Source organism: Melitaea cinxia, chromosome 27, assembly GCF_905220565.1.
Source record: "Melitaea cinxia chromosome 27, ilMelCinx1.1, whole genome shotgun sequence".
Lineage (NCBI taxonomy): Eukaryota > Metazoa > Arthropoda > Insecta > Lepidoptera > Nymphalidae > Melitaea > Melitaea cinxia.
Genome location: NC_059420.1, coordinates 8,463,864 through 8,535,952, shown reverse-complemented (window position 1 = coordinate 8,535,952; position 72,089 = coordinate 8,463,864). Strand labels below are relative to the sequence as shown.

Sequence of the window (72,089 nt, the reverse complement as noted above, 5' to 3'; positions counted from 1 at the left end):
AACATAAAACTAAATTAGTAAATAACACTTAAGACTAATAATTATCATCACATGATGCATCATCACTCTCAGAATCAGACGAATCAGGTACTAAGTATTCTTCATCGTCACACGGATGAACATCACTTGTTACCTGTTGTGTTGGTATTGAAGGCGGGACAATTAAATTCAGAACTTCCACTGGTAGTTTCTCTGTTCTCTTTCTAGGCACTTCTCTGAGTGAGTTGATAACAGGATCGGACGTTATCAAAAGCATATGCAGCAAATCTATATTCGTGGAAATACGTGACTGTTTTCTCGTATGGTGCTCGCGGAATCTACGACAATCTTTATTTCGGGCCTCTTGAGATTCTTCCGAAAGCTGCCCGATTGGAAGAATGCATGTTTTAATAACCTCCGTACTGTGTACCAGAATTTTATGCACAGTAACAGGCATATAGTACCACGAATACAGATTAAGATAAAGGGTTCTGGTTTCAGAACAAAGTTTTTCAAATTCAATATAATTAATGTCATAGCCGGAGGATAGCGTTCGTAATAAAATACTAAAATTTTTAATTAGATTAACATCCAAATCTGTAATCTCTCCACTCAATTCCGGATTCATAAAGAATCTGCGAGCTGTGTTGCCATCATTTGTGTTCCCATAACCAGGTTTTGGTTTGTCTACAATAAGCCCCATCTGGTTTTTAAACTTTTGCTTTATTGCTTCCGAACGCTGCTGCACACTAGATTTGTCGTCATCACCTCTAGCTTGCCACTTTTTTATATCCAAACGATAACTAATGTGTAACAGGCACTCAAAGCAACGAATCCACGCATGCAAAGTAGACAAACCGAAACTATAGTGTTCTTTTTTAACAACTACGTCTTTTAGTTTGCCATTCATCATTTTGGGAGTAGCTCCACAGATGTAACATTTTTGTGTAGAACGTGTTTCCGTCAAAGCATTGCAAACTTTTCTGTCTGTCATTGTGAGTAAAAGGTCGTGTTTTACAGTAATTTGAGATTCGCCAACGCAATAAAGTGTTGGAAGAAGTTGCGACACTTCTTCCAAGACTTTGTTAGTTTCTGTTACAGTGAATTCATGTGTTTCTTTTGAAAAAATAAACATAATTGGTCGGCAATAGAGTGTGGATGATGGTCGCGGATTTTGCCAAATTATATTTTGACCGTAACTTAACCTCAATGGAACGAATGCAAATACAAACAGAAACTCATCGGTAGCATCGGAGTTCTCAAATCTCTGTTTATAAGTGCTTTGACGAGAGCTCCCGTCACATCCCCATTTGCTAATTAATGTGAATGACGAACTAGAAGGTACATTTTTTAGAACTTCGCTTTGCGCTTCTAGTAAACGTTCAGTAGTTTTATCCAATATAGCTTGAAGTTTGATTTCTGCGCTCGTTTCGGTCACAGAAATATGTTCATCTGAAGGGTAACACAACATTTTGGACTTACATAGACTATGATAAGATGGAAACACTTTATGTCCCGCCTTCAATGACCACTTTCGCGTCTGCTTATAAGAGTGACTGGTGCATTTAGAGTCACCAACCAAGTAATATTTTTAACTTCAAGTCTTGTTAGATGTTATTGAAAGCACTGCAAAAATGCAACTAGCTAGTTTACATAAACGGAATTGCCTTATCACTTCACTTCAACGGGTTATGACTGATCGCTCTGGAGTGTTTGCTATAATTACTACCTGAAATTGTGACCCATGAGGGGTTGTTATTATCATAGGATCATCAATTCATCGATTCTTTGAATTGACTTTTGTCCACCTAGCTTGTACTGGGCGATTCACTGTGGGTCGTGTAGAGCCAGGTAAAAAAAAAAAATTATACCAAATGAGTTTATTCAAGACTAGACATTAAAATAAAAAGAAACATTCTGAATATAAGATAAATAAAAAAATAACATTATATAACTATATATATAATAATAAGTAAAGAAATGACACTCTGTCTTACACGAAGTCATAGTTCGTAACTAATTCAAAATCAAAATGATAATCAAAATCAAATAGTCTTCAAAAGCACCTTCGAATCGTCAGCTTACAAATTAAAACTTTAATTATTGTTTTCGGTGATATTCTATTTTTTATTTTATTTTTGTTATCGCGATAATAAAGTATTATTAAATAATTGACTTTAAAAATTAAGTGTAATTAAATGAACAATATATTATAGGCTTTTATTTAAATAGACTAGAATAGACTGGAATTTAGAGAGAGACATACGCCCGGCAGAGGAAGATCACAGCCTGTATCAATTCATCAGCTAACTTTAGTTTAATTTCCAGGTTCTCTGGTAGCGGCCAGTATGTCGTGTAACTCTTGTGGTCAGGAATGCGCGCCTGCTTGTGGCACGAGGCACTTCCGTACCTGTTGCTTCAACTACCTGAGGAGGAAGAGAGGCCCGGATATGGTGCAGGTGATATAATTAATTATTTACAATACAATACAAATATACATTCTTATACAACCAGAAACAATACATGTAACATAAAAATATGCAAAAAAAATTACAAAAAATTTGGGAAGTGATAATGTGTAGTAACCCTGAAAGTTATGCTGGAGATACGCTTTACAGCGCTTTTAGCTTAAGGAAAATATAGTTTACTGTACCGAAACAAATAATAAGCGTCAACCTACGATTCGATTTTTGAATTTTATCGTTTTAATCATTACATAGTATAACAAAGTATCTTTGTCTATCTTCTATCTTTGAAACTGCGCAACGGATTTTGATAAGGTTTTCTTTAGTAAATAAGATTTAAAAACAAAAAAAGAACTACCGTATTGATATTTTTATAGTACACGTAGTACATATGTTTGATATTATTTTGATTTATTACCCGACTGCCAAGGAAGGGTTATGTTTTTCGCGCGTATCTTGTATGTAGTGTTGCCCAAATGCAAGAACAAGACGAGACTTAGCCAGTCTTGGTCTTGGTCTTGCGCCAATACACCTGGTCTTGGTCTTGGTCTTGGTCTTGCGCTCCCAGTCTTGGTCTTGGTCTTGGTCTTGCAGCAAGAGTCTTGCAAGTCTTGCAATTACCTATTAGTCTATTACTATTTATTAAAGTTTACTTTAAATCTTAGAAAAACGTATTAGAATTGGAACATTGTGAGCTTGAATTAACATAGCCATAGTAAAGATCAAGCAGATTAATAAATAACTGAAGATTTGATAAGAAATTCGAAAAATCAACTGACCTATATGTCGTTTTCCATGGAAGTAACTGTTTCTTAATAAACATTTATGATTTATAAGCTTACATTTGCTAAAACATGTAAAAAAACAAATTAATTACAATAACTTGACTGTATTTTAAAGAACAATACTTATCTGTCTAGAAAGAGATTGAACCCTCAACTTATAAGAAATTTAATAAAAGAGTTTTACGATTTATCATTTATTTGAATAAAAAATAAAATACAACACAAATCAACAGCTTTATCATTAGGTTATGATACTTTATATCAATTTTTTTGACCATGAATTAATATGACATCTACTACCTATCCTTACCATTTTATCCTAATCATAATACTACTTGCGTGATCAGTATAATGTATTCATTTTCATTCTAAGCACTCTGAAACTTATTTATTCTTTGGAACACCTGTAGGTACTCTTAAAATTCGAAATTGTTTTGCATGAGTATACCTACGCCCTATGGCGGCAATCAAATAGTGTCAAATGTTATGATTTCGGCGTGGCGGCAACGATTGTTTTAGATTTCAAAAGAAGCCGCCGGCGCGTGTATCATAACCATGTACTTCCGAAAAGCGGCAAATTTCTTTGAGAAGTAAGTACAAAACCTTTGATGCCGCATTATCAAAGTGCCGATGGTTAAAACATAACTATGCATGCACTCAGTTTGATTTTAATAGATATTTTTTTATTCGCTATGTTTATGGTATTAGTCGTAATGCGCATAGGTCCAGTTTTTCATATTCTTTGATACAGTTTTTTGCGTCTCATAGAATTTCTAAGCGTACCTACCTATACACCGAACTGTTACACCTAACTACTCAGTGAAATAGCGCTAAGTCCTAGCTGCAAGACGCAAGAGTCTTGCAGGCTATGTCTTGTTCTTGCTCAAGTCTTGCACGGTCAGTCTTGGTCTTGGTCTTGCTAAAAATACGCGGTCTTGTTCTTGGTCTTGGTCTTGCAAAAACGCAAGAACAAGACCAAGACTGCAAGACCAAGACTGAATTTGGGCAACACTACTTGTATGTATGTATATTTGTATGTAATATTCTTTACTACCTCATATTTCCAGAACCACTGAACGTATTTACATAATTGAGGTATCGTTAGGTTCGTCTTAGCTGCCCAAGTGTTCTTAGATAGGTGACATTAAAAAAAAATCAAACATGGCGGCTGCGCGAAGCCATTGTAGTTAATGAAAAAAAATTTTTTTTTCGAATACTACAATATGGGTATCAAATTGAAGGGCACAGTACAAGGATTTTAAAAAGGTATATCATGTTTATTATTACCGTAATACTAATAAAGAAATACAATATTAAAGTTTAAAAAATGTGGACTTTGCTCTTTCCCACGCCTATGCCATGTCAATGTCATAGAAACAATATCAAACATTTTGTGCTGTACATTTAAAATATATTAATACGGTAGTCTTTCGAAACTTTATGCAACGTCGTAGATAATATGCAGTCGGAGGCATGAAATTGAAGGATAACTCAAATCATTCTCTTTTTGTGCATGTCTCCGACTGCATGTTATGTACGACGTTGCATAAAGTTTCGACGGACTACCGTATTAATATATTTTAAATGTACAGCACAAAATGTTTTATATTGTTTCTATTTATTTCGCTGACTTTGTGTGCATATTGAATTTTTATCTTGTTCCAGCTTTTTCAGTTGATTTTCTATTAGTTTTTCTTCACGCAGGCGGGTTTTTTGTTTTTTTTTTTAATTATTATTTTTTTTAGTTCCAGCTTTTTCAGTTGATTTTCTATTTTTTTTTAATTAGTATATCTATAATATATATAAACGCGAAAGGTCATTCATCACGAAATCTCCGAAACTATAACACCTACAAACTTGAAATTTTGGCAAGTAGGCTCCTTATAGGACGTCGACATCCGCTAAGAACGGATTTTGCGAAACTCAACCCCTAAGGGGGTAAAATGGGGGTTGGAAGTTTGTATGAGAGTCCCATGTTTTTGACGTAAGAGACTTGAAATTTAAAATGTAAGCTCTATAGATAGATGGTGAAAAGGTGTCTAAATAATGTATCTTTAGAAATCAACTCCCTTTTGGGGTTAAAATGGGGTATAGTAGGTTGACTCACTCATCACGAAATCTCTGAAACTATAACAGCTACAAACTTGAAATTTTGCAGATAGGTTCCTTATAGGGCGTAAACATCTGCTGAGAACGGATTTTACGAAACTCGATCCATAAGGGGATAAAACGGGGGTTGGAAGTTTGTATGAAAGTCATATGTTATTAAGGTAAGAGACTTGAAATTTAAAATGTATGCTCTATAGATGGCGAGGAAGTGTCCAAATAATACATTGTAATCTATATAATTATATAAAAGAGAAAGGTCACTGACTGACATCACGAGAACTCAAAAACCGCTGGATGGTCCATCCATCCAAGATGGACAAAGATGAAATTTGGCAGGGAGGTAGATTATAGTTAGTAGACGTCCGCTAAGAACGGATTTTGCGATATTCCATCGCTAAGGGGGTTTAATTGGGGTTGATAGTTTGTATGAAACATATACAGTAGCAACAAGTTCGCCTGATAGGTTATTCATACTGCAGCCTGAAAATAAAACTAAAAATGTGGTGTATAGAGAGGTTTTATAAAAATAACCATTAAATTATACTAAATTGTGCCTTTGAAAAAGTTACTCAGAGTGATAAGCATTTCAAGTGACTGAAATAAAAAAATAATTTGCGTTAAGCATCTTAATAGTAATGCATATCTTCATAACCACGCGGACGTAGTCGCGGGCAACAGTTAGTGTATTATAAAACAAAGTTCCCAAAAGCGTATGTGACCGATTCCCTCAAAATCTACTTAACGGATTTTCATGCGGTTTCACAAATGGAGAGAGGGCTTCAAGAGGAAGGTTTACGGAACGGCAAAGCCGATTTTGATGAGAGTTTCACTGGAAGTTTGCCGGGAAAACTTTGTAACAAACTGATTTTAACGCGGGCGAAGCCGCGGGCACAGCTAGTTATTATATATAGGTCTGAATGGGAAGCGACTACCGTAGCCTTCAGACGCCCACACCACCAGAACCATCGTGTAACTACATTGCCGATCCTAGGTCCTATAATCCCCCCCCCCCAGGAACTCTACCTTGCTCACCACAGGAACATAACACTATTTGAGAGCATTATTATAACGCCTTAAATTTCCATGTAATAAGGAAAAAACAACTTAAAAGCTGCTAATATATTATAATAATAATTACTCAGACATTATTAAATAAATAAATTAATAAATAAATAAATTAGTAGGCATGGTCTTCAGGCTTATCTTCTGTTTATTACATTGTAATATTAAACGTATTAAATAAATCTGAACTTATTATAAAACAATAACCGGTTCAACGGCAATATCCCTAGTCCCTAATCTATACAAATAAATAAAAGTGGAGTGTCTGTTTGTAATATTAAAAAAAAAAATGCTTTTTATTATATGTATATGGATTTATACACGGTACATATACCAATATAACATTTTTACACTTTTTGTCTGTCTGTCTGTTTGTTCCTGCTAATTTCGGAAACGGCTGAACCGATTTTGGCGGAACTTTCACTAGCAGATGTAGTAAGGAGTATCTTAGGGTAATTTTATTTTAGATATTTATTTATTTTGTAATTCTGCGAACTGAACAATATTTTTTTTTAATTCCACGCGGTCGAAGTCGCGGGCACAGCTAGTCAATAATATAAATGTGAATGTGACTTTGTTTGTTAGTCTTTCACGCGAAAACTACTTAACCAATCATCATGAAACTTTGTACACTAATTCTTGGAGGTATTAGAAGTAACATAGGATATTTTTTATGAAAAAAGAATTCAATGTGAGCGTAGCCGCGAGTAAAAGCTAGTATGAAGATATCTTAGAAATATGTTGTTTTTCGAATGTGTTGGGTCTGCTAGCTAATAATAAAATAACGAACATTGACGACTTAATTTTTTTTAAAGCTAATTCTTAGATATGAGTTATTTTAATACTCAATTTACGCATTTATTTGCAGGCTGCGTTTGAAAATCATCTCAATCGGAGACCGGAGAGCAAGCGATTTACTGAAGATTATGAAATATTGGCATTCACACCAAGCGGCTACGAACTTCATCAAAAAGGCGATAGGACTGATAATTTTCTACACAATATTTTTATGTAATTATAGTATCCACGACATTTTGTATTCGACTTTTAAGACGGCGGCGATTTTTAATGTCAAAATTAACTAAAATATCAAATAAAAATAAATGTTTTTAATGATTTTGTTGTTTTCTTTACAATATTTTAAAATCTTTAGAACAGAATATAATTTAGTTATTTAGGGTATACTTAGGGTTATCCATGTTTTTATTATTACAAAGTTTTTGGGAAAAATATAAAATAATACAAATATTTAATTACATAAAAACAAACAAAATAATTAGTTGTTACGATCGATCGGCAACCGCGCGCTTTAAGTAGTGATAACATCCTAACTACCGTTTAAGGTAATCGTTTGGTACCGGAAATCAAATTATTTCTAGACAAACAACAACACCACCAACAAGCGCACCGTTAACCTCGCGGTCACCTTACTCACTTCAGGAACACACCACTGCTTGAGAGCAATATTATTTAGCTGTGATTTTCAGTAAGACGCTGCTGCCCGTCTTCGGTCTGTGTATTTCAAACCCAAGGAAAGTCCTTTAGGAGAGCTCGGAATGGCTGTTCGCTCTAAGGGTGTCTCCTGGCGAGACCGCACCTTGATTTAGAACGAAGTCGGTATGGAAGAAAGCGTTGTGAGAAGTGCGATGTCGAGCTACTGGTCTAAGCGCGTGCCGTGCGTGTCCAAGGAACGGTGAGGAGACCCACAAGTACTGAACAAACACCCAGACCACGGCAAACATTTATGTGGCTAATACATGTTTGCCATGTGCGGGGATCGAACGCAGCGCATCACTCATAAATCAGTGCTGTGACCGTTGCGCCAACGCGTCGTCAAAACGTGAGAAAAACGTTAATAAACAAAACGTTAGAATTTGTGTTCATTGTTTAGCGATTGTACAATATACTAATTACTAGCGACCCGCCCCGGCATCGCACGGTTGCAAAAACCATCAATGTTCCTATTATATTACGCATGTATTATACATATAAACCTTCCTCTTTAATCACTCTATCTATTAAAAAAACCGCATCAAAATCCGTTGCGTAGTTTTAAAGATTTAAGCATACATAGGGACATTAGGGATATAGGGACAGAGAAAGCGACTTTGTTTTATACTATGTAGTGATTCACAATTTTATTTCTTAAAGCCCCAGATTACGTCTCACTCGCTAGCCCTAGTCAAAAATGTTGGCCATTCGTCGTAGGCTCTTTCTAGATTGTTCCTTTAGAAATGAGAAAATCAATTTGTATAAAATTCGCGTTAGAAAGAGCTAATGTCACAAATGCCGTATACTACGGGTATCGTGCGAATATGCTTGTTTATTAAATATATATGTAATAATATTTTATAAATTAAGTAGTAACAGTTTATATATGTGTAATACAAATAAATATCAAATATATAAATAAACTAGCTGTGCCCGCGACTTCATCCGCGTGGAATTTAACAAAAAGGTTATTGTTTAGTTTGCAGAATTGTAAAATAAATAAATATCTTAAATAAAAGTATCCTAAGTTATTTCTTTCTACATCAGGTATCTGCCAGTGAAAGTCCCGTCAAAATCGGTCCAGCCGTTTCAGAGATTAGCCAGAACCAACAAACAGACAGACAGACAAACAAAAATTGTAAAAAGTATTATTTTGGTATATGTACCATGTAAAAACATCTATATGTATTTAGTAATAATTGTGTTTGCTTGCAAACGAAAAAAAACCGACTTCAATTACATCGACGTGTAATATAACGTAGATCGACGAAAAAATAGTCAAGTAACTACGCGTTATCAAAGATTACTCAAAAAGTAGTTATCAGATCTCGATAAAATTTATATGTGGCCACATGATAAACATCAGCTTTTGATTAAATTAAAAATGATCAAAATCGGTACACCCAGTAAAAAGTTATTGCGGATTTTCGAGAGTTTCCCTCGATTTCTCTGGGATCCCATCATCAGTGCCTAGTTTCATGGTATCAAACTACGGATATCCCCTTTCCAACAAAAAAAGAATTATCAAAATCGGTACATCCAGTAGAAAGTTATGCGGTATAATACAACGTAGGTCGACGAAAAAAGCGTCAAGTAAAAACGCATTATTAGATATAGCTCGAAAAGTAATTGTTAGATCTCAAATAAATTTAAATGAGACCAATTGGCACACACTACCTTTCGATTAAAAGAAAATTTGGCGAAATCGCTCCACCCTGTCAAAAGTTCTGATGTAACATACATAAAAAAAAAATAAAAAAAAATACAGTCGAATTGAGAACCTCCTCCTTTTTTGGAAGTCGGTTAAAAAGCGGTTATTTTAATATTACAAACAGAAACTCCAATTTTATTTATTTGTATAGATTGTGACGTCATATTGCTGACGTCACTTTATTAACAAATGTTAACAACAACCAATTTTTATTCGATAATTTAACAAAGTTATATATAATGTAATTTAAAAATAATAAAACAATTATTATCGTTCGCGGGCAAACCCAACCACCTCTCATTGAGCTTATCAAATCTTTTTGTAAAACAAACAGCGCATTCAGTTTTCCCAATAAAACATTCCAGACACTTTATATATATTTTATTTATTATATTATTATTATTATATTATAACACTAGATTGCCACCCGGCTTTGTACGCGTGAATTTAAAGTCAAAATAACCTAAAGCACTCCTCGGTAGGCAAGCATCCAGCGCAAAAACTTTTGCTGTTTTCATCATCATCATCATAATCATCATTACACCCTATATAGTCCACTGCTGGACATAGGCCTCCACAAGTTTACGCCAAAAATTACGTGAACTCATGTGTTTAGCCCATACTCACCACGCTGGGCAGGCGGGTTGGTGACCGCAGTACTGGCTTTGTCGCACCGAAGACGCTGCTGCCCGTCTTCGGCCTGTGTATTTCAAAGCCAGCAGTTGGATGGTTATCCCGCCACCGGTCGGCTTTTTAAGTTCTAAGCTGTGTTAATACTGATGAAATAACTGTGTAAATGCTGTTTTCATACTTGATTAATAATAATAAATTATTTTCATTTATCCTGAGTAATTTGGATTGTCATTGTTGTTTTGGCTGGTTTTTATTTACAAGTTTTCGTTAGTCGTTGTTACATAAATGCAGCTTTGCTTATAATTAGAGTAGCTAATTGGTCATGGAACAAATTTATGTAGATTATTAGATGATTTTTATTGTATGGTCTGTTAGCAACCATTATTTAAATCTATACAAATAATAAAATTGGAGTGTCCGATTGTAATATATGAAAAAAAAAAATTGTTTTAAAAACTAAAAAACCACGCTTTCATAGCTAATCGAACTAAAAAGCAGAAAATAATTTCTAATTACAAAGAGTTTATATTACAGTAGTAGAAGATCGAACAATCAATCATAATTACTTGAAAACTTGACTTGTGTTCCTTTTGTGAGTAAGGTGGTTTCCGTTGGTGAGTAAGGTGACCAGAGCTCATGGGGGGGGGGGGGATTGGGGATTGGGTCGGCAACGCGCTTGCGATGCTTCTGGTGTTGCAGACGTCTATAAGCTACGGTCATCGCTTACCATCAGGTGAGCCGTACGCTTGTTTGCCGACATAGTGCTATAAAAATAGAATTATAATAAAATTTAAGTTATTAAAAGAATAATTCAATTCAGAGTAAAAAACGTGGAGTGCATTTTAATATATTTTCATAACTTTTTAGTGTTTTTATAACTCTCCGCACATAGATAGTTGCAAGTGGAATAATTGTTACATTTATTATATCAAGCACCCCACGCTAGTAAATTAATAAATAAGCTAGCTGTCAAAAGCTTATCAGCAGAAAAACGGTCTTGCGTCGTGTACTGACAAGCACGTAAAGTTTAAACAACCATCAATTTTTCTAAAATTTTTATTTCATAAGAGACTTTATCAAGGTTTAGAATAGGTCTAGCTGTGGAGTTCTGCGCTTAAGAACACATATAGCGATTTATTTTGTAATTGTTTTTATTATATTTTATTTATTTACAGATAATTAAAATACACAATGTGCTCTCATAAAAATCTTTTTTTTAGAACAATTTAGTAAAATGTTATAACAGATGAAGCCGATTATATTCACGTAGATCAGATCCAGAATGTAATATCCCACTGCTGGGCATAGGTCTCGACGTACAAGAAGGAATTTAATCCACCACGCTGTTCCACTGCGGGTGGGCAGATATATTCCCTACTATGAGCATCGATCACTATTGTTTGTATATGATAACAACCGGGACAGATAACGTGCACTTCAAGGCATGGAGGAGACTTGTAAGGGCAAACATCCAAATTGGAAAGAAATATTTGTATAACAATACAAATATTTATTTATTTATTTACACTTTTTGCACACCAACACAAAAGTAAAATAAGTTTAATATGAGGTTAAAAAAATAATAAATTTGCATTAGTTGCAACAGGCGGCGTTATCGCTAAAGCAGCGATTTCTTCCAGGCAACCTTTGGGCAGAGGACTAGAATTGATTGTTATTGGGGATATGGGCGCAAAATAAGTGCTATCAGTCATAAACATAAGTATATATTATATATATTCATACATACACATATACATACAAATACACCTACACAAATACACACATACAAAATAATTTCTGAAGCCGTAACTGTCCGAACCGTTCGTGCTTAGACGCGGTCATGGGACACGCACCACGACACCAAAACGGTTTTAACGTAGATTACCTAGAAAACTTAAAGCTCAGGCTACATACAGTTGATATAGAAACTAATCTAATTGTATTATAAACAAATATTTAATAATAGAATAAGAATTATTAACATTAATCACATAACACAAGTAATAAGTAGGTATTATTTTCCTTATATTTAGTTTATCATGTTCTGTTAACCCCAGTAAGTTTTTTTTATACGATAGTGATGTGTATTTCTTTTATCGATCTATCGATAAGTTTGTATTGAATTATTAATTAGTTATACTTAAAAGTGGAGCTACCACCAACTCGAAATGTAGATTCCCCAGAGAAGAATCGGGAGGAAACTTCACATTTACTCTTTATAAAAAAAACTGGTTTTTAGTATAAATTTAGTCATACCTAGATTTAGGTATATATGCACGAAATACAGTGCAACTAAATCCACGCATTTTTATCATTAATATAATCTAACACCAAATAATATATTGGATCTATATCTATACGAATAAAATCATTGGAGTGTCTGATTGTAATATTAAAGTAACCGCTTTTTACTAAATGCACATGGATGTATACATGGTACATATACCTACAAAAATAACATTTTTACAATTGTTTGTCTGTCTGTCTGTTTGTCCGTTATTTCCGGCGAATCTATGAAACGGCTGAACCGAATTTGACGGGACTTTCACTGGCAGATAGCTGCTAGCTAGCTATAAATATAATATAATAAGGAGTAACTTAGGCTACTTTTATTATATAACTTTGCAAACTGAAGAATAACTTTTTTTTAATCCACGCAGACGAAGTCGGAGGTACAGCTAGTATATGAATATAAATATTGTCAAATAATTATAATTGTCACTTAATTAAAATTGCAAATTTGAAATAATTAATTAAAAATATCGATATAATTACCGCGATAGGCATCACTAGTATCATTTTAAATGCGAACATATTTTCCTGATCGACCAGTCGCCATTCGATTTTGCGCTGTGAACGTCAACTTCATGCAAGATTTTATTATTAATAATACCCACAATGTGGTGAGTTTATATTATTAATAAACAATTTCACAGCAAATTATCGCTTATTATTTAGTGATCAAACGCTATTCTTGTCAGCTTTTGTTTGAGAAAAGAGGGACAGAACGACAAAGCTTAACAATAATCTATTAACGTTTGATATTTTTGCATTTTAATTACTGATGGTCTCCCAGTGGTCGAAATTTGACCATAATTTAACTACAGACCTTAACAATAAACAAAAGAGTATATATGCGTATAATATCAATAAACAAAAGAGTATATATATACGCGTGTGTGTATCAAATACATGGTAGTGTGTGTAATGTATTTTTATGCATAATTAAAAAAAAATATTAGCATTCTGCACTCCTCTATATAAACTATAAGTGTGCGAAATTTCATACTCTCCCGTCCGCGCAATTTTCGTAAAAAGGGGTACAAACTTTTTGCTTCACGTATTAATATAATTATAGATTTCTTTATTCCAAGGTCGTTCTAAATGTAATGACTAGTGAAACGAGCCGTCCAACATTTCATTAGTATCTTTTAATCTAATATGTTTAAATCTCGTGTCACAATTTTTTTTTTTTGATAGTATTGTGTTATAAAAACTAAACCAACCTCTGCTTCAATTTTCGTCTATCGATTAACCGTTTTTCACACAAATTTAATAGCAATTGAGTTTTATGACACTACTAACTGTGCGGTTTCACAGGTATTAATTTGAGGTGAAAATAGCCTATAGCCTTCTTTATTAAGTGGGCTATCTAACACAAACTTTTCAATTCGAATCAGTCGTAGACGAAACAAACAAACTTTTCAACCTTTCATTAGTATAGATTTATTTTTTGACAACTCTTTTGACTAAGTTGATAATCGTCAAATATTTTATGTAAAAAGGTTATTACGAGGTCAATTTTTTTTAAGATTGTTGGTTTTAAATTTTCATCTTATATTAATATAAATAAATAATAACTTTTTAAAAACAAACTTTATAAATCTTTTGATAGACTAGCTCTTACCCGCGGCTCCCCGCACGAAGTCATTTAAAAAAATTCTGTACGTCAATACTACCAGCCGGCTTTACTTTTAACTGATGTTTCGCTTACTTATACCATGACGTTATATAGCCCATAGTCTTCCTTGATAAATTGGCTATTCAATACTTAAAGAATTTTAATACAAAAAAGCAGGTTCTTACTTTGAGCGTAATTTTTTATGTTTGTTACTTCTAAACTTTTTACTGGATGTACCGATTTTGATGATTATATTTTTAATCGAAATCTGGTACTTGTTGTGTTGCTCCATTTAAATTTACTTGAGATCTGACGATTCGTTTTTATTTTATCCAAATAATTAATATTTAATCGACTGTTCTTTCTACTACCTACATTGTATCACTTGTACCTGAATTTTTAAGTCTAACGTTTTAAACGAAACATAATGTAAAGATTTATAATATCAACAGAAAGATTTGACTCATGTTACGTTTCGTTATTCGACAACAACGTTCTTATTTGACGCACCGTTCTATAAGTCGTGATGATTTTTTTTACTAGCGAACAATCAACCTGACTAAGCAGGTTTTGGTGACGCAAGACCCTCATTTGAAATTGATCCAAACGATTTACGAACAAAAATTTAATGGTCAATTAATTTTATGGCAATAAAATATTTTAAAGAAAATAAATGACTGTCGTTTTTTTTTTTCTAATAAGCTTCGCTTCACTTCGGGTTGCGGGTTGGCGGATTCCCTACTATGAGTAACGATTGCTATCAGGTGTACATGATAACAACCGAGACCCACGGCTTAACGTGCTCTCCGAGGCCGAGACCCACAAGGACTGCACAAGCACCCAGACCACGGCAAACACCTGTATGGCCAATACAAATGTTTGTCATGTGCGGGGATGGAACCCGCAACCGCCAACGCAACAGATACAATCCATGGCTGTAACCAATGCGCCAACGCGGCGTCACAACAACAAGAAAATACGAAAAGACTTTTTCCCCGACTTATTGTGTTTGTTAACTTTTTAACTGACTTTCAATAAAGAAGGAGGTTCTAAATTCGATTATATATTTTTTTAAATCGAAAAGTTTTACGTGCCATGTGGTACCACTTAATTTGAATTGGGATCGAACCAGTACTTTTTGAGTTATATCTAATAATGCGTTTATATTTGACTACTTTATCATCAACCTAAGTTGTATTATGACGCACAACTTTTCAGTTCAGTTTTTTTGTTTTTTGTTTCAGGATATACCGATTTTGATGATATTCGTTTTTATCGAAAGCTGATACTTGTCTTGTTCCTTTTAAACTTGACCGAGAATTAATGACTAATTGAATATTTTGTCGTTTACTTACGTTGTATTACTTTTCGATGTAATTGAAGTCGGTTTTTTTCGTGAGCAAACATAATTATTAATTTCAAGTCTCTGTATATTATTTATATAGTTTATTTTTAAAAAGAGGAAGCCTATTTGAATAAAGTTAAAAAAAAAGATATATATAATAATAAATAAATATCTACACAATACACACACGGTCGTCTGTCCCTAAAGTAAGCAACTTAATCCTTGTGTTATAGGTAACAACCTACTGGTATAGCTACATTTTTTTTCGATAAATATACCTATAAATAATACAGATATAAATACATAAATAAATATTTATATTACACCCAGACTCGGGGTGGGAATCGAACCCACAACCCTCGGAGCAGAAAGCAGATTCACTACAAACTGCACCAACGGGTAGTAAAAAAAGTTATTTTTTTAAGTAAAAAAGTTATTTTTTTAGTAATAAGGTTATTTTTTATTTTTATTTTGATCAAGTCAGGTTTTAGCCTGCTTTATTTATATAAGTTAATAGGTGTACTGGGAAAGATCTTTTATATTTGCTCACCGTTGCCTACCAAAAATTGTACATGGGTTATTGTATTAAGCTCTAAGGGTAACAAAGAACATAATAAATCATATATATATAATGTTACAGGACGCAACCGGTGCTCATATCCATTTGTCTTTTGCTGCTCGGTGCTGCTTCAGCTAAACAACCCGCCGACTATGATGATATCGTCAAAGAGCTCGAAAAACTACTTCTAAATTCCGACCCAAATATAAATCCTTCAATCGAAAAATGTGAGTCTTGACAAATATAACTTTCTTAATTTAGAAGACAGAGAAAATGATGACGGCCCTGTGCATGGGCGTACTGACTCGGAGACTACTAATAATTGAGGTTTTAGATTTTAATAAGGAAACTTGAGGTTAATGTAAATAAATTTAAGGTTGATTTAGTCAAAATCTCCGCAAGATTTTTTTGAAGTTGTGTAGGTAGTGAAAGTAAATTTAAAATAAAAATTATTTTTAATTTTCCACTAGTGGTAGAGCTATACATTTATTGTTTGGTCACGCTTCAGCCTGTAATATCCCACTACTGGGCATAGACCTCTTTCCCCATGTAGGAGAAGGATCAGAGATTAATCCACCACGCTGCTCCAATGCGGGTTGGCCCCATCAATTGTTTGGTCCCATCTTTTGAAAATTCTGGGTACGCCTAGGGCCATGTTGATTGGTATTTAGAACAATCTGCATGATATATTTCATGTAAGGTATTACCAATTTTGTATTAAAATACAGTCAAAGCTCTTCAAAAGAGTAACTGCGGAGTTTCACCGATTCTTCTCTGCAGAATCTACATTCCGAATTGGTGGTAGCTTTATTTTTAATGGTAATTAAAATTTTAATTTGTGACGAGTTGAAGGTTCATTTGAAGCCTTTTTGTATTCAGTTATTTTTGATTTTGATTTTGATACCCTCGTTTACCCGGGTAAACTTACGGTTGTCGCTCGTTTGCTCGCTTCAGCCTGTAATAACCCACTTCTGGACATATACCTCTTTCTGAATGTAGGAAAAGGATCAGAACTTAATCCATCACGCTGCTCTAATGCGGGCTGGCGGATGTATTCTCTACTATGAGCAACGATCGCCATCAGGTCTACATGATAACAACCGGGACCGACGGGAAGGGGGGGCGAAAGACCCATAAAGACTGTACAAATACCTAGACCAATACAAAATTTTGTCATCGAACCCGCAACCGCTAGCGAAACAGCCACAAACCAGTGCTGAGACCGTTGCGCCTACGTGGCGCCTACCGGGGTTGAAACCTAGATTATTTAGGTAACGTACAATGTATTTGCATTCATTTATGAATTCATTAACATGAAGTATTAGACTAGAAATTTTGAGCGACCGTACTGAGAGAGTACTTCACCTCCATCGTTAATAAAAGCAAAATAATACTACTTGTAAGTATTGGGTTGTGACAAATTGCCTTTGTATTTTATACTAGCTTCTGTCCGTGACTTTGTCCGCGTGGAATCGTTACTTTAGGCTAACGATAACTTTTTTTTTAATTATGTGATATATCCACAGGCTTATTATGCCTGTGCTCTTGTTAGTCCATATATTATTATTATTATTTTTTAACATGCATCGGTACTTCACCGCAACTTAGAATCTAGAAGCCTTAATAACTAGTCTTAAAATTTCAAATTTCTTAAAGTCGACGCGAGTCCACTGACCAAGACTATTCTACATATTGCTTTTTTATAAAAAAAAAAAACGATAACTTTAACCCGCAAATAAACTGTTTACGCAGCGGAAGTTCTTAAAAGGAAAAAAAAAACCCAGTTTTATAAACATTCGTTATTGGTGCTCCGCTCCTATTGGACTTAGCGTGATGATATATAACCTATAGTCTTTCACGATAAGTGAGCTATCTAACACTGAAAGAATTTTTCAAATCGGACCAGTAGTTCCTGAGATTAGCGCGTTCAAACAAAGAAACATATAAACTCTTTAGCTTTATAAAATGAGTATAGATTAAAATTCGTATGTTTAAATTAGTTTTACTGAAAAAGTTTTTATTTAAATAATATATTGTAAAGGGCTAAGGTCGACGATGGGTTAATAAGCAAGGGATTACTCATATAACAAGATTTTTTTGGTATATCTTAAAAAGTACGTCCTAAGTTTAATAATATAATTTTCTTAAGTATACTTAAGACTCCTGCAGCCGAACTGGCTCCACAGGTAACGACTCGTCGTTCCTGTGGGCCTAGCCAGTGAGGTCGAAAGGATGGCGCAGAGCTTAGGCAACTCCGCGTTTTGCTAAAGAGTGTCCTAGGCGACACAGTGTCTGTCTGACACTGTCTAAATCATCTACAATAGACGGACTAAGGCCAATGTTACCTACAGCCTAGAAATTGTTATAATCCAGAAGATGGATTTAACAATCGATTACACTGAAATACTTTTAATAATAATACCAAAATAATTTTATCAAGAACAGCTTCATTCTGTATGACGTACGTTTATACGCCACCTATTTCCTTCTTCTTCTTAATTCTAACACTGAGGTTGTCTGGAGAAAAAACCCCTTTCGAGCAATAAGGCAGCCTTACTGTTTTCTTTTTACTTGACGATTCTGTATTAAATTACTCTTTGTGTGGTATAAAAAAAAGAATAAAAAAATAAAAATAAAATGCTTTCAATGATTTTACATTACCGTTTATTATCTATAACTATGAGTACATCCTGACACACGTTACGTTTGTCCCTGTTGTCGTCTGTTGTTTTCTATTGCAAGCTATGCAAGCTAATGCAAGCTATCTGTTATTTTCAGTTATTGTCAAAAGTTCATAGTAAACATATTTTTGCTTTATTATTTGTATTGTATTAAAACCTTCCGTGGGCATTAAGGAACATAAAAAAATTGCCAAATTGGTCGAGCCATTCTCGAGTTATGCGCTTCTAGCAACATTCATTTTAATTTATATAGAAGATTTAGTATGGCATGGTAAATGTAACTTTCATCTTAGAAATGATTATTTTTATTAGTATAAAAAATATAAATTACCAGCCAAACAAATATATGTAACAAACCGGTCTAGTGGCAGTTGATTAGCGACCGCCAGAGTAACAATCAAACAGAACCCTAAACCTAAGCTGAAGTTGTGTCTATGTTTTTGAATCTGGATTTACTGTACATGCAAAATTGTATTTTTATTAACGTCTGTTTTTGTCTGTACACCACTGCTTACAATAAAGAATATGTATTATTAATTATACTATATAGTAGGATAGTAGTATATTAGGGGTCAAATGATGGTCAAATTCATGTTACGTAATTTATTTATCAATTAAAACAATAATACTATTTAATAATTATGATTAAAATTTATGATTGATTATCAGATACTCGTATATCAAAAGACATAAAAAAAGATAAAATTAAAAATTAATTACAAAATAAAACTTAAAAAATATAAATTTATTAAAATATAATAATAGTGAATTAAGTAATAACCAAATTAGATGGTATAAGTTCTAATAATAAATCTTAATATATCTTATATCATAAGATCATATACAATACAATAGGTACGACGTGTACATAGAAAATATAATATTAACAATTAATCAAAAAATGGCATTTAAAACTGAGTTTAATACAGAGAGACATCAAATTATTTGAAAATAATAATTTTTAATTAAGTAATAATAAAATTAGATAATTCGAACGTTCAATAATATTTCTTAAATATATATTATTTATATACACACATGGAAGACTAGACATTGAGGTCATCGGATCCTACAAATAATCTCAATACTAATTTCTTACATACGATGGTTTAACCTATAGGGCTCAAAATTGTTTCTGCTTTTAGGATAAACGTAGTTCCCTTTTCAATAATTTTATTGGCTCCCTTTCCAAAAATGATGTGGGACTATGATTGCCAGTCTCGCTGTCATTTCCCTCCTGAGTTATAAACTTTCCATTAGTCACGAACACGGCTGCAGTGATTTATTATCTGGTTAAAAATAGTAATTCGGTAATCATTTAAACTCTGAACTAGATGGACACTTTTTCTGTAGATGGAAACAACGCAGTTGAACGTGGTGACAACTGAACATCAGCTTCTGCAATCGCTTGCTTAGCATCGCGATACAATGTATCCATTACGGTTAAATAACTGTCATAGTACTTAGTCCTTGCTCGTTTAGGAGGTGTGGGTCGTAAGTCTATTGGAATGAGCGGCCCGTACGGACGACAAGGAGCGTGTTTACTTACCACAGTTTGTTCTTGAGTGAGATTAGAATATGTTTTAGCATGTGTCACTGAAGATAGAGCAACAGCATCATTATTAACAAATGCAGCATAATCTTCGTTATGTAGTTCATAAATATTATTGGCGTCGTCTATGAAATTCCATGTCAACTGTGGCAAATTCAATACCATACCAGCATCTTGAATGAACCCGATGCCTAGAAGTGTACAATTATTGCGGGCTTCTGGCAAAACCAAGAATTTAGTCGTAATCGTACGATCACAAAGTGTCACCGGTACCTCGGTTGTTAAAACGAGTTGCCTCTTTTTATGTCCATCGGCGAGAGTTATCAATGCGTTTTCCTCTTGAAATTTGTACCCCTTTTCTTTGAGAAGATTGTATAAACTGTAAGAGGCGATACTAGATTTAGCGCAAGTATCGATATAAGCTACGCCTTGGGTATCTGCTATGTTGATAAAAACAATCGGTCTGGCGCGTGCGTCTACCTTGATATTCAATGCATAAAATTCAACATCCTTTGAAGATGTTGGCCGTATTTTTGTTTTCTTACAATTCATACAATTACTACGGAAAACACCGGGAGCTTTGCATCCATAGCATGTGAATTTAGGTAGCGCTGTAGGTAAGTTCGGTTTCAGAGGTTCCACGTTTTTACTTTCCGCTACATGTAAGTCAGAACAAATCTCTTGTTCATTTTTAATTCTTTTGCGGCATTGTTCTACAGTATGCCCAGGAAGCCTGCAGTATTTGCATCTCCCTTTCCTTTTTTTTAATTTCTTCTCCAGTACTTGGGTTGTTGTCTGTTTCGAATCAAAGCAAGATACCGAACTTTTCATTTCTGACAGCGATTTCTCCACCTCACGAGACATTTTAAGCAGATCATCAAAAGTCAAAATGGAATCTCGTGAGATCCTTTCTCTGATTCTAATGTTCAATAATCCGAACAGCATATCAATTTGTTGTGTTTCGCTTGGTTTGGGCTCAGGCAGTTGCGCAAAAAGGAAACGCTTGCTAGCAATAAAGTTTTCTGTTAGAATGTGGGATGATTGCTTTTCTGACATGATTTCTTGGTAAATAACGTAAGCGGGCTTCTTGGTAACGAAAGCTTCGCGAAAACGATTTTCAAAATCATTCCAAGTCTGTATAGAGTCTTTAATTCCCTGCCACCAAAGCTTAGCACTTTTTTTAAAAAACAAAGGTAATCCTCTAAGTGCGTTTTCATCGCTTATATTTTTCATCTTTTTATAAAAACTAATGGTCGATAAAAATGTTTCTACCACGTCGGATACTCTAGAACCATCATAGAAGGACGTACAAGATGCAAAAGGTCCATCTCCTGAAGTGGTTATTGTAGTAATCAACTGTTGTAGCTTATCAGGTGTAAAAGTGGTCGCCATGTTTACTTGAGTTTTTTTAGAGGAATATTTTAATAGCACAATGAAAGACTATGTACGGTTTAAATTTAACTACACTGCCTAACGATTGAAATGACCTACGTTGATCCAGAGAATGGATACAACAATAGGACACACCTCAATATTCCTATCGAATGTTACACATATAAAATCATCAAGGCTTTTATGTAAACAATTCGCGCAAGTTATAGCGCGATTGAGACAATGGAACAGTGCCATCTACTCGTGGTTTTCAGTAAAATAGTATTGATTATAGGTAATTTTCAATTCCGTAAAAAATCTTCAGTGTGGACTTTTTGAATTTTTTTTGTAATTTGCATTAAAAATAACCAATTACATCCACGCATAGTGTCATCCTAAAATGGACCCACGTGGGCCAACCTAGTAAATTCCAAATCCCCCCTCGTTCGTGTATGATGAATGATCTCTTGGGTTTAATTTTTCAGTAAGGAAGTGTGATCACGAAAGCGGAGAAGAAGCTAGATGTGTCAAGAAATCTCTATGTAAACTGGCGGCGCCTGCTTTGGATCGCAGCACTCAATTCGAATATAGGTAAGTCTATTGCATCAACCTTTTACAATTCCACACCTTATTAAAATTTCTGTTTAAGAAAAAATAAAACAATTGAATGGGAGCTCGGGTCATAAAGATGCATAACCCTTTCCCAATTTTAATGTGTTTCCAACATTTACCAAATGGGGTTAGACACTAGCGTGTACTTTCAAAACGTTCTCTACTTGTGCTCTACATCACACACCGAAAAGGAACATGCCATAAAACATGTAACAACGGAATCGAAATACCTACATTATTAAATCTTGTCGTCAAGAGATGGCATGAAATACAGTTTTTTATTCAGACGTAATTCGACCTTCCCGTCACCAGTGTCATAGCGAAGTTAATACCGACCGGACTTGTGTTCAGTTTGAAAAGTACTGTCGTAACTTGAAATATGTTTTTTTTTGTTATTGTAAATAAAAAACCATGGGATATGACCAGACCGGTTGGTATATTTTTACTAATTTTTTTTAAACTTACACAATACGACTGTCGCATTTTGTAAAACAATGATTTTGTTTCTAAAATATTAATGTTTTGTATTAATAATTTTATTTTTTGCATCGATGTAGAGTTAATAAGGTGACTTGTTATTTTATTATAGACAGTGAGACATTTTTCTTTATAAACACATTGTACACTTTCCTACCGCTTCTTTTTTTCTACGCCCTGTCCTATGCCCAAAGGTTGTCTGGAAGAAATCGCTTTTAGCGATAAGACCTTTGTACATCTTTCTTTGTATGTATCACTTTTTTTGTAATGTTTCTTTGTGGTGTACAATGTATTTATTATTATTATTTTTATTTACGACAAAGGTAGAGTTAAACAATTTGCTTTTAGATCTTGATTAAGTATATATTAAGCGAATACACGTTTGACCTGTCTTGCGAACTGTTATACCTTGTGATTTAACACATAAACAAGTAATAAATTACCATACAACGACAGATTAACCTAATCAGTGGAAAATATAACCTTTGTTTTCCAGAGAATTAGAAGGTGGTCAGTGGTTACTCATATCACACTAGTATACAATTCATGTCCCACTATATACCCAAAAATGAAGGAATTAATATCCATACAACATTAAAATAAAAATCTGTGAGTGTAATATTTCTTTTTCAGAGAATTAATAGAAGGTGGTTGCACATATCTTCAAACTTGCTGTCCGGAGAGTCAAATCAATCTTACTAATCCGTCACCTCCTTTAAATATACAAAACGTTGGATGCGGTTACAGCAACCCCGGTGCCAATGTTTTGAGAGAATTGGCGAGCGATAATGGCTATGCGGATTTCGGAGAATTTCCTTGGAGTGTCGCTTTGATGAAGTAAGTTTAGCTAAAGTTTTCATCTCTTGGAAATCTGCGAAATATGCTAAGCTCCTGGGCAAGATAAAGTGAGATTCTTACACACGTAACATTATTACACATTATAACCCTTTTGATAACCTTCCACTACACGCATTTCACAGACGTCACTAGTTTCACTTATCATATCCACCAGATTATATTATAGTACATTTTTATACTCGTATGTAAGCGGTAGACAGTAAACTATTTTCTCTGCAGTTTTATTTTCACCTTTCACAGAGCAGTTGATGTTCACATATTTATATTATTGCACTCAGTTATAAGTTGTAGAGGAGCGTGTTAATTGATAGTATCTTACCAAAGACAAATTGTTCGACAAATAAATTAAAAACATTGAAAATGAAGTAACAGCCATATTAAATGTCATATATATTATTATGTAATAATAATTAATACATAAAAGCCGCCTTCTTGTGATACGTATGCTAAATACGCGCCTAAACTAAACGCAATGATGACATTTATCCAAATTTTCCTGCGAGCTGCCAGCTCGATTGTTACCATATACGCCTGATAGCGATCGTTACTTATAAGTAAGATAACCCACAGTGAAGTAGCGTGATGGATTAAGCTTGATCCTTCTCCTACATGTAGAAAGAGGCTATGCCCAACAGTGTTACAGGCTGAATCGATTTTCATAACAAAATTTTTTATTATTTTGTTAGAATTACTGAACTAATTTATTTAATTTTTTACAGGAAAAATGTACCTGATGCTAAATTTCACGACGCGTACATCGGAGGGGGGACACTTATAGATGCTTCAGTGGTTTTGACGGTAGCTCACAAAATCGATGAAATCTCAGCTTCGAATGTAAATATGCTTTTAATGCTAATTAATTTTGACCTTCAATTAGTATGTTGCGTTATTATATTATGTTATACTGAGGTACTAAGGTACAGCAGAGTATATTCTGCTACAAATTCACGAGCAACCCATTCGGGGAAGTACCTTAACCTTACAGAAGACCACGGCAAATAATATTGTTCTCAAGTAGCATTGAGCTGCTGTGGTGAGTCAGGTGGTCAGAGTTCCTGGGCAGGGTCATAGGTAGGATCGGACCTAGTCGTATAAAAGACTTATGTTAAACATAGAGTATTAGGCATTTATTTATTTAATTTTCCTGTGTATTTCGCTTAGCCGTGTACTTTTAAGCTTCCAATTGTATTATTAAATCTCATCACATTCCACTGAAACTATTTGAATCTCACACACTCACACACACAGAGAAATTGAATGAAATAATTGTGTTTGCAGGCAAACGAAGAAAAACCGACTTCAATTATATCGACAAGTAATACAACGTAGGTAGACGAAAAAATAGTCAAGTAAATACGCATTATCAAAGATTACTCCAAAAGTTGTAATCAGATCGATCGATCATCTCGATGAAATTTAAATGTACCCACATGATAAACATCGGCTTTCGATTAAATTGAAAATCATTAAAATCGGTACACCAAGTTAAAGTTATGCGGGTTTTCGAAAGTTTCCCTTGATTTCTTTGGCACCTTATCATGGTACCAAACTAGGGATATCTTCTTTCCAACAAAAAAAGAATTATCAAAATCGGTTCATAAACGATGGAGTTATCCCAACGTACATAAAATAAATATATGTATACAGTCGAATTGAGTAACCTCCTCCTTTTTTGAAGTCGGTTATAAATAAAATAGTATAAACCTGTACTGTCTTATTAAAACAACTTAAAATTCTTTTTTTCTACAATGTTTGTCAAGTTTGTCATCTATATTATAAGTCATACATTATATATACTATAAGTCAGTTATTTGAATTCTCTTTGTTGTTTTTGCTGGCTTTTATTTTCAAGTTTTTGTTAGTCGTTGCATTTGTAAATGCAGCGTTGCTTATAATTAAAGCCGTAATTACTCATAATACGAATGTACGTATATTATTGGATGATTTACATTGTTAACCTTTTTTTAAATATCATATCAAAAATCTACTTAGAACCGAATATAAAATCATCATATCAAAAATTTTGATCTAGCGGGTACATCGTTCAATATCTTAATTGGCTAGAGCACCGACACGGTCAGTTGGAGGTGCAGGTTCAATCCCCGCTGGAATGGTCGATGTTTGATATTATATTAAAAAATGTTTAGAATTCCCTAATGTGTGGGTAATACAAAAATAAATTAGTACGGAATTTCATTGCATACTCTGCTAGCGATCATTTAAATAAATATATAACAAAAAGCTAATATACTTAGTCATTGCTAATTTCTTACATTTCAGTTGAAGGTTCGGGCTGGCGAGTGGGACACGAAAACAATTGAGGAGGCTTACCCACATCAAGAGAGAAACGTGAAAAAGATAATCATACACGAAGAATATATCAGATGTATCAATTTTTTTTAATACTTAAAAAAATATTTCGCTTCAGCCTGTAATATCCCACTACTGGGCATAGGCCTCTTTCCCCATGCAGGAGAAGGATCAGAGCTTAATCCACCACGCTGCTCCAATGCGGTTGGTGGATATATCCCCTACTATGAGTAACTATCGCTATCAGGTGTGCATGATAACAACCGGGACCGACGGCTTAACGTGCTCTCCGAGGCACGGTAGGGAGACCTGCAAAGACTGCACAAATACCCAGACCACGGCAAACACCTGTATGCCCAATACAAAGGTTTGTCATGTGCGGGGATCGAACCCGCAACCTCCAGCGCAACAGGCACAATCCTATATATCCAAATATTTATAGTTATAGAAAAATCTTGAAGTAAACTTTAGTAGTACTGGTGTAGTTTAGTATGATAAGTCGTTAAATTGTCGGGTACATGAAGAAAGATTTATAACATCCAGACTGGGGCAGTACTTCTGTATTGAATATCACAACCAATTAATTGAATTTAAATAGTTGAGTAATCTCGTGGAGAGTAATGTAATCAGAACTCCTGGAGGTTCACTATGTTAGAGTTAGGATTTGAAATGCGCTGGTAATACTCCATGTATTCCAAGCGTACAGTTAACTGCTTAGAAACAGATGGAACGTAAAGTTGCTGATTACCAACGTGGTATGGAAAACAAGGTTAAGTTGAGAACTTCGTCGGAGTAGGGTCAACAACGCTTGTGCCATGCTTCTGGCGTTGCAGGCATCTATAGGCTATAGTATTCGCTTACCATCGGGCGGGCTATACGCTTGTTTATCGACATATACGTATAAATCATATGTTTGCTATCTTAAGCTTATGACGTCGGTATAACGACATCCCCACTACACGAAACCCAGCTGAGTTTATTTTTTTGTCCTCAGTCTATGTCAGTATATCTTGCTAAGCCTTTTTTCTAAATAAATATAATTTTTATACAGTACGCGCACACTATGACTTCGCGCTGGTTATCTTGGAGAAACCCTTCGATCTTAACAACAGCCCACACATCGGAATAGCGTGCCTGGATAGGAGCCTGCCGCCACCTGGCACACAGTGCTACAGCATGGGGTGGGGTGAAGATTTTAAGACGGCTACCCACAAATACGCTGAAATACTTAAAAAGGTAATCTTATATATAAATTCTCTTGTTTCAATGTTAGTTATCATACTCCTCCGAAGTGGCTGGACCGATTTTTATGAAATTTTGTGTGCATATCGGGTAGGTCTGAGAATTGGCCAACATCTATTTTTCACACACCTTAGTTATAAAGGTAGGAAAGATTAAGGGGGTTTATAGCGTGTATGGCAAAACAACATTTGCGGGGTCAGCTAGTATTAATATAATTTATAGAGCATTAAAGAAAAGAACGAAATTAACGAGACAGGCCATAATAGTAACAAATTGTATAACCTAAAAGGAATCTCCTTCAGACAAGCTGATATTAAAAATAAAAACAAGGAAATTACTATGGAACTTACTTGCACATAAATATTGTTGCAGTTGGACAGGTGGTATATATGTAAATATAAATTATTACAAAAATATAATAATTATAAATACCAATGAAAACCTTTACATATACATAAATAAATAAATAAAATATAAATATACAATTCTGTGCCTCCTGAGTGATATAAGTCGATTTAAAAAAGTTAAGCTCTGTTAAAAAAGTTATCTGTGCAGAAAGCAGGGCCACTACGAGCTGTGCCAACGGGTTATTCAAACCTGGCGATGTACTGTGCTTATAGCGTATATAATTTTGAGTGTTTGGGTTAAGCAAATTGTTACATTTGAGCTTCTGGTAAGACAGATTGTTGAAAAGCCTTTACATGGCGAACGTGTCACTGTATGGTGCGCTATGTGGTTAAGAGGCGTGATTGAAAAGTTTTAATTTTTCGAAAATTTTGCTGGAAATATGGTTAAGGTCAATGGATTATGCTGTCGAGAGATGTAAACAACTCAATTTTCTTCCATTATTGATGATATGGATATCACCAACACGTGACTTCAACAAGACGATCACACAACCATCGTAACGTTGAACTTACTGCAAACAAAATTTTCCGATCGCATAATGTGACGAAATTTAGCTGTTAAGTGGCCAGCTCGATCATGTGATGTGAACACCGTTGAATTATTTTTGATCGCTTTATGTTAAAAATAGATATATACGGCCTTAATCGAACCGATTGCAGCCTAATCGCTCACAATTCCGAAGTGAGTAATGAAATAGACCCATTGCCAAACTACTCTTACCCACCACAATTGCCAACCCTTACTCGTTTTAATACAATAAAAATTTGAATCATGGTCACCTTAATTATCTATTGTTTTATTTCTTTATGTATATAAAAATGAATGTTTGTCTGTATGATCCTTTATAGAATCGTAAACTATGCATTTGATCATGACATGATCTTCAGCAAAATGTTGTGCTTGAGCCCACAAAGGTTTTTGAGTTGGTACGACCAAAAAAAAAGCGTAGCAACGCGCGCAGGGTACCGCTAGTTAATTTATAAAACAAAATTCTTGTTGAATAATAATTGTGTTTGCTGGCAAATGAAAAAAAACCGACTTCAATATATCGACATGTAATACTACGTAGGTAGACGAAAAATTTGTCAAGTAAATACGCATTATCAAAGATTACTCCAAAAGTTGTCATTAGATCTCGATTAAATTCATATGTGACCACATGATAAACATCAGCTTTCGATTAAATTAAAATTTATTAAAATCGGTATACCCAGTAAAAAGTTATGCGGATTTTCGAGTTTCCCTCAATTTCTCTGGAATCCCACCATCAGATCCTGGTTTCCTTATCATGGTACCAAACTAGGGATATCTCCTTTTCAACAAAAAAGAATTCTCAACATCGAAGTTATCCCTGAACATACATAATATATATATATATATATATATATATATATATATATATATATATATATATATATATATATATATATATATATATATACGCTCGAATTGAGTGACCTCCACTTTTTCTGAATTCGGTTAAAAAAGCTCTTAATATGAACTACTTTATTGTATCATAGACTAAATATTTTTTTGAGATAGGGCACAACCAAATATAAATAGTGTTCTCAAATAGTTTGTTTGTATGTTTAATAATGTAGCCAGAGCATCTGGCGATGGCCTGTTTTTGTAGCTAGGTCCTGCTGTTGAAGGCTCATAGGATTCGGAGCAGATACCGGTGTCTGCTAACCGCCAGGCGAACACTACACTTGTAAACCAGCTTATTGGTGTAAAGAGAGTTGAAAATAATTTAATATACTTTTCAGGTGCCACTGCCCCTTGTGGATGGTAACAAGTGTCAGAACAAATACCGAAACAGCAAGCTAGGTCGCACTTACAACTTGCACAAGACCCTCACTTGCGCCGGAGGAGAACCGGATGTGGACACGTGTCTTGGGGACGGAGGTTCCTCCCTAGTTTGTCCTGTCCCCGTAAGTCTTGGGTCACGTCTTACTTTTTACTTATTTATTATATTTTTACGAATACTTGATCCTAATACCCACAATGATCTATCTTAATGTCCCTAAGCTGGCACCTTGCACCTAACGGATATGGAATTAGATTGGATGTTTTTTATGCAAAAGCACTTTGAAATTTCAAATTAAGCTTACCTTAAGCGTTTAAATAAAAAAAAATGACTTTCAAACTTTTTTTTATGTCGATAAAATATTGATTATACTTTGCACTAAAAAGATAAAAAAAATACAAAGGTGGGCAAGGTGTACTTATCCCTAGAAGAGATCTCTACCAGTCAACCGCTGGTCATGAGTGTCATATAGCGGGGTAGACAGTGGACACGAAAAAAAATAAAAAAAAATAAACAAAAAAAATATAAAAAAGGTGTAATGCATTGAAAAAAAAATGAAGGAAATAATAAGTAATACTCAATGTTTATGTAATAAACCTTAAAGGAGCATTATACTACTCTCCTTTTCCCACTGTGAAAAGTAGAGACTCCTTACAAAAAAGTGCGTTCGTACAAAGTACACATGTCAGAAATGAAACTTCTTTGGCAAACTAATTTTTAAGTCTCGTTTATATTTATACAAATCTAAAGCTTTAGATTTCCGCGCCAGCGCCATCGACAAAAACGTTGCCGTTTCATCAAAACGTTGCCTTTTCATCCGTAAAAATTTTATCCTCATGCGCTTAAAGACGTTTTAGTTCAAATATTCAAATTCAAATTACGTTTGTTGGTCAGTGGTATACCTATGAAAAAGGGCTTCGTACGATAAAATCAGTATTTTGATTGTAGATAGGTCAAAACAATGCCACTCCCGTCCACAAGAGCATTGGCAAAGATTAATACGCTTCGGCCTGTAATATCCCACTACTGGGCATAGGCCTCTTTCCCCATGTAGGAGAAGGATCAGAGCTTAATCAACCACGCTGCTCCAATGCGGGTTGGCGGATATATTCCCTACTATGAGTAACGATCGCTGTCAGGTGTACATGATAACAACCGGGACCGATAGCTTAACGTGCTCTCCGAGGAACGTCTGCACAAACACCTAGACCACGGCAAACCCCTGTATGGGCAATACAAATGTTTGTCATGTGCGGGGATCGAACCTGCAACCACCAGCGCAAGAGGTACATACAATCCATGGCTGTAACCGTAAAATAACTATACACTTTATTACAAATCGATTTTGACAACGTATCATTGAAATCAACATATCGTTGAAAAGCGATCTCTTCCAGGCAATTTAGGAGCAGAGGAGATTGTATTGTATCGGTGTAGCTGTACTAATTGTGATATATAATTTAAAGTGAGACATCTATACATATAATAAAATGGTAGGAAAGTCAAAACTGTACCTTGAATATTTTTTTTAAAGAATACTTGGGGTGTAATCAACAATCGATACCGAAGCCAAAAATATAGTTTTTAGAATTTTTGTCTGATTGTCTGTATGTATGTCCGGGATAAACTTAAAAAGTACTAATTTGGCACGAATATTATTAAGAAGTCGGGTCAACATATAGGCTACATATTATCACACTATCACCTACGGGGAACGAGCAGTGAACCTTTATTTCTTCAACGCGTTCTGTAACAACGTGTAATGTAACGTCGCATATTTGAATGTTGTTGTTATTATCTTAATAACCATGTCATAAGCTAGCTTCACACTATAAATAAAGACATTCTGTCATTGATGTATAAAAAACCCATTCTGTAGTATATTTAGTATCAGCATTGCACCCGTGCGAAGCCGGGGCGGGTCGCTAGTAAACATATATAAAGACACACATATAATAATAACACATATAAATAAATACATACACCCATATATAGGTACATATATATAATTTTATTCACGTTGAATATCAAGAAAATAGTTCCTGACAACTACATATCTAACATGATGTTTTTGCAATAATTACCATAGATCAAGTAAAAAAGGGTAGATAACGCACCTAGAACAGAAAACTGAAGCCACTTTTTTAAAGATGTGTGAGTGAGTGAAGTGTTGACACCTTTTAAAAAAAGTCCCTAAAATTTTTATTAAACAATTTAATATAGGTAAAATGGGTATGTGAAAATAAAAACCTGTTTATAGTTTTAAATAAATTTACTTAAAATAAAACAAAAAATCGGTAGAATAATAAAAAAAATATATTCGTAAGATAATCGTATGAATGGACACTTCCTATCCCCTCTGTTTATCTCTTTTCAGTTTGCAGTCGGTTTTTTTTAACTATTTTTCTTAAACCTAGAATCCTTTATGTTGTATAAGATTTTTAAATTTTTGTCGCTTAGAACTCAGAGTCATCGTCATTGTTTCATCATCATCATCATTACAGCCTATACAGTCCACTGCTGGACATAGGCCTCCACAAGTTTACGCCAAAAATAACGTGAACTCATGTGTTTTGCCCATAGTCACCACGCTGGGCAGGCGGGTTGGTGACCGCAGTACTGGCTTTGTCGCACCGAAGACGCTGCTGCCCGTCTTCGGCCTGTGTATTTCAAAGCCAGCAGTTGGATGGTTATCCCGCCATCGGTCGGCTTCTTAAGTTCCAAGGTGGTTGTGGAACCTTGTTATCCCTTAGTCGCCTCTTACGACACCCACGGGAAGAGAGGGGGTGGCTAAATTCTTTAGTGCTGTAGCCACACAGTCAGTCACATCGTCATTGTTTGCATTTTACTAATATGATGTAGTCTTATGTTCAAATATTTTTCAATCACTAATCGTATTAAATTGACTTTATGCGCATGGCCAGCATAATCGTGGTCATTTTCTCAGTCTTACAGCCGCTACCCATTCACCTCTTATTAAAATATTCGTTGGAAACCTAAAACCATGAAATTTGATAGTAAAATATGGGTACCTAGTTTACTCAAAAATTGTAAAAAGTTAAAACATAAAACAAACGAGTTAATAATTCATAAATATATTTTGATTTTTTTATTTTCAATTTATGTAACATAAAATAACACGAGAAAAAAAAAAACAATAACTATGTCTACTTTTTACTTAATTATTTTTCTGATTGCGTACAATTTACTTACCCACATTTTGGGGTATTGAAAAAAAGAACTACTGGCAACACTCCCGTGGTACGTCATTTCGTGACATTGAAATTCCAAGTTCCGAATAACCTCAATATTATTTTGGAATAACAATAAATTTAAAGTTTTATATGTACTTACGTGTGAAACGATATTCCTTCAGATTTTTTGTTTACTTTGGTATTGTTTTTGCACCATTTAATCACACAAGACGGCATTTTATAAGCAAAGTTACTGTATGAAGCCTCGTGACATACTAACGAAAATGAGCGTAGTTTGATGCATATGTGTGCGTGAGCGCGTGTATTTACTTGAAGGAGCCGAGTTTTGTGGCTTCACTAACAACAAAGGCCGCGCATTATCTACTTTTTTTTACTATATCTATGATAATTACTTAACAAAGTGTATATTTACAGGATAAAGTTGGCGTACGGTATTCTATGGTCGGCATGGTGGTATATGGGTTGGGTTGTGGCACAGACCTTCCAGGAGTGTACGCCAAAGTACCCGAAGTATATGATTGGGTGCAAACAAAGATGGTTGAAGAAGGCTTCACTACTTCTTCCTTTAAAAGGGACTAATGGAGTCTGGGTTGACGAGTAGAGAAGGAGAACGATTGGCTATAATTTAGTTTATTATAATATAGTCATCGCTGTACCAAACAAAAGCGAATTTCTATCATTCATTATTAGTCATTATTTATTATTATTTCGATCATCAATTACTGGTCATCAATGACTGCCATTGTGGTGGTATTATAGCTTAATAACCAACTGTTGCGAAACGTTACAATTTGACAGCAATAATGATTTTTTTTTGGAAATTTTTGAAATTTATTGTTTAATTTTAATTTATTTTATTTTAATTTAAAAAATAAAAATTGCAAGTGATTTAATATTATAAGTTAGTCTAATACGTCATTTCAAATTAGATATTGTAAACGCTTTTTGATTTGACTTGCTTTAAAGAGTGTTAAATCCTCATTATGAATTAATTGTTTAAATATATTGTTAAATTTAATGTTATTTGTATACAAAAATCTGTAGATAGAAGTAGAATATGTGATCAACCTAACTAACGCATTGGATTCACTGTAATGTTAGATTTAAATTTGTGATGCATAAATAAATAAATAAAATTAAAGTTGTAACCTTGTAACCACGTAAATAATTACTAGAACGGTATACAGTTTTTCCGTTTGTCTGAAAAGTTGCTGATTTTGTCGAATGTGATAAAACCTTTATGAGAATAGGCGACTTTTCGTATTATGTAATATGATGGTAATCAATATTTGACAATAACTTAAAACCAGAGTTAATAACTCTAAATAAAGAATAAAAACTATATCCTTAAACACAAATTTTCGTCTTATCTTCATTGTAATTTGAATAGATATTTTTACATACAAAATAAACCAAAGACTTCTTTTATTAATAATTTTTAAATTATTAAATTATATGTATCTACAAATATGTATGTACAAAGAAATATGTAAAAATAAATAAAATTTTAATTATGTATTAATATCACAGTTATTAGTTAGTTATTTTTTCTTTATTTTTTTCTTCCACTGTCTACCGACGATTCTCTCTGGAAACGGTTCTGGATCTGGAAACGGCTCTAACGATTTTCATGAAATTATAGTATGCAGGGGATTTCGGGGGCGATAAATCAATATAGCTAAGATTCATTTTTAGAAAATGTCGTTTTATCCCTGTTTTTACCCAATGAAAAAATGGCTTCAATATCGTTAGAATACAAAGGTAAATTTCGCAATTGTTAATAAAGTCGTAATAGCTCAGGTGGGAAATCGGCAGGTCGCAATCGACCGAGAAGACCACGGTTCAAATCCATTTGCTGGAGATTGATTATTTTTCCTTTTTTTTTCTAATCGCACTCATGATTTTTTATTTCAATAACCAGTTCATATTTTTTATTATTATGTCAGTAAAATCGGAGAATATTATATTTTATCAATATGTAATTCGTATTTAAATATGATTTCTAAAACACACGATTTACTAAAAATACCGAGCTAAGCTCGGTCACCTAGGTACTGTCATTATTATAACAGTAATATTATGTATGCTATTTTTACTTTTAACTGATGTTTCCATAATCCCATCGGTCTATCGTGATAGTTGTGTATGTAAAAAATCATTTGAATGACATGACAGTAATTTATTTATTTTGACTAGCCCGTTGGCGCAGTTTGTAGTGGCGCTGCTTTCTGCTCCGCGGGTTGCGGAATCGACTCCCGCATGAGTCTGGATATACAAAAAAAAAAAAAAAACCGAATTGGTCGAACCATTCTCGAGTAATGCGCTTAGAAATAACAATTTTTATTTATATAGATTTAATGATACGAAAAGTATTATAAATAAATTTGTTTATTTTAGTATGTTCTGGTTTTATTCTTTTTTTAACCGACTTCCAAAAAAGGAGGAGGTTCTCAATTCGACTGTATTTTTTTTTTATGTATGTTACATCAGAACTTTTGACTGGGTGGAGCGATTTCGACAAATTTTCTTTTAATCGAAAGGTGGTGTGTGCCAATTGGTACTACTACTTTTCGAGCTATATCTAATAATGCGTTTTTACTTGACGCGTTTTTCGTCGACCTGTGTTGTATTATACCGCATAACTTTCTACTGGATGTACAGATTTTGATAACTCTTTTTTGTTGGAAAGGAGATATCCCAAGTTTAGTATCATGATAAGGAAACCAGGATCTGATGATGGAGTTCTAGAGAAATTGATGGAAATTCTTGAAAATCCGCAATAACTTTTTACTGGGTGAACCGATTTTGATAATTCTTTTTTTTTGTTGGAAAGAAGATATCCTTAGTTTAGTACCATGATAAGGAAACCAGGATCTGATGAAGGGATCCCAGAGAAATCGAGAAAACTTCTTGAAAATCCGCAATAATTTTTTACTGGGTGTACCGATTTTAATAATTTTTAATTTAATCGAAAGCTGATGTTTGTCATGTAGTCAAATATAAATTTTATTGAGATCTGATAACTACTTTTTGAGTAATCTTTGATAACGCGCAGTTACTTGAGTATTTTTTCGTCGATCTACGTTGTATTACTCGTCAATGTAATTGAAGTCGGTTTTTTTTTCGTTTGCGAGCAAACACAATTATTTTTTTGTTTAAATAACAAATTGATATCGTTTTATTTCACAAAATGTGTATTTTAACCCATGATTTGAGATAAATTACGTAGGCCCACAAATAAAGGGTGGAATTTCGGGAACAAACGGACTCCAAATTCGGAGTCAACGCATCGAAATACATAACCCTAGTAGGTAGTACCATAGACCCCATACCCATAGTCTGGTCAAGGGTACAGTGCACTTTTTTGTGGGCTATTTAATTTGTGCATTGAAATGCATGCAGCTGCTGTTTGCAAAAATGAGTTATGGATATAGAAATTACTAATTATAAAATTATGTGTTATTTTAATTATGTGTTATTGTGCGTGAAGGCGTCTAAACACCGGTGTGGGCTCGAAACCCGATCAGGATGGATACTTATATTTATTTGACTCCTGTCTGGCTGTCTGTCCTGGTGAGTCTACCTAGTGTTTTGGAGAGCACAACAAGCTGTCGGTCCCGATCGTTATCATAGACACCTGATACCAATACTTACTCATAGTAGGGTAATAGGTACATATGCCAAACCGCAGTGTGTTACCCATAGTCACCACACTGGGCAGGCGGGTTGGTGACCGCAGGGCTGGCTTTGTCGCACCAAAGACGCTGCTGCCCGTCTTCGGCCTGTGTATTTCAAAGCCAGCAGTTGGATGGCTATCCCGCCATCGGTCGGCTTTTTAATTTCCAAGGTGGTAGCAGAACTGTGTTATCCCTTAGTCGCATCTTACGAGACCCCACGGGAAGAGAGGGGGTGGCTATATTCTTCAATGCCGTAACCACACAGCATATGGTACATATACTAAAATATATTTTTTTTACAATTTTTGTCTATCTGTCTGTCTGTTTGTTCCGGCTAATCTCTGAAACAGCCTGACCGATTTTGACTGGACCTTCGCTAGCAGATAGCTCATGTAATAAGGAGTAACTTAGGCTACTTTTATTTTAGAAATTTATTTATTTTATAACTTAGTGAATCGAAAAATAACTTTTTTTTTATTCCATGCGAACGAAGTCGCGAACACAGCTAATCGGTAAATCATATATATATTAATACGCTAAAGTTAAAATGTTTGCCTCCCTTTTTAGAAAAAGCCTCACAATTATTCCACATAAATTATATATCATTTTAGAGATAATTGCTTACTTTACCGGCGACAACAACTAAAATATTTGTTTTTGCTTTTATTTTCGTAAATTAATTAATTATAAAATTATATATACATGACGGCTTTAATTTTGAAACAGCGTCAACATGATTGACTGTCAATAAATTTTTTGTCAGATTTCAAATCAACTCACGTATAAATACTTTTTTTGTAATTTTGTAAAGTGATAATTATTATTTATTTATTTATTTTGAGAGGAACAACAGCTGAGAAATACAATGTACAAAATTATATAGAAGTAAAAAGCTACCAATAGTTCCTCACTGGTAGTCACAGAATATTAAGGAGAAAACTTACGCTACATATAAGCCGTACTAACAAAAAAATTATGTGGTGTCATTAGGAACATACACACACATACACATGAGGAAATTATAAAAAAAAATCGAAATTATGGTCGGTATTCTTGATATGATATGAAAAAAATTTTGTGTTGTCATGTGACAGGTAGGAAAGTTACGAAGAAGGAAGGTACGAACTTCCTTCAGATAGTATAGATAATTTGAAAAAAAGAATTGTATTAATTTTATATATATTTTCTAGTTCTTGATTTTTTTTATTTTGTTGTTTGGTCATTTATAGTAGTATTTTTTGTAAAGGTTTTATTTTATATTATGAATATTTCTGAATATCAATTTCATCCTGAACACTTTTAACGCTCCCATTTAATATAAAATAACTTTGTCTTTTATAAAGATGCTCGATTATTTATTTATTTTTTGCATAATTCTGTACCTCTGCTAATTATTAACAAAAATATTCAATATTTTATCATGTTTTGAAATAATTTCAACAATATTTGAATATAAAATGAATCTTACTATCATCTATGGCTTATTAGTATTGTTAATTCATTTGCTCTTTGTGTCACTTTACACTATCTAATTTTCTGTGGTCGGCTTCCGTACTTACGCCATATTTGTTTACCATTTAACAGACTTCTAAAAAAAAGGAATATAGACACTACACCCCAACGATAGCCCTTGTTATTAATACTTATTTAGCGCGAATTATTCGCACGGGTAAAGCTAGTAGATAATTATTTCTAAAGTTTTACATTGTCATAACGCGTATGTATAATATTTAAAAATTGTAAAATATTGATTGTTGACTATGTATGTGGACTGGTAATTGTGTAACAATTTCCTAAGCTCTGATGAATACAGTGAATGTTAACAGCGAAGAATTAGTGTATTGTGTATCGATTAAGTTAAAATAAAACAGATGGTCTTTATTTACTTACTATTTAATAAATATACAAAAATATTCACACAGTTTCATTATTAAATAATTTAAAATAACCATTCTCATCACTAAATAATTGTATTCGTTGTCAAACAAAAATAAACTACCTTCAATCTACATCGATAAGTAATCTATATTAATACGTGAAGCAAAAACTTTGTACCCCTTTTTACGAAAATTGCGCGGACGGAGGAGTATGAAACTTCGCACACTTATAGTTTATATAGAGGAGTGCAGAATGCTAATAATTTTTCAATTTTTTCATAAAAATATATTAAATCAAAATAAATTAAATAATTGATACACACTTATTGAACGTAAAATAAAAATATCTATTTTCTCAAAAAAGACCAAAAAAAAGTTAAGGCTGTAAAAGCATTAATTAATTTAAAAAAAAGTTTCCACATCTAAACATTAGGTACATTACGAACTTAAGTAATGTGGCTAGTGTTATACAGGTTTTTTTTTTGGTATCGCAGGGAAACCCATTTACGGGTGATATCCAGGACGACCTGGTAGGCAGTCATAGACCGTATGTCGGCTTCAGCACTTGGGGGTGCAATACCGACCAAACCCCTTCGGGAGCCTTCAGCCGCTTTAATTGGAGGGTCCCGGATCTGCAGGCAATAGGATACCTCTAGCGACAGGCTAGCCTCGGCAAAAAGGCCAGACTTCTCCTCTATAGGGACTGTCCGGCTCACCTCTGAACAATTCCGACGACGTCTATGTCTAGCAGGTCCAGGTTCCCATCCAAGTCCGACACGGGCACGGGCGCGTTACTGGAGTATACAGCAACCCTAACCTAGTCACAATATTTAAGGATTGCTAAACCTTAATGGTAGACATTACCTCCTTATCAAATCTTGACTTTAACTTATAATAATGATAACTTCGTCCTTTATGAACCGATTTTAAAAATTCTTTTTTTTTGTTGGAAAGGAGATATCTTTAGTTTGGCACCATGATAAGGAAACCAGGATCTGATGATGGGGTGCCGGAGAAATTGAGGGGAAACTCTCAAAAATCCGCATAACTTTTTACTAGATGTACCGATTTTAATGATTTTTAATTTAATCGAAAGCCGATGTTTATCATGTGGTCAAATTTCACCGAGATCTGATTACAAACTTTTGAAGTAATCTTTGATAATGCGTATTTACTTGACTATTTTTTTGTCTTCCTACGTTGTATTACTTGTCGATGTAATTGAAGTCGGTTTTTCTTCGTTTGCCTGCAAACACAATTATCACCATTTCCAAAAACAAGGCCAAGATAGCGATCACAGATTGAGATTAGGATTTGTGATTGTAAGGATTGCAGTTTGAATTAAATTTTATTGAAATGGCGGCAGAAAATATCTTTATTAAAATTTGGAAGTTTATGACTAGCCCATTGGCGCAGTTTGTAGTGGCCCTGCTTTCTGTTCCGCGGGTTGCGGGTTCGATTACCACCTGAGTCTGGGCCTAATATTTCCCGAGTAGAATAGCGACCGAGGGATAAACCTGGCTCAAAACCATCAGGGTCCTGGGGAAAGATAACTTCATTTGAAATGCGGAATGGGGTCTCCGTCGGGCATTCGTGGCATAGCTCTAAAATGCGAAAGACTAGATATGTATATTAAAAAAAAAATAGTTAAAACAGTCGGATGTTACTTGTAACACAAGCATTAAGTTGCTTATCATAGGGACAGACGACCGTGTGTGTATGTTATAAGATATTTTATTTAATTTCGAAGTATCTCAATCTTACAGAACATCACAGCTAATTAGCGCTGCTCTCAAACAGTTTTGTGTTTCACTGTTAAGTAAGGTAACCAGAGCTCCAGTTCGGGGATAGGGTCGACAAAGCACTGGTACTGCTCCTCGTGTTGCAAACGTCCATACGCCGTGGTATCCGCTTACCATACAGACAATTTCTTTTCCACCAAGTTGCCAATATCAGCAGTTCATTACAACGTTTTAAATTTTGCATCGTTGAATCCTTCCAGAACGAATTGTGTTAACACCCAGTTGTACACTTCAGGTATTTTGGCGTAAACTCCTGGAAGGTTTATTCCACATTCCAATCCATACATTGCCATTCCGACAGCTGAATAACGAATGTATTCCTCGTCCTGGAAAGTAATACATTAAATAAACACTGTAAATTAATCTGGTATTTTATTAGCAATCTTAACCCAATCTAGTTAGCGTTGATAGTAATACCGAATGATTTATTTAACTCTGTGGCGACATCTATCACGCGAAATATGAACGACTACGAACTACGTAATTAGAGAAAAAACTGACGTATGCTACATCGCGCTATCAGAGTTTTCAAAGTAATTAAGTATATATACAAGAACCCGACAACAACCGTTTGTGAAGGGGGATGAGGAACTCAACACGTTGTTCCTCATACACCCCAAAACTCTAAATGATCTGTGAGATGGTAAAAAAACATTCACAAAAAAACCTTAATGTCTAAAATTTAATTAAAATATATTTAGCCGTGAATTAGGAGATTATGTAGCGCTTAAAATTAATCTTCAATGTGTCTTTAAAATAGCAGAAGAAAGATATGCCCAAATACTTAAAAGTTAAAAAATTGGATTATCCAAAATATACCTAATTATTCTAAAAAAATAACTATTGGAACACTAATCCGGAGAGGATGAGAGACACTCTTTTGAGTAAAGGCTTGTTTACTTTTTTTTAAATATATATTACTAGGTCGGCAAACAATCCTACAGCTCACCTGATGGTAAGCAATTACCATAGCTTATAGACACCTGCAACACCAGAAGCATCGCAAGCGCGTTGCCAGTCCTATCCCCAATCCCCCCGCCAGGAGCTATGGTCACCTTACTCACCAACAGGAACACAATACTGTTTGAAAACAGTATTATTTAGCTTTGATCTTCTGTAAGGTCGAGGGTACTTCCCCAGTCGGGCTGCACCATATTTTGAGCAGGGAATTCCTGCTGTGCCCTACCTCAGTTAAATATATATTAACACTATTACACTATTAAACAGATAACGGTTTCCATCGGATCAAAGTTCTTTGCCACCATCGAACTCCAATTTATTTATGGCATATTTCTATTCAAAAATGTGAATCTAAAACTTGCGTTTTACTTATCGAGGCAAAAGGTATTAAAAATAGCCTATTCTGTCTCCAACAGTCTTGGTATAAAAAAGTCTATTCATAGCTTATGTGGAGGATAAATTTTGTCGACAAATGGTGAAACAGGCTCTATGTAGAAAGTTACACTTACAGCAACGGGGCAAACTAGAGAGGCACCTCCGTCTCCCAAGCACGTGTCTACGTTCGGTACTCCGCCAGCGCAAATGAATGACTTGTGCAAATTGTAGTAGCTACCTAGACGACTGTTTCTGTATTGGTTCTGACATTTGTTACCATCGACAATGGGTAGCTTTAGCTGAAAGTTAAGTATTTTGAAGTTTAGTACATGATTCAAAACTTTGTTTCCTGTGTTTTGTTCCTATGTTGTGTTCTTCTTCGTATAAATATAATGTGCACAAGTTGACATCGCTGCTCTAATATGAAACCTACTAATATTATAAATGATAATAAAAAAAAAAACAATTAAGTTTAAAAGAAGAAAGATATCAATTAAGTTTAGCATAATTTTGGTCGGTGGACTCACGTCTGCATTAGGGATACTAAGACAGAATAATTAGGTCTCTTAATGTAAGCTGCAGTAGTGTAACAAGTAAACGATCAGTAATAAAACTAAAAATCGGAATAACAAAAGCACGTGCACTATAAGCCTGTGGACATAACTTCATATATATTAAAAAAATATATAAATGCGAAATTTTGTGAGGGTGTATGTGTGCAGTCCTTGTGGGTCTCCCCACCGTGCCTCGGAGAGCACGTTAAACCGTCGGTCCCGGTTGTTATCATGTACACATGATAGCAATCGTTACTCATAGTAGTGAATATATCCGCCAACCCGCATTGGAGCAGCGTGGTGGATTAAGCTCTGATCCTTGTCCTACATGGGGAAAGAGGCCTATGCCCAGTAGTGGGATATTACAGGCTGAAGCATATGTATGTATTTATGTTTGTTACTATTTCCTGCAAAAACTATCGGATCGATTTTAATGAAACTTCTAGAATTCTTCTTAAATGAATTGGAAATTACGCAGACAATCACGTGGCGTAGCTAGTCAAATATAAATTTAATTTGTAAAATGACGATTTAGGAGTGCTTTTGAAGCCTACAATAATAATTTGATTTTGATTTTGACTAAGTAGCTGATGACTGAATATTCGTACGGTGTTGCGAATTGTCATCATATTATATTAGTACGCTAAAGTTAAGATGTTTGCCTCCCTTTTTAGAAAAAAAAACCTCACAATGACTCCACATAGATTATATATCATTTTATAGATAATTGTTTGCTCTACCGGCATCAACAACAAAAAAAAAATATGATTGCTTTTGTTTTTGTAAATTAATTTAACTATTAAAACTATATATGGGTATGACGGCTTTAATTTTGAAACACTGTCATTATGATTGACGGTCGGTAATTTATTATTGTTCAATTTCAAATCAACTCACGTATAATAATACTTTTTTGTAATTTTGTAAAGTGATAATTATTATACTTATTTACTGCAAATTATTCGCACGGATATAGCTAGTTTAGATTATTAGACTGCTATAAATTTACTTATTTTAAATCTGTTTACTTTCACAGTTTCTGCCGTTATTCAATAAAATATGTATGAAGTAAATTAATGAAAATTTTATTGCAAGGACTTTATTTTATTATTTGTCCAGAGATTAATTTAAAAGATTAAATTTGATATATTTAGGCCTAACTAAACTAAACATCTCATCATCATCATCTCAGTTTGAACGCATTATAAATTTGAAATCTGCGAAAAAATAATCCAAGAATATCTAGTAATTGTAGTTGTAGTTAGGACATTGACCTTTTTAAGTACGGTGGGATATTTCTTTTCACCCGTCCTAAAGTCTTCTCCCCATCCCATGCTGTAGCATTCTGTGCCAGTTTGTGGCGGCCTGTGCTCCAGGCAGGCTACTCCAATGTGAGGGGCGTCATCAAGATCGAAGGGTTTCTCCAAGATAATCAGAGCGAAGTCGTAGTGCGTGTAAACTGTATAAAATTATGTTTATTTAGATATAGTAGGATTAACATCGCTTTAATATCAAGATATATTAGGATTAAGATATCAAGACCGGCATTAACTCAGCACCGTCTTGATTCAATGCCTACTTACTACTATATGTAATCTAGTGGTTGGTATACCATATCTGCTTCAGATAAAGATCTGCCAGGATATATAAACAATGTGTATGCAAGGATAGGGTTAATGATTACAGACGAGATCCAGCAAATCCTAACCTTGAGAATTCCTTCACTCATTCCTGTCACTTTATCTAGCCTAGGAGCTAGTATTTGGGAAGTGATATATGGGGAAATTAGTCTGGTTTCAACTCCATTAACAACATACAAAGGTTTACTCCACTCTTTTACTAGGAGTACTTTTTTTCTAGCACCATAAATATAGATACATACTCCTATTGTATTGTTCGTGTATGATTATCTTTCTCGCGTCTCTGTCCTGATGTGGGTAGACTTCGTCAATTGTACTTATATTCCATTCACCGGCGCGACACGCCAACTAAAATATAATAATTTAATTACAAATTTTATATCTATACTGATATTATAAAGCTGAAGAGTTTGTTTGTTTGTTTGAACGCGTTAATCCCAGGAACTACTGGTCCGATTTGAAAAACTCTACCAGTGTTAGATAGCCTACATATCGAGTAAGGCTATAGGCTATATATCATCATGCTAAGATCAATAGGAGCGGAGCACTAATGAAGAATGTTTCAAAATCGGGGTTATTTTTTAAGTAACTATTTAATGCGGACGAAGTCGTGGGCAGTAGCTAGTATATGAAATGTATGAAGGTATGGTATAGGACACTGCAGGAAACACCCTGCTCAAAATAAGGAGTAATCTGACTGTGGAAAACCGCTAGTAAAGTTGTGTTCCTGTGGTGGGTAAAGTAGGCAGAGCTCCGACCCTAACTCTTGACCCTCCCCCGGACCTATGGCTAGATTATTCACCATATAAACAAAACACTTGAGTGCCGTATTATTAAGCTATGATGTTCTGCACGGTCGAAGTTCTTTTATTTTCACGTCAACCTCAGACCAGGTCTGCTGATGAATCTTGGTGTATGTTCGTCAAAGTCAAGCTTAGTCTAAGGATATGCTTATGTATTAAAAACATATTCACATCGAAAGCTGCGATTTCATCGACTTTGTGAGCTACTGTCAAAACCACTGAAGCATCTATAAGTGTCCCCCCTCCGATGTATGTGTCGTGAAATTTATTACCAGGTACGTTTTTTCTGTAAAAAAAAACAAGAGTTTTTATTTCAAAACATTTTTGAATATCATATCAAAAATTGACCGCTCCAGCGGGGTTCGAAACCGCGTCTCCGACTGACCGTGTCGGCGCTCTAGTCAATTAAGCTATGGAACGATGTAGTGGGTACTAGATCGAAATTTTTGATATGATGATTTTTATATTCGGTTTAAGCGAAGTTTTTATTTCAATCAAAGTACTTTTAATTCGTTTAACTGAATAGTTAGTTAACTGAAGTAGGGTAAAGTAGGAAATTTCCTGCTCAAAATATGGAGTAGCCTGACTGGGGTAGTGCTCTACCTTACAGAAGTTTACAGCTAAATAATACTGTTTTCAAGCTGTGTTGTGTTCCTGTTGGTGAGTAGGGTGACCAGAACTCCTGGGGGGAATTGGGAATGGGGTCGGCAACGCGCTTGCAATGCTTCTGGTGTTGCAGGTGTCTATAAGCTACGGTAATCGCTTACCATTAAGTGAGCCGTAAGCTTGTTTACCGATCTAGTTACATTAAAAAAAACAGACTAAAAATAGAGGAGGTTTTCAATTCGAGTGCATATGTTATTTGTGTTACCTTATAACTTTACTAGTGTATCGATTTTGATGATTCTTTTTTCACGAGAAAGCTGGTGCTTTACATGCGGCGCCATTTAAATTTAATCGAGGTCTGAAGAGTATTTATTGAATATTTAATCGATTATTTTTTAAACTTTGGTATTACTTGTCGATGAAGGAGTTTTTTTGCGTTTGCGAGTAGCAACAATTATTAACTTTGTATTTTATATCTGAGAATAGGCTGACAATATACAACTGTGCCAAGAATATGATGGCCACTGTCGTGAAGTTCATCCACTATTTTGTTAGGTATAAGTACACTATATAATATATCGAATCTTGCTGATGGGACATATATAAGCATCGAATGAGATGTGCCTGAATAGGGTCAGTCTGAGGTCAGCTTAACCCTAGTGGAAGAAAGTTGTCCGAAGAGTTTTATTTGAGAGTCGATTGAGTAAGAACCATTACCCTGTCTCTTGACCAGAAAGCAAAATTAAAAGATTCCTTATTTTCGATGTGTGTGTGCTTTTCTGAAATTTTTTGTGAAAATCAAAATCAAACATTACTTTATTTAAGCCTTCAAAAGCACCTTTGGATCATCATTTAACCGACTTCAAGAAAGGAGGAGGTTACTCAATTCGACCGTATATATATTTTATGTATGTTCGGGGATAACTTCGTCATTTATGAACCGATTTTGATAATTCTTTTTTGTTGGAAAGAAGATAATCCTAAGTGTGGTACCATGATAAGGATACCACGATTTGATGATGGTATCCCAGAGAAATCCTCAAAAACCCGCACAACTTTTTACTGAGTGTACCGATTTTGATGATTTTTAATTAAACAAATTTTGAAGTTATATTTGATAATGCGTATTTACTTGACTATTTTTTGTCTACCTACGTTGTTTTACTTGTCGATGTAATTGAAGTCGGTTTTTTCTTCGTTTGCCAGCAAACAATTATTTTACGAATTATATTGTTATTGATTTTAATAAATTAATCAGAATCAAAAGTGATGCTACTACAAATTCGCAATGCAGATTCTGCAGAGAAGATTCAGCAAGAAATTCCGCAGTTACTCTTTGAAAAAACCGTGTTATAATAAATCTTCTTAAGCCGAGTTCTTTAGCTAGTATTATTATTAACTTTAGTGAGGGTAATTTTAGAACTAATAAACATGCAAATAAACTTACTTCAACAAAGCGACCATCCAAGGGAATTCTCCGAATTCCGCATAGCCGTTATTGCTCGCCAATTCTCTCAAAACATGGGCACCAGGGTTGCTGTAACCGCATCCAACGGGTTTCGTCACTAAATAGTGTGACAGCAGTGTAAGATTGATTTGACTCTCCGGGCAACAAGTTTGAAGGTATGGGCAACTACCCGCTACTAATTCTCTGAAAAAGAAATATTAGACTTCCAGGTTTTTATTTTAATGCTGTGTGGATAAAATCTTTTATTTCTCAGTCTCTACTGGAACATTGTTTAATTTTGTTGTATAAAAACTAATTACTAATAAAATTAACTCTCCGGAATTACTTTCTATAATTAATTTTATCGTACCATTGAAATCAGTACGGCATTATACACCCATTCAACTACTTCTGGTATCAAAAATTACTGCCAAAATGCTTTCCTGTGGCGCGCGAGTAAAGGCTTAAATAATCTGTGTAGACCAAAGAGCAACATGGAGGTGTAGACTGAACGATATTGATGTATTCAGTTCAGGTGTGGTGGTGGCGAGGCGAGTATTGAACCAGAATTTCTTTGCATTATTTAGTTGATATGATTAATTTATTGTTTAAAAAAGGTTATATAACATCTTGACTTGAAATTACTCTGTCCGCATGATATGTTTATTTATGTAATAGTTCTTATACGTGAAGACCTATTATTAGCCAAATGTTGTTTAGTTCAATTTGCTATGTATTCTTATTTGTGCTGTTGGTTTTTTGGATACTAAATAAATAAATAAATAAAAAAAAATTAAAGGAGTCTGTTACTCAAAATCACTGTAAGAAAAACTCAAGGTTTTGATTGATTCAGCCTGTAACATCTCCCTGTTGGGCATAGGCGCCTTTCTCCACGAAGGAGAAAGGTTAGAGCCAAATCCACCACGTGTTGCAGGCGTCTATAAGCTACGGTAATCGCTTACCATCAGGTGAGCCGTACGCTTGTTTGTCGACCTAGTGACATAAAAAAAAAATATTTGTCTAGCTACGCCACGTGGTTGTCTGCGTAATTTCCGATTCATTTAAGAAGAATTCTAGAAGTTTCATTAAAATCGATCCGATAGTTTTTGCAGGAAATAGTAACAAACATACATACATACATACGCTACAGCCTGTAACATCCCACTACTGGGTATAGGCCTCTTTCCCCATGTAGGAGAAAGATCAGAGCTTAATCCACCACGCTGCTCCAATGCGGGCTGGCGGATATATTTCTTACTATGTATAACGATCGCTATTAGGTGTCAATAATAAAAACCGGGACCGACAGCTTAACATCCTCTCCGAGACCCATAAGGACATATACTAAAAAAAGTGCGTGCAAAGTAAACATGTCAGAAGTAAAACATCTTTGGCAAACTAATTGAATTTTTTTTTATCCCTCATGCGCACAAAAGAAGGTTCACTTCAACAAATATAAAGTGGAATCGAACTCACAATCGTAAAAGTTGGATTGATACACGGAAACTAACCAGAGCGATGTCCTCACTCAGGTTAAATTTTACTGTAATAATGAGATAGCTCTAAAATTTCCTATATTTTTATATGTTATTTATTCTCCTAGCCCTCTGGAAAAACCAAACTGTTAAATTCAACCAAATACATATAAAACATTATTTAAAAAAACATCGCTTCACTTTTTAATATTTTTTTTTTATAAAAAAATATTTTTCATTCCGTTTTTTTTTTTAATCGGTAAAGGCTACATTTTATTTTTCTTTACGACTAAAATTCCCATTCATTACACGAGAACTGTTTTTTTTAGATGACAAATAAACTTATCTGATGATAAGCGGTTATGAATTCCTGCAAAACCAGAAGCATCTAAAGCGCTTTGTTGACCTTACCCTCCCCTGGATGGCCAACTTACTCACAGGAACACTACTTGTGATCTTCTGTAAGGTTGAACTTCCCTAGTCAGGCTACTCCACATTTTGAGCAGGAAAATCCTGCTATGCTCTATGGAATTTTTAAAGGTTGCAGTAGGTTTACCTATGAGTCCGGGGGGAGGTGGCGAATGCTAGTGCGACCCCACCTCGGCCCACCCATTCGGACGTTCACACGACGTGGTGGTTTTTTTAGTCAGTAGCAGTCTGACATAACCCTCTGGCGCCCCCGCGCTGAAGGGTATCCATGATGGATTTTCTCCACGTAAAAAAATGTTTACCTATAAGTAAATCCAATACTTTCGTCCAAAAGAGGCAACTGTTTGCAAAGTGATTTCTTGACACATCTAGCTTCTTCTCCGCTTTGGTGAACACACTTTCTATCTAAAACACAAAAATCAAGAGTTCATTTATCATACATGAAAGAAAAGAGTTGGAACTTACAGAGGGAGGGAATGCAGTTGGAAATCCACATTAATTAATATAAATTACGAAAAATGTGGAAAAGTTGACGACCCAGAAGATATATTTAAACACTTTCTTCTTCTTCTGCTTGACATTACTAGTCTTAACGCTTTTCCACTTTGCCCGATCTTTTGCATAATATTGGGTAGAATTATTGGCTCTCATAATCTTAATAATTAATATAATAGGTATATATTTATTTATTTATATGTTTATTTTGCCTTTTTGATGACCCTACTCTGTTTTGTTCTAAAATCTCCTCTACCCCAAGGTTGTTTGGAAGAAATCGCTTACCTAGCGATAAAACCGTCTTTGCGCATATTATCATTATATAAGTTTTATTTTTTAGGATACCTATGTACTTTAACTTCTATGCAAAATAAAGTACATTTCTTCTTCTCATGTCCTGGTTCACGACATTGACCATCGCTGTCTTGGACGTCTGGGAGCTTTTATTCTAGGGACCGATATCTCCTAAATTAACTTAAAATAAATGTCACTAACACCAATTTCGTTTTTGTGGCCCCAAGTTTAATTTTAAAATTAAAATCAATAAATATTGTATCAGCTGATGAACAATATGGGTTAAGTTTTAACATCTATTCATATAATTGTGTTTGCCAGCAAACGAAACAAAACCGACTTCAATTACATCGACAACTAATACAACGTAGGTAGACGAAAAACTAGTGAAGTAAATACGCATTATCAAAGATTACTCCAAAAGTTGTAATCAGATCTCAATGAAATTTAAATATGACCACATGACAAATATCGGCTTTCGATTAAATTAAAAATCATCTAAATCGGCACACCCAGTAAAAAGTTATGCAGATTTTTGAGGGTTTTCCTCGAATTCTCTGGGATCCCATCATCAAATCACGGTTTCCTTATCATGGTAACACAGTTAAGATATCTCCTTTCCAACAAAAAAAGAATTATCAAAATCGAAATGAATTAGCAATTGAGTAACCTCCTCTTTTTTTTGAAGTCGGTTAATAAAAATAACAGAAAATTGTTTTATTATCAAAGTAAACGTCAAAATGTATGTACACGCGTAATTTCCGAACGATTGCGTTGAATCGGATTCTTTTTTATTTTCTCGTTTTTAACGAGATCTGTCAAGATTTTTTTGCGTTATCCCTAACAATACGTTGTACTATACTTATCTGTGTATTATAAATTGTAGTTGATTTGGTCATTATGTACAATTGAGGAGTGTAATTTAACCCTAACCTATCTAACTTAAGAAGTACAACGTTTAACGACAGTTTCGTTTAACAAAAAAAAAAAAAAAAATAACCCTAACCTAACTTAAAAAGTACAACGTTTAACGACAGTTTCGTTATACAAAAAAAAAAAAAAAAAAAAAAAAAAAAAAAAAAAAAAAAAAAAAAAAAAAAAAAAAAAAAAACCCTAACCTATGCATACACTCCTCGATTGTACATAATATCCGTTGATTTTTTAGTTTAAGTACAAATACGATTTGTGACAAACTTTTATCTCGAACTCATTTGTTGGACGTCATAATTGAGAGTTTTAATGTAATTATGATTTTTCCCTGCCTTATTCAAAACTCAAGTTTACACCGCGTCCCTCTATCATTGTTATTGATTGCGGTCAGTGACTCAAATGATAACCAACCTTTATTGGTATGTTCATTATTTATATTATTATAGTACAAGTTGACTCTACATAATGACCGTTAATTAATTGTTACCTTTTCAGAAATTATCCAAAACTTAAAAAAATATTCCGAATTCGTCTCAGGTGGCAGATATATTATGAGTACATGATAACAACCGGGACCGACGGCTTAACGTGTTCTCCGAGGAACGGTGGGGAGACCCACAAGGACTGCACAAACACCCAGACCAAAGCAAACATCTGTATTACCAATACAAATGTTTGTCATGCGCGAGGATCGAACCCGCAACCACCAACGCTACAGCCACAAACCAGCGCTGTGACCGTTGCGCCAACGCGTCGTCGTTTTAAAATATAATATAAATCAGCTAAATCTCAGATATCCAAATGAGGTGATTAGAAAAATAAAGACTCACATTGACTTAGGTTAATGTTATTTAGTTCCGCGCCTTCAGCTGAAGCAGCTCTGATCAGCAACAGACTACATGATATGTATACCAATTGTAACCTGTAACACGTAATACTTTATAAAGAAAAATACATCACCGAAATGTACGTACACGCATAATTAATAATTATTTATCTATTTTTTTTGTTAGTGTCAGGACAAGCTTTCTGCTATTTTTTTTAAATGTATAGATATAACTAGGCCACCAAGCAAGCGTACGGCTCACCTGATGATAAGCGAATACCGTAGCTTATAGATGTCTGCAATACCAGAAGCAACGCAAGTGCGTTGCCGACCCTATCTCCAATTCCACCCAGGAGCGTCGGTCACCTTACTCACCTACAGGAACACAACACTGCTTGAAAACAGTATTATTTAGGCGTGATCTTCTGTAAGGTCGAGGTACTACCCCAGGCGGGCTGCTCCAGATTTCGAGCAGGAAATTTCCGGCTGTGCCTCAATCTTAAGATTTAAAATAGAATTCGAAAGAAAAAAGTTTTTAATTTATTAAGCGATTACAAAAAAGTAAGTGACTGTCAATCCGATTGTTTTCTTAAGTGTGTTATATCATATTGTTTCGATCAAAAATATATTTTAAGCTCATTATTAAATATTTTATGACTATATGTCATATATATTATATTTGAATACACTTTAAGAAAAATATAATTTGGTTAAATATTTTAAAATATTACGAATATTCACAAAACTTAAGAGGATATAATTATAAGAATTGACTACTTATCAAATGTTTTGTGTGTTTTTATTTCAATTTAAATGTAAATAATTTGAAGGTCAATGGTAAGGAAACTGCGAACTTGAATGCCGCGATATATAATACCAATTCTTAAAGAAGTTAATACAACAAGAAATATAATACTACTAAATAAAGATAATATACAATAACAAAAATAAAATTCGTAAAATCATTTTTCATGAAAAAATACAATCACTCAAGCCAATTAACAATTTTCGAACGCAGGGTACTTTGACATTTGACAGGTATAAAGAGTTAGTATGGGATAATAAAATTGACGTTTTTCCTACTTTCTCTACAATTTCTTCATATTTTCTCACCTTTTAAACCTTTTTTGGATTACAAATATTTCAACATTAAAATTAGTCAAATCGGTCAAGCTGTTCTCGAGTTTAATGACTCTATATTAGCGGACCCGGCAGATATTGTTCTGTTCGGTATAGTAGCTACCAAATATAATTGGTGACATACCGACAGGAGCGCTACCTATCGGTTCCAATTGTGTTCTCAAACAACCAAAGAACCCATTGAAATGTACACAAAATTTCAACCTAATCCACCAAACCGTTTAGGACAAGTTAAGTGACAAACACACGTACAGAAGAACTATGTATATTAAGAGATTAATAAAAGATTGTAAACTTACCACATTTTAGTACTACTAACAACAATCAATATCTTTAATAATATTGTGTAAATAACACAATATCTTTGGAAACGCGATGTTCACTGCGCAGGTTAAAATGTCGACTGATTATATTCAAGAAAACATTTATGTGATTTAGAATTATAATAGTGACGTAATCGCATATTGTAATATTTGTATCGATATTTTTTAATATTTTATTGCAAAATGGTCAGTTAATTTTTAACTTGTTATATGAAAGCTGTGCCCCGCAGTTTCGTTGCGTTAATTGAAGGAAAAAAACACTAAAATTATAAACACTAAAATATATAGTCTTCGTCAGTAAATAAACTGTCCAAGAGTTTTTTTTTTTTTCAATTTGTATTAATAGTTCTTGAAATTAGCGCGTTCCATGAAACATACTCTTCAGCTGTATAATATTTGTATAAATTTCGACCCAGACAACAGAGTCATTAAATTGTGGTACACTTTGTACATCGTAATGTACAAAGCGATCTCCACTCTCTCACCAAGCGCTCAATATCTGTGCTGAGACCTATATCGAGTACCAGCTGACCCCGCAAACGTTGTTTTGCCATGTATATTATTAACCACCCTTAATCCCCCCCCCCCCCCTTATAACTAAGCTAATGAAAAATAGATGTTGACTGATTCTCAGACCTACGCGACATGCTCACAAAATTTCATAAAAATACAGTCCAGCCGTTTCGGTGGAGTATTGTAACTAATGATACTAACACGAGAATTTTATATATAAGATTTTTTACTGAAGTTTTTGTTCAACCACAATAACATTTAGCCTATATCACTCCTGAATCGTGTAGCTTCCTGTTAGTGAAAGAGTTTTCATGATCGGATCAGTATTTGGGAAGATTACCCCCTACAAACAAACAAAGTTAGAAACTTTACCTTTTTATAATATTAGTATAGAGTACTCGTATAACCAACCTGCCTACCCAGAGTGGTGACTGTAGGCAAAACACATGAGTTCACGCTATTTTTGGCGTGAACTTGTGGAGGTTTATGTCCAGCAGTGGACTATGATAGGCTGAAATGATGAAGAAGATGATGATGATAGAGTATAGATTTAAAATTAGTTACGAAAGAAACAGAAAAAAAATCTTTGTTTTTATTATTTTTTGTGTAATACCCACACATGAGGAAATTATAAAAAAAAAAATTCGAAATTTTGGTCGTTATTTTTGATATGATATGAAAAATGTATATAATTATTAATAAATATCAATAGGGAAGAAATTAATAATATTACTACGAACTGTTACGTCCTTTACAAGCAAATTGGAACCTTTCGAAAAATCTCATGCAAAGCTCTTTTAACACAACTTTTCTCAAGTACCACTTAAGAAAAACAGACGCTACTGAACAAACATTTTAGCCTGTATTCCTAGTCTAAGCAAACATACGTTTCATATAAAAACGCGTTCGTTACAATATCTGTCATTCAGTCGACAGTTTTTGAACCGCCCGCGCCATCTTGTAAAGCGTTTTGTTATAGCTCTGAAATAATTATGTTGAAGATCACTACTATATTAGTTTTAATGTGCATTGGTAAGTTTTTCACAAAAATATGACATTTCGGAGGCAATTCCGAGATTAACAAGCAATAAAACTTACAATATTTAAATAATTTCTATCAAGTAAAGCTATTTCGTGTTTTCCGTGCATGCCCAATGACATTCTTCTACCATTTGAATTATTATGTCTAATTTTCAGGCACTCTATCAGCAGGGGGCAAGTCATGTAATTCTTGCGGTCCCGAGTGCGCGCCTGCTTGTGGCACCAGGTACTTCCGTACCTGCTGCTTCAATTACCTGAGGAGGAAGAGGGGCCCGGATATGACGCAGGTGATATTACGATGTTGGTAAATTAAGATGAGGATGGAGCGAGACTTAAACCAACTTTAGCCAACTTTTAAAAAAGGAGCACATTCTTAATTTGATTATTTTTTATGCGTATTACCTGGGAACTTTTTGCAGGATGTATTTAACTTGATGATTTGATGATTCTTATTACAATCGCAAAGCTGGTGCTTGTCACAAACTTTTTGAGTTTTCCCTATTATGATTGATGATGATGATGATGATGATAAAGTCAGTTTTTTTTTGAGGAAACACAATTATTTTATTATTTTCTTCTGCGTAACAACTTCGCGATACGTCTTTAAATTAATAAAAAAAATATATATATATATATATACATATATATATACATATATATATATATATATAAGTGCAATCCTTGTGGTTCTCCCCACCGTGCCTCGGAGTTCACGTTAAGCCGTGGATCCCGGTTGTTATCACATACATCTGATAGCGATCGTTACTCGTAGTAGGGAATATATCAGCCAACCCGTATTGGAGTAGCGTGGTGGATTTAGCACTGATCCTTCACCTACATGGGAAAAGAGGCATATGGATGCAGTGGGATATTACAGGCTGAAGCGATTGCATTTTTTACTATATAAATTATTATGAGTACCTATATTTATATTACTTTCTGTATCTAAATTTCAGATTCCACCTAAAGATCTTCTTCATTTGATACCAGAGAACAAGCAACTTGCGGAAGAGTACGAAATATGGGAATCATCTCCAAGCGACTATGAACTATATGACAAGATATATAAAGTTGATAATACACTGCACAATGTTTTTGCCTAATGTTGTGTATAATGGCTGCTGCTTTTAGCGATAAGACCGCCTTATATACATATTTATGTTTTCCTTTCTATGTAAAAATTCCCTCTGTTAGTGTACAATAAATGTATTCTATTGTATTGTATTGAATCGTATTGTATAAACAAATATAAATCGCTGAAATGGATGTACACACATAGCTTCCGAATTGCAAGGATTGTATAAAAAATTAAAAAATCATAGTTGTAGTATATAAATGAGAACTTTATTTGTATCCTCATTTGAAACATCAATATTCATAATTAACAAGGACTTAACAAACACAGCGCTGTCGCCACGAGAGTATAAAGAATAATTAAAAACTTAAATTATTTATGGTAAATTTATTTATTAGCGAATGCTTATTAAATAATATTAATCTTATTGATAAGAAATTTATATTTATAATAATGTCACCCCCTAGTTTATATATATATTTTTATATATAGCGTATTATTTTCCATATTTTATAGCCATATTTGATATATGGTATCTATTATAATAACGCTACGGAACCATATAATAGTAATCTAATGTACAAAATTTAGGGCATCAAATTTTTGATAGCTGTTTTCTTCATTGTACGCACTCTTTACCATTTTATTAGTGATTCACACACGAAAGTTGAAGCCGATAAAGCTTGATTTTAGAAACATTTGTAGGATAAAAAAATTGTACGAATTTGTAGGGTAGTTATGAGTAAGTTTGAGTTTTTTTTACCATGTGGTATTATGGATATTTTAATGAATGGATATTTTTCAAAATGGGCGCTAGGCTTTTTCAATTTTTATAGGCTTAATACATTTTTTGTACATCTTAAAATTGTTCGTCTATACGTTTTAATCATTTTCAACCTTATTTGTAAGTGTAATTTTTGTTTCACATTAATATAACGACCAAACAAAATGATTGTGGGGCCATAGAGTGTTAAAATGTTAATTTATTAAGTTACGACAAGTGAGAAACGCAAAGTTTTAAAAAGTTATTTTATTATCTCACTAACCGACCCGTGCCCACTTCGTTGGGCGTTAATTATTTTTGTAATGCAAATATATAATAAAGTTTTCAGCTCGCTCGCATTTCTCCGACTTGATTTACATATATTATTATTTTTCACCGATTTTTTTTTTCAATAACAATAAAATATAGCCTATGTCACTCCTGAATAATGTAGCTTTCTGTTAGTGAAAGAATTTTCATAATCGAATCAGTATTTGCGAAGATTACCCCCTACATACAAACAAAGTTAGAAACTTTACCTCTTTATAATATTAGTATAGATGAAAATTATGGGACACAGAATGTTAAAAATTAATTTGTCAACTAATGGACAAGTGGGCATAAAGTGTTCTAAATTTTATTTATTAGCTATGGCTTATCTTTCGTGAGTTTAATTCAATTTAAAATGTTTATTGGTTAAAAATATCGTTCTGCTTCCGTCTCGCGATTTCAGCACTGGCGTCCTGGATGGCTTCGACTAGCCTTGCTGCGTTTATTATCTGTCGAGAGAGGTCGTCGATAGAGCTTGACTCGGAATCGAGGATTGGCATAACGGCGTCATCATTTTCGAACTGTAAATCAAATTATTTTCATTAAAGTAAAACATTTTTCTATATTTATTTTACTTAAAGCCATCCATAAATGACGTCACACGTTAAGAGATATTATGTGACAAGAGGTGTATGGAGAGGGCTAAAATTGTATGATATCGCATTTAAAAATGTAATATTTCTAATCGTTAGCTAAATGGAAATAAAAATAATGTCAAAAGTGATATCTAATTTATTAAATAGGAATTTATAGGTGTACAATTGCGAAATATACGACATCACATTAGGTAGGGGAGGTCTCATATATGTGACAAGGACGGAAGTAGCAAGGATGAGGGAGGGGTTAAAAAATCGTCAAATTTGTGTGACGTCATACATACGTCAGACATAATTTTAAAGTAAATAATAATTACAGTAAGAGAAATAGTCTGTCATAATGATGCAAGTAGTAACGATCTATATAAATAAAAATGAATGTTGCTAAGCGCGTAACTCGAGAATGGCTCGACCAATTCGGCTAATTTAATTTTCTGTATGTTCCTTAAGGCCCACGGAAGGTTTTAATAATCAAAAACAATTAAAAAATAAATAATAAATAAATTTAATTCTTACTATTAACTTTTGACAGGACAAAGTCTGTCCTGGTAGCTAGTTCTATCATAAAAGAGACTATTTCTAGTAGTATGTAGTATAAAAGCTTAAATTTAATAAGAGAATTCTGAATTCTATGTTACATTTATGATGATTTATGTACGATGTCCATATCAAAAATGTTATACTCATATGTTTTTATAGCTTATGTGAGTGATGAGAAAGTGATATGAGCAGAAAACTTAAACTTTCAACTATAAATTACAAGTTTAAATATGAGCCAACGAAAATATCTTGATTTTTAATAATTCTTTAAGAAATTATATAATAACTAATCCTACATTTATAATGTTCGGAAATAAAACCCGTAGCTCATAGCACAACAGCTAGAGAATCGACCACTGCAACGTGCTGAAAAGTAATATATTCATGGTTTTAAATATACGCACATATATATATATATATATATATATATATATTGCGGCGGCATATATATATATATATATATATATATATATATATATATATATATATATATATATATATATATATATATATGCCGCCGCGTTGGGACAACGGTCACAGCCATGGATTGTAACCTGTTGCGCTGGCGGTTGCGGGTTCGATCCCCGCACATGACAAACATTTGTATTGGCCACACAGGTGTTTGCCGTGGTCTGGGTGTTTGTGCAGTCCTTGTGGGTCTCCCCACCGTGCCTCGGAGAGCACTTTAAGCCGTCGGTCCCGGTTGTTATCATGTACACCTGATAGCGATCGTTACTCATAGTAGGGAATATATCCGCCAACCCGCATTTGAGCAGCGTGGTGGATTAAGATCTGATCCTTCTCCTACATGGGGAAAGAGGCCTATGCCCAGTAGTGGCATATTACAGGCTAAAGCGATATATATACTAACTGACCCCACAAACGCTGTTTTGCCATATATTTTATTAAACCCCTTAACCCCCTTAAAAGTTAGGGATATGAAAAATAGATGTTGGCCGGTTCTCATACCTACCCGATATGCACATAAAATTTCATAAAAATCTGTCCAGCCGTTTCGGAGGAGTATTTTAATTAACATTGTGACTAGAGAATTTTATATATGTATAAGATAATAAGTTACCTGGCGTTGTCTGAAGAGTTCCTGCACTGGCATTCCAGGGATGTTCTGGGAGCGTTTGCGCCCACAACCTAAAATTATATTATATGTTGATATTTTGTGTGTATACTTTTTTTTTAAATAATTTCTGTCTTTCTGTTTTTTTTTTTTAATAATTTGTGTCTTTTTTAATTTTAGGTCTGTAAGCAGCGTATTGCACGAATAAAGTTTTTTTCTATTTTTAAAAATACGTCAGACACGTACAGTCAAGACAAAATATGTAATATCTTTGTGTACAATAAGGAATATTATGTGTATTCTAACATATCATATTATTCCTAATTGATTACAAAAACTAATTTATATTTTTTCTTACCAGTAAAAGCGTTACAAAAAGGTCTCTTTTTCGGGGTAAGAATGACGTCCTCGTTGAGACGCGAGTCGAAAGTTCTGGGGATCTGAAAATAATTATCACAAATAGTTAGAAATATTTATGAAATGTTTTAAAACCAAATTATAATCAACTTTTATCACTTTCCGTGTCCATTCTAAAGATACGGTAAAATGTAACAGTAATTTGCCCGTTGACGCAATTTGTAATAGCTCTATTTTCTGCTTCGGGGTTGTAGGTTTGATTCCCATCCCGAGTCTGGGTATGATATATGTATTTATTTATATACAAGAATAATTTAACTATATGGAAAAAAATATGTGGTTATATCAGCCGGCTGTTAACACGTGCATTAAGTCGCTTACCGTAGGAAATACGACCGTGTGTGTATGTTATAGACGATTATTATTTATTATTATTTATAGTAGTGCTAATTACTGGTTAATAGAAGAAGTAAGTCAAAGACGTACTGACGCGATAAACTCTAATGGTACGGGAGCCCGACCGGATTTTGGGAATGATTCGAGGGCGGCAGAATAACATAATGTCACCTTGCAACTTGTGAAATATTCAGACCATACTTAAATCCTTTATATGTTGTTGAACATCTAAGGCAGCCGATCAATTTGAAAAATAACCAATTCATAGATATAAACTCGAGGGCGTCAGATTAATATGCTATTCATACGTTTCGTCGTGATTATCTCGTCGCAATGGCTCAAAATCTGACAATTATATGAAGACAATTCCTTTATCAGACGGTTTAAAATTTTTTATACCTTCCTACAGTCACATCGACCACGCATATAGGCAGATTCATATTTTTCCGTTATCAGAAACACGTAGGGCGCATGTACTAACATAAGCGCCTATTTCATCGTGAGTGACTACACTCCCCACCGTTGAATACACCATATAGCCTTTTTAACCGACTTAAAAAAAGGAGGAGATTACTCAATTCGACCGTATATATACATTTTTTTTAATGTATGTTCGGGGATAACTTCGCCGGTTATAAAATGATTTTGGTATTTCCTTTTTTGTTGGAAAGAAGATATCTCCAGTGTGTTACCATCATAAGGAAACCAGGATCTGATCACGGAATCGCAGAGAAATGGAGGGAAACCCTCGAAAATCCTAGTAACAACTAGTGCGTTTGTTAATTTTTTTCGTCAACTTACGTTGTATTACTTGTCTACGTAATTGAAGTCGGTTTTTTTTCGTTTGCGAGCAAACACAACTATTTATTTTTAATGTCTAATCTACAATCCAATAGGTCCCAACGATGCTCGAGTAAATTCACATTTAGCTTTCTGTTCTCCACTACCATAAAACTGGCTAATGCACTAGCGGTCGTGAGGTTGATCTTCACATATGGCAAAAATTTCTATATACATATACTCTTTGAGTTCTGTGCGTTAGTGCTTTCATATCGTATATGCTTTGATGCTTCGATGCAAAATTCAAATCTTAGAGGAGACTATTATGAATCAGGCATTTTATTTTTAATATTAATAACATGAGCATACTATTTTGGCGTATCCACATACATAAACTTTTTATAACGAAATAATAAATAAACCTTATATTTATAGAAAATTTATTATTTGTTTCATCGATGTACATACCGTTGCTGTATGACAACAATGCAAACTCAACATCGCCACGAGGAGCAATAACGAAACGCGGCAAATGGGTGACATGGCGGTGACAGCTGACAGCTTAGAAATAAAATGGCGGACCTGTAAACACAAAAAAAAGATTTTTATAAATTAAAATAAATCGCTGAAATGTACCTACGTGTTTTTTTTTTTTTGTATAACTTCCGAATAACTCCTTTAGTCTCGATTTCCACCCAGAGTCAGGGTGTAATATATAATTATTCACATTTTTTATTACAGTACCATATACAATGGTATAATTTCATGGCAATAAATATTACTATTGTTATCAATTAATAAGCACCTGGATGAGCAAGCTCAGCTCGTTGTTTTTATGTGGTAGGTATCGTGTTTTTTGGTAATTTTATTTAAATACGAACTCAATACGAATTATCATCATCATCATCATCATCACAGCAGCCTTTCGCAGTCCACTACTGGACATAGGTCTCCGAAAGTTCACACCAAAAATGGTGTGAACTCATGTGTGTTGCCCATAGTCACCACACTGGACAGGCGGGTTGGTGACGGTAGGGCTGGCTTTGTCGCACCGAAGACGCTGCTGCTCGTTTTCAGCCTGTGTATTTCAAAGCAAACAGTTGTATGGTTATCGCGCTATCAGTCGGCTTTAGAAGTTCGTTTTGGGTCTGTGTGTTTCAAAGCCAGCAGTTTACGTATATTACGTAGGTTACGTAATAATACCAATCATATACATTTTTATTACAAAAATAAAATATATGTATCTATATCTACCGGCTGTTATTTAAAACACAGGAATTATGTGGCCTACCTAAATAACTATGTGTATATTAAAACTATTTTACTCATTTTATTAAAATTTTAATAGTGTATTAAAATACTATATAATAAATGGTAAGTTAATTTTTTTTATTTATTCATAACTATAGCATTTTCGCCTTTACCGTCATAAAATTGCGTCGGGACACCAACTGAGCGCTGCGGGACATCGTGTCGATGAATCACATTTTACAATTTTTACGACACTGTTGTTTAATTATATAAAAACTAGCTAGACCATTCTATTTTACTCGCGGTAATACTAATAGGATATAGGAATGAGATTAACAGAAACCTAATACCATATTTGCACAAACTTTTATCCCCATTTTAGCATTCCTAAGCATGTGGCACGTCCAGACGTCGAGCATTGCTAGCACTTTACCAAATCTACCCCCCTTGTCAACACTGTGCATCTCCAGGAGCTATACAAATTAACTATACATTATTAAAAAATAAGATATATTTGAATAAATTTTCGCGCAAACAAAAAACATTTTCATTTTCATCGCCAGGAAAAAATAGTTAATTAAATAGCCATTATTAGTAATATCTCAAAATTACTAGACAGATCTCGATTAACTTTACCAAACCACAACAAGGAACCATACTTCAAGCACCAGTATTCGGATATAAATATAATCTAGAATCATCAAAAACATTAAAAGGTATGCGGTAGCAACATGAAAAACTAAAATAAAATACAGTCAAATTGAATTATTGTTAGTGAACACCTCGTCCTCTTTATGGAGTCGATTATTAAAATATAAATGATACTTCTTACAGAGTAGTCTATTTCTAAATTATAGAAACTTTTTCGATATTGTAACAGTAATGATACCTGTTTTATCAATAAAGGACACCCAAAAAATTGTACTAAGTAACACATATAAAAAATGAAGTCGAATTAAGAATCCTTTTCTTCAATCGTCGTTTGAAAGTCGGTAAAAAAAAAAAACAATTTAGACAAACACAAAACTTTTAACACAAAACAAATAAGTAACGTATACAAAATCTTTATCCAATAAAATAAGATACCCAAGACTATATAAAGTCAAATAACCTGAACAACAATTTAATTATAAAAGTCAAACGAAAGGGACCTCAATATAATTGTTCTAACAAGTTACTGTTTAGCTTTGTCAATGTTTAAACTGAATGATACGGATCGGTGGTTAAGAAAAATAGAATTAGATTTTAAGTCAGTGCTCCATTTGGGTAAACTGGCAATGACCTTGCTTTCTGAACATTAGTTGCCAATGACCAATTTTGACTGCAAGCCTTCGACACCATTGATAAGTACTTCTTGCTTACCTAACCTAAAAAGACTAACTATTGGGATTTATCATGGTTTGGAACACGAGAATTACTTTTGAACCAAGTAGAGATATTGCTTAGGTCAGCGTTAACTTTGTGAAAAGCTTAACTTACCGTTACCGTTTGCCGACCTAGTTGTATAAAAAAAACACGTGTCGCGGGCACGTACTATATTCGGAAGATGAACGTTCAATCCTGCCATAAGCTTAGAGATGAGGATATACGATAAACAGCTCCGCATGGAGTCATGATCGTACGTCAACTTATGCTGAGACACCTCCTTTTATAACCATTTTGTTAATTTCTGTAAGTTATTTCCTTTTTCTATTATATTTTATTTATTTTTGTGACAATAAATTAATTTTCATTTCATTTCATTTCATATGTGGATATGTGAAAATGTTTTGTATGTCGAGGAGTAAATAAACATTCTTTTATCATTTTATTATACATATCACATTGTTTTATTGTCATTTTCGTCATGTGTCAAAATTACATAATAAAAACGCCCCGCCCAAAATTACACTCAAGTACTAAATTGGATGGTAATAATAAACATCATTGATACACACAATTCAATTAAACTGAGTATGTTACTAGTTTTGTGAATGAAAAATATGGATCGTAAAAGAAAAACTGAATCGATAATAATTGTATTTCGCAAACGAAAAAAAACCGACATCTATCACATCGACACAATCGCTTGATACAACATAAGTTGACGAATAAAAATTAACAAACGCACCAGTCGTCACTACGATTTTCGAGGGTTCCCCTCGATTTCTCTAGTATCCCATCATCAGATCCTGGTTTCCTTATCATGACACTGGTATCCCTGGAATATCTCCTTGCCAACGAAAAAAGAATTATCATAATCGATTCATAAACGACTAAGTTATCCCCGTTAACATACGTTAAAAAAATATAATAAATAAATATACGGTCGAATTGAGTAACCTCCTCCTTTTTTGAAGTCGGTTAAAAACGTGGAGTAAAAAGAGATGATGTGATGAGTGATTTAAAAATCTTTCTGTTGTGCGTTAAATTCGTTATGTGTAGCTTTGATTTGTGAGTCAGCTGCAAGACTGACGTCGCACGAGTATTAAAGGCGTCTTTATTTTATTGTTCTCTGATAATTAATAGAATTTGCATTCTGATAATTAAATTCAATTTTTAACTTTTCAAAGGATTTTTCTGTTTAATATTATTAGTGGAAACGTTATTGATAAATGTGTTATAATGTTTGTTTTACGCATAAGTCACATCCCTAATCTATACAAACAAATAAAATTGGAGTGTCTGTTTGTAATATTAAAATAGCCGCTTTTTATTAAATGCATATGAATATACACGATACATATACCAAAATAACATTTTTTACAATTTTTGTCTGTCTGTCTGTTTGTTCCGGCTAATCTCTGAAATGGCTAAACCGATTTTGACGGGACTTTCACTGGCAGATAGCTGATAAAGAGTAACTTAGGCTACTTTTATTTTAGAATTTTTTTTATTTTTTAACTCCGGTAACTAAACAATAACTATTTTGTTAAATTCCACGTGGACGAAGTCGCAAGCACAACTAGTTAAAAATACAGTCGTATTGAAAACCGCCTTCGTCTTTTGAGATCGATAAAAAATGCGCTCACGACAAATTCAACTCGTATTTAAGTCTTTAAAAAATTAAAACAAACATTTAGATGCAAACGTGTATTTTTTTTTAATTCTTTTAAATAAATGTAACATTCGCTTATATATACATCAAAGACTAGTGTACATAGCATTGGCTTATAATTCTTGCAAACAAAGTCGGATTATAAAAACAACGTTGTGTAAATAACGTTTTAATTTCTTAAAAACAATATGATACAGGTTGAAAGGCATGCCACACACTTGGCAGATTTGACGTCAAAAGGAAATTTCGCAGGCCTTTTGCGAACGGCATATTTTGTCGTAAATTAAGGGATGAGATGTAATTCAGAGTTATCATGACTTAGTCGCCCCCGCGGTGACATTTATACTGTTTTAATAGTGGGTATTATTATTTTTTCTTTGTGTTAAGTCAGTCTGTAATTCACTGCTGGGCATAGGCCTCTATCTCCATGTTTGAGACGGATCAGCTTAATCTATCCGGCTGCTCAACTTTGGTTTGTTTGATACATTTCCTAATATTACTAACGGCTGTTATTGGGTGTCTAACACCGAGTTGCACGAAACAAAATTAAAATTTAAGTAGAGATTAAACTAATTTCATACAGTTCTTGCGATTAAATCAGTTTAATCACTACTTAAATTTTAATTTCTTTTCGTGCAACTCGGCGTAAGATAACAACCGGGGCCGACAACTTAACCTGCTCGAAATTAAATATCCTTATTTATTTATTATTTATTAATACTTTATTGCACAATACATAAAGAATTGTACAAAAGGCGGGCTTAATGCTAAAAGTATTCTCTACCAGCCAACCTTAGGACGAACCACAGCAGAGATTTGTAGGTGTGCAAAATCGAGTATTAGTAAGATTCAGATAAAGAAGAAAAAATGGAGAAAATATAAAGTAACGTTAGTGGCTTAGTATAGGTATACATGAGCAAATAAATTCATATATATACCGTAACAATATAAACATACATAAACAGATACAAACTAGCATACATACATACATCCTTCTTACATACATCCTTCTTTGTATTAATGCATGAAACCAAACATCTTGACAACATCTAGAAGGCCATGAAATACGTCACGAGTTACAACTTCAATGTTTTGGACCCCACTCACCTAACCCTTGTGTCGTTAAGTCAGTGGCCATCTAACAAACATTACGGTCTTAAAATTATTTAAAAAATAATCCAAATAGACTTCAGAGGCTTCCAATCGTCATCTTACATATTAAATATTTGATTATTATTAAAAGTAAAGCTACCATAGATTCGGAATGTAAATTCCGCAGAGAAGATTCGGCGCGAATTTCCGCAACTATTAATTTAAAAAAAAAAACTAAAATGTGTTTTAATACAAAATTAGTAATATCTAACATGAAATAAACAATCAAAAATTACTAAATCCTATCTTAACTAGCATCAAGCCCCGGCTTCGCACAGGTATTTATCAAAAATTTAAAAAAAAAAAACAAATTTTTTGAAAATTAATATAGTCTATGTCACCCGCGGATAGTGTAGCTTCCCAACAGTGAAAGAATTTTTCAAATCGGTTCAGTAGTTTCGGAGCCTATTCAATTTAAACAAACAATCAAATCATTCCTCTTTATAATATTAGTAGAGATACCTATGTATGTCCAATAATATATAATATAATAATCAGAAAAAATCAAAATTAGAAGTAAACAATTTCTTTTACATTGATATCTGTATTTATTATCAATCTAAATAATTGTGTTTGCTCACAAACAAAAATATAGTCAAGTAAATACGCGTTATCAAAGATTATTCAATATGTTTTCAACAAATCTCGATAAATGGGATCACGTGAAAGTATCAGCTTTTCATTAAAACAAGAATCTCCAAAATCGGTACACCCAATGAAAAGTTATGCGGTATAATATAACATAGTTCGACGAAAAAATAGTCAAGTAAAGTGAGGTACCATAAATAAAAATACAGTTGAGATTCTCCTCTCTGTTCTAATTATTGATAATTAAGGCGTTTCGAATTTTCTAGCAATATTATATTAATTAAACGCAAATAACAATCAAGATTACATTAGCAAATAGACTGATTTGTATTCATACGCTGTTGATATTATAAATTTATGATTAGAATTTAATTTTAAATCGTTATAATTACTACTCTGGTCATTAGGTTATTATTCATATCGTGATATTTTAATTTTTATTTATTTTTAAATATATAACTAGGTCGGCAACAAGCGTACGACCTGATGGTAAGCGATACCGTAGTTTATAGACGCCTGCAACACCAGGTGCTGTGTGGTTACGACATTAAAGAATATAGCTACCTCCTCTCTTCCCGTGGGTGTCGTAAGAGGCGACTAAGGGATAACACAGTTCCACTACCACCTCGTAACTTAAAAAGCCGACCGCTGGCGGGATAACCATCCAACTGCTGGCTTTGAAAGACACAGGCCGAAGATGGGCAGCAGCGTCTTCGGTGCGACAAAGCCAGCCCTGCGGTCACCAACTCGTGCCCAGCGTGGTGACTATGGACAAAACACATGAGTTCACGCCATTTTTGGCGTGAACTTTTGGAGGCCTATGTCCAGTAATGGACTGCGACAGGCTGCTGTGACATCAACTAACAGACAGACAGACAAAAATTTAAAAAAATGTTATTTTGGTATATACACCGTGTATACGTCCATATGCATTTAGTAAAAAGCCGTTATTTTAATATTACAAACAGACACTCCCATTTTATTTATTTGTAATGATAATATCACAAACTTTCGTCATATACCTTTATCGGTTACAAACAGACCCCTGACTTATTACTTCAAGAAATGTATCTTCTAATATATAAAATTCTCGTGTCGCGGTGTTTGTAGTTAAACTCCTCCGAAACGGCTTGACCGATTCTCATAAAATTTTGTGTGCATATCGGGTAGATCTGAGAATCGAACATCTATTTTTCATACCCCCTAAATTATAAGAGGGGGGGCTAAGAGGGTTAATAAAATATTATAAAATTTTGTGTACATATCAGGTAGTTCTGAAAATCGGCAAACATCTATTTTTCATTCCCCTAAGTTATAAGGGGGGGGGGGGGGGGATTGAGAAAGGTTAATAAAATATATGGCAAAACGTTTGCGGGGTCAGCTTGTATTAATATACGTAAACATTATTTATCAATAAATAAATAAAAAGAGTAAAACAATCAAAAAGTATTTATTGAAATCAGTATAAAGTAATTTTCTAACGATCATGGTACCCATAAAGCCAATATACCGAGGGTTTAAGTTAAGCCTTTGGATGTGACATCAAAAATGATTGCCTAAAGATTTAAACGAATTTAGCTGAAGAGGAAAATGTATGTAGAACACAAGTAAGAAAAATTAAACCTTGTATACTACATACCATTTCCAAGCTATATTTTATAATTAATTTATTTATTTCAAGTAACATAAACAGACACATGACCGCTCTGATGTAATGGTGCGTGTGTCGAGTCGCGGCGCCTTAACACCTTCGATCGCGGGTTCGATTCCCGGTCGGAGTGGATATTTGTGATTCGTATACAAATATTTATTTCCGGTTTTATTAAGTCCCGGTTGTTATTATAAATACTTGATACAATGGTTATTCATAGTAGGAAACATATCCGTCAACCCGTAGTGCGTGCAGCGTGGTAGATTAAGCTCCAATCCTTCTCTTATATGAAGAAAGAGGTCTATGCCCAGCGGTGTTACAGGCTGAATTCTAAATCGTAAAAAAAATCGAATTGAGCAGCTCCTAATTATTGGTAGTCGGTTAATAAAAAATGATCTCTTGTTTTTTTTTATGTCAATAGGTCGGCAAACAAGCGTACGGCTCACCTGACGTTAAGCGATTACCGTAGCTTATAGCAAACCAGAAAAACCGCCTGCAACACCAGAAGCATCGCAAGCGCGTTGCCGACCCAATCCCCAATCCCCCCAGGAGCTCTGGTCACCTTACTCACCAACAGGAACACAATACTGCTTGAAAACAGTCTTGTACATTAACATTGCGTACAAACTTTAATATTCTATTCTAGGTCTTATTTATTTTATAGAATATTTTTTTATAAATAAAGCTATTTTCAAATACATCACTCGCTCCAATTGCTTTAAACGATAATGCCGTCAAGTTGACAAGGTCCCTTTAAACGAAGACTTAAAATAAAATACAACGCCCGTACAAAAAGTCAAGTTATCTTTGGGGCTGTTTTACCAATTTCTTATTAGTTTAATATGAACAACTAATTTACATTAAAAAAAAATTTAAGAAAATACAGGCGACTTGACAAAACGCCTTCTTTTCTGAAGTCGTTTGATAAATAACTTTCGTATTTTATAATCTATATATTAATACGTGAAGCAAAAACTTTGTACGCCTTTTTACTAAAATTGCGTGAACGGAGGAGTATGAAATTCCGCACACTTATACTTTATATAGAGAAGGAGTGCAGAATGCTTTTTTAATTACAGTCGAATTTTTACCCTTTGACGACCACTAGTATATATTAATACCCTAAAGTGAAGATGTTTGCCTCTCTTTTTAGAAGAAAACTTGCTCTACCGGCAACCACAACTAAAAATGTATTATTGCTTTTATTTTTGTAAATTAGTTAATTATTAAAATTATATATATGACGGCTTTAATTTTGAAACAATGTCAACATGATTGACGGTCGGTAATTTTTTTTGTTCAATTTCAAATTAACTCACGTATAAATCTTTTTTTGTAATTTTGTAAAGTGATTATTACACTTATTTAGCGCGAATTATTCGCACGGGTATAGCTAGTATATATTATTGTTTTAAATAACTAACAATAAGATTCTAAGCTTCCGTTTACCTGGTTGTGTCATGTACCTAATATGAAGAACATTGTGTCTCATTTTGTTAAGTTTGCAGGAGAGCGTTTTACAATTTTGTTGCATTTAAAAAGTGGCCATGGGATGTTTAAATAAAACCGCATCCGTAATGAAGTAAATTGTTCTACTATTTATTTACTTCATTACAGATATCATATATATAATAACTAATGCACTAACGCTAATGTTTAGGATGTTTGCCTCCCTTTATAAAAAAAAGCCTCACACTTAAATTATTTATCATTTTATAGATAACAGCTTGTTCTACCGGCGACAATAACTAAAAATTTGTTATTGATTTTTTTTTAAATTAATTGAGACAACGTCAATATGATTGACGGTCGGTATTTTGATGGTATAGTTAGAAAACATTATATCATTAGTTATAATGTTCTTCAATATTCGGTGTCGATGTGATCAATATTTTCTCTATTGACAGGGGTTGTCTGTAAGAGATCAGTGTTAGTGATAAGATCGTCTTTGCACTGTCTAACTTAAAATATTGTTATTTTCTTTAAAATAATTAATGATGAATGGGCAATAATAATAAGTAATGATATGATGTGTACAGAGTACAGATGTATATTCATAATAAACAGAACACACGATGCGTGTGAAATGCTGTGTAGACAACAGTTGTATAACATAAAAATAGTAATTAAATATAACAAATCGAATGTACGAGTGTGTATGTATCTGTACTCTGTATAGATGTTTCGCGATAAATATTTTTTATAAAATTGATTTTTTCTTTAATGTAAAACTTATTGCTAGTTAATGCGTGATGATAGTGTTACGAAAAGTCGGGCGAGGCGAACGGAAGTTAAGAGCGAGATATAAGTTAGATGGAGCTAAAGAAGCTTTACTTCAGTCATGTGGTCTAAAGCACACTCGTTTTTTATTTTTATTTATTCACAATTTTATTAATTTATTTAAATTTTAATCTATATAAATAAAAATGAATGTTGCTAAGCGCATAGCTCAAGAATGGCTCGACCGATTCAGCAAATTTATTTTTAGCCGACTCCAAAAAAGGAGGAGGTTCTCAATTCGACTATATTTTTTTATGTATGTGACTTCAGAACTTTTGACTGGGTGGACCGATTTCGACATTTTTTTTAACCGAAAGGTGGTGTGTGTCATTTGATCCCAGTTAAATTTATTTGAGATCTAAGAACTACTTTTCGAGTTATATCTAATAATGCGTTTTTACTTGGCGCTTTTTTCGTCGACCTACGTTATATTATATCACATAACTTTTTACTGGATGTACCGATTTTGATAATTCTTTTTTTCGTTGGAAAGGAGATATCCCTAGTTTGGGATTTTACAGTAATCCTGTTTTAATTGTTGTACCATGATAAGGAAACCAGAATTTGATGATGGGATCCCAGAGAAATTGAGAGACACTCTCGAAAATCCGCATAACTTTTTACTGGGTGTACCGATTTTGATAATTTTTCATTTAATCGAAAGCTGATATTTATCATGTGGTCACATTTAAATTTTTTCAAGATCTGATAACTACTTTTTGAGTAATCTTTGATAACGCGTTACTTGACTATTTTTTTGTCGATCTACGTTGTATTACTTGTTGCTGTAATTGAAGTTAGTTTTTTTTTCTTTCGCGAGCAAATACAATAATTTTGTATGTTCCTTAAGGCCCACGGAAGGTTTTAACACAAAAAAAGTTTTTACTATTTACTTTTGACAGAACAAAGTCTGTCCGGGCAGCTTATGTTGTATAGTGACTTTATCAAAAGGCTTTTTTTTCCTGTTTTGCTCCTCTATTTAAGTTATTTTTGACACTATTTTAATTAGCTTATTAAACTAATAGGAATAATTCGATTGTTTTTATTTAATTGATCGCTAAAGCATATTCTTCTCGAAATTATATAAATGATAAAGATGTCTGGATTTAGTGGCGCTATATTGCCATCCAAGATAGGATAAAATTTATAACAAAACACAGTTTTTGTAATGTATAATCTGGCGCCTGTAATGGCTTTTTGTATAAACTAAGTTATGATTTTAAATCAAATTATTATTGGACAGTTTTTAATACTTTTAGTGATTCTAGAAATCATTTATAAATTACAAGATGACCCAGCAAACGTTGTTTAGCCATATATATTGTTAAACCCTTAATTCCCGCCTCCCATCCCTTGTAACTTAGGGGTATAAAAAATAAATGTTCGATTCTCAGACCTACCCAATATGCACACAAAATTTCATGAGAATCGGTCAAGCCGTTTCGGAGGAGTTTAACTACAAACACCGCGACACGAGAATTTTATATATTAGATTATTTTTTGAATGTTATTATTTAAATTACTTTTTTTATACGTTAGACCCGTAATAATAACGAATTTATTAATAATTAATTTTTACTATGTTTTTGCTTATTTTAATACTTTTCAATTTTTAAACAAATAAAATGTTTATTTGAAACATTTTAAACCTCTTTACAAGAAAATATATTTTTTTTTAAATATTATAACAATTTTTAAAAAAAAATTGTAACTACGTATATATCAACTTAGAATTAATAGAGTAAGTCTGGAAATGACTTACCTTGCTCGGGTGTCGAACAGGGAATGCAGCGGGAGCGCTGACACGCGGTATATAAACTGTTCTGAGCGGGCGGAGGCTGCGGACTGGAGGCGTTGTGGAGAGTGGAGATTCCTCTCAACAATATTTTTATGCAACTAAAATATTTTAATATAATTTTTAAGATTTCACGGCTTCTATGAACACTTTTGATTGTTTTGATTTATAAGTCAAGTACAATTAAAAGTGTAAAATAATAATGATTATTTTGAACTGAAAAATTCGTTTTTTTCGATAGCTCATTTAGGAAGGAAACTATAGGCTATTTTTTCCATAAATTAAAACGTGTGAAAACGCGGGGCACAGCTAATATCTAGTAGATAATCTAATAAAAAGTAATTATCGATCATCTTTACTTTTTTTAAATGAATTACCTAAAACACGCATAACTTTCGAATGACTGCATCAAATTGAACAATTCTTTTTTGTGTGTTTTTACTATCGGACAAGGCCTGTATAAATGAAAATTTATAAAAATCGATAATTATGAAAAAAAAAATGGCGGTACGAAGTACGCAATGTCATTTTAAAATATTGTTATAAATTAAATGTAAAATAATATAGTACCTACATTTATTAACAAATAAATAAATAATGAATAATAATGTTAAAATATTCATTTATTACTATAATCTATTTA

The 72,089-nt window shown here is 33.8% G+C and overlaps 4 protein-coding genes across 4 annotated transcripts; 2 read left to right on the top strand and 2 right to left on the bottom strand.

The window, feature by feature from the left end:
• Positions 1 to 13,064: 13,064 nt before the first annotated feature.
• LOC123667069 (phenoloxidase-activating factor 2-like) lies at positions 13,065 to 34,048 on the top strand. Its single transcript, XM_045601064.1, has 9 exons — positions 13,065 to 13,138; positions 16,122 to 16,267; positions 22,130 to 22,235; positions 23,367 to 23,570; positions 24,311 to 24,425; positions 25,872 to 25,977; positions 26,953 to 27,137; positions 29,318 to 29,482; positions 32,988 to 34,048. The coding sequence occupies exons 1-9, from the start codon at positions 13,134 to 13,136 to the stop codon at positions 33,150 to 33,152; spliced, it is 1,197 nt and encodes a 398-aa protein (XP_045457020.1). The 5' UTR covers positions 13,065 to 13,133; the 3' UTR covers positions 33,153 to 34,048.
• A 5,818-nt stretch (positions 34,049 to 39,866) lies between these two features.
• On the bottom strand, positions 39,867 to 52,207 carry LOC123666952 (phenoloxidase-activating factor 2-like). Its single transcript, XM_045600965.1, has 9 exons — positions 52,203 to 52,207; positions 50,768 to 50,859; positions 48,521 to 48,623; positions 46,315 to 46,518; positions 44,349 to 44,547; positions 43,701 to 43,806; positions 43,093 to 43,277; positions 41,399 to 41,563; positions 39,867 to 40,255 (listed from the first exon to the last, which is right to left on the bottom strand). Exons 1-9 carry the CDS (start codon positions 52,205 to 52,207, stop codon positions 40,091 to 40,093), a joined length of 1,224 nt encoding a protein of 407 aa, XP_045456921.1. The 3' UTR covers positions 39,867 to 40,090.
• Positions 52,208 to 53,731: 1,524 nt separating this feature from the next.
• Positions 53,732 to 55,116, top strand: LOC123666951. Its single transcript, XM_045600964.1, has 3 exons — positions 53,732 to 53,771; positions 53,937 to 54,067; positions 54,737 to 55,116. The coding sequence occupies exons 1-3, from the start codon at positions 53,732 to 53,734 to the stop codon at positions 54,881 to 54,883; spliced, it is 318 nt and encodes a 105-aa protein (XP_045456920.1). The 3' UTR covers positions 54,884 to 55,116.
• Positions 55,117 to 56,241: 1,125 nt separating this feature from the next.
• On the bottom strand, positions 56,242 to 71,444 carry LOC123666872 (cardioactive peptide-like). Its single transcript, XM_045600896.1, has 5 exons — positions 71,414 to 71,444; positions 60,161 to 60,274; positions 58,518 to 58,599; positions 58,166 to 58,233; positions 56,242 to 56,469 (listed from the first exon to the last, which is right to left on the bottom strand). Exons 2-5 carry the CDS (start codon positions 60,233 to 60,235, stop codon positions 56,308 to 56,310), a joined length of 387 nt encoding a protein of 128 aa, XP_045456852.1. The 5' UTR covers positions 60,236 to 60,274; positions 71,414 to 71,444; the 3' UTR covers positions 56,242 to 56,307.
• Positions 71,445 to 72,089: the final 645 nt, after the last annotated feature.

Bases quoted from the DNA above. Each gene is read 5' to 3' on its own strand.
- LOC123667069 (XM_045601064.1), top strand. The intron at 16,268-22,129 runs GTGAGTCTTGAC...TTAATTTTTCAG, and splicing joins AAATCCTTCAATCGAAAAAT to TAAGGAAGTGTGATCACGAA. The intron at 23,571-24,310 runs GTAAGTTTAGCT...AATTTTTTACAG, and splicing joins TGGAGTGTCGCTTTGATGAA to GAAAAATGTACCTGATGCTA.
- LOC123666872 (XM_045600896.1), bottom strand. From the start codon at position 60,235: ATGTCACCCATTTGCCGCGTTTCGTTATTGCTCCTCGTGGCGATGTTG. The intron at 58,234-58,517 runs GTAAGAAAAAAT...ATATAATTTTAG, and splicing joins TTTTTGTAACGCTTTTACTG to GTTGTGGGCGCAAACGCTCC. The intron at 56,470-58,165 runs GTAACTTATTAT...TTTGATTTACAG, and splicing joins AACTCTTCAGACAACGCCAG to TTCGAAAATGATGACGCCGT.
- LOC123666952 (XM_045600965.1), bottom strand. The intron at 46,519-48,520 runs GTAAACATTTTT...TTTCTTTTTCAG, and splicing joins AGTATTGGATTTACTTATAG to AGAATTAGTAGCGGGTAGTT. The intron at 44,548-46,314 runs GTAAGTTTATTT...TTTTTTTTACAG, and splicing joins TGGATGGTCGCTTTGTTGAA to AAAAAACGTACCTGGTAATA.
- LOC123666951 (XM_045600964.1), top strand. From the start codon at position 53,732: ATGTTGAAGATCACTACTATATTAGTTTTAATGTGCATTG. The intron at 53,772-53,936 runs GTAAGTTTTTCA...TCTAATTTTCAG, and splicing joins ATTAGTTTTAATGTGCATTG to GCACTCTATCAGCAGGGGGC. The intron at 54,068-54,736 runs GTGATATTACGA...TCTAAATTTCAG, and splicing joins GGGGCCCGGATATGACGCAG to ATTCCACCTAAAGATCTTCT.